This window comes from Leptodactylus fuscus, chromosome 7 (genome assembly GCF_031893055.1).
Source record: "Leptodactylus fuscus isolate aLepFus1 chromosome 7, aLepFus1.hap2, whole genome shotgun sequence".
In the NCBI taxonomy this organism is placed as follows: Eukaryota; Metazoa; Chordata; class Amphibia; order Anura; family Leptodactylidae; genus Leptodactylus; species Leptodactylus fuscus.
Genome location: NC_134271.1, coordinates 116977627 through 117049715, shown reverse-complemented (window position 1 = coordinate 117049715; position 72089 = coordinate 116977627). Strand labels below are relative to the sequence as shown.

At 41.8% G+C, this 72089-nt stretch overlaps 1 protein-coding gene across 1 annotated transcript; it reads right to left on the bottom strand.

Annotated features, from left to right (window-relative positions):
- Positions 1-21061: 21061 nt before the first annotated feature.
- On the bottom strand, positions 21062-44725 carry MBIP (MAP3K12 binding inhibitory protein 1). The gene is made up of 10 exons (XM_075282912.1): positions 44599-44725; positions 43187-43329; positions 41350-41469; positions 33635-33835; positions 32257-32353; positions 31752-31817; positions 30144-30293; positions 29203-29300; positions 23260-23298; positions 21062-22606 (listed from the first exon to the last, which is right to left on the bottom strand). The coding sequence occupies exons 2-10, from the start codon at positions 43298-43300 to the stop codon at positions 22511-22513; spliced, it is 981 nt and encodes a 326-aa protein (XP_075139013.1). The 5' UTR covers positions 43301-43329; positions 44599-44725; the 3' UTR covers positions 21062-22510.
- Positions 44726-72089: the final 27364 nt, after the last annotated feature.

Here is a 72089-nt window from a genome sequence, read left to right as displayed (position 1 = left end):
TGAAGGATTAGATACATGCGTCTGCACACGGTTCCACATGCCGAAGGATTAGATACACGCGCCTGCACACAGTACCACACGGGGGAGGATTAGATATGCACCTCTTCACACAATACCACACAGGCGAGGATTAGCTACGCACATCTGCACACAGTTCAACACACCAGAGGATTAGATACGCATGTCTTCACATAGTACCACCGCCAGAGGATTAGAAACACACGTCTGCACACAGTACCACATGCCGTAGTATTAGATATGCGCGTCTGCACACAGTACCATATGCCGGGGGATTGGATACATGCGTCTGCACACAGTACCACATGCCAAAGGATTGGATATGCGCATCTACACACAGTTCCACACTCCAGAGGATTAAATACGTGCGTCTGCACACAGTTGTACACGCCATAGGATTAGATACATACGTCTGCACACAGTACCACATGACGTAGGATTAGATACACGCATCTACACACAGTTCCACACGTCGTAGGATTGGATACGTGCCTCTTCACACAATACCACACAGGGGAGGATTAGATACGTGCGTCTGCACACAGTACCACACACCAGAGAATTAGATATGCGTCTCAGCACACAGTACCACACGGGGGAGGATTAGATACATGCATCTGCACACAGTACCACACGCCAGAGGATTAGATACGCGTGTCTGTACACAGTTCTACACTCCAGAAGATTAGATACATGCATCTTCACACAATACCAAACACCAGAGAATTAGATACACGCCACTGCACACAATACCACACGGGGGAGGATTAAATATGTGCCTCTGCACACAATACCACATGCCAGAGGATTAGATATGCGCCTCTCCACACAATTCCACATGCCGGAGGATTAGCTATGCGCTACTGCACACAATACCACATAGGTGAGGATTAGATACCTGCGTCTGCACACAGTACAACATGGGGCAGGATTAGATACATGCCTCTGCACACAATACCACACGCCAGAGAATTACACACGCATCTGCACACAGTATCACATGTCATAAGATTAGATACGCACGTCTGCACACAGTTTCACTTGCCGGAGGATTAGATATGCGCCTCTTCACACAATACCACACTGGGGAGGATTAGATACACACATCTGCACACAGTACCACACGCCGGAGGATTAGATATGTGCATCTGCACACAGTACCACACCAAAAAGGATTAGATACTTGCATCTAAACACAGTACTACATGGGAAAGGATTAGATACAGCTTTACTCCAGGATTAGATACAGCTTTATCTATGAGTACTAAGCACAGCATATCCTGTCAGGACTCCTAGGAGAGACAGTGAGAGTCATGCTTACCTCGCCTACACAGTAAGAGTCCTGCTTACCACGCCTACACAATGAGAGACCTGCTTACCCCGCCTACACAGTGAGAGTCCTGCTTACCCCGCCTACACAGTGAGAGTCCTGCTTACCCCGCCTACACAATGAGAGTCCTGCTTACCCCGCCTACACAGTGAGAGTCCTGCTTACCCCGCCTACACAATGAGAGACCTGCTTACCTCGCCTACACAGTGGGAGTCTTGCTTACCCCGTCTACACATTGGGAGTCCTGCTTACCGCCTACATAGTGAGAGTCCTACTTACCCCGCCTACACATTGAGAGTCCTGTTTACCCCGCCTACACAGTGAGAGTCCTGCTTACCCCGCCTACACAGTGAGAGTCCTGCCTACACAGTGAGAGTCCTGCTTATCCCGCCTACACAGTGAGAGTCCTGCTTACCCCGCCTACACAGTGAGAGTCCTGCTTACCCCGCCTACACAATAAGAGTCCTGCTTACCCCGCCCACACAGTAAGAGTCCTGCTTACCCCGCCTACACAGTGAGAGTCCTGCTTACCCCGCCTACACAGTGAGAGTCCTGCTTACCCCGCCTACACAGTGAGAGTCCTGCTTACCCTGCCTACACAGTGAAAGTCCTGCTTACCCCGCCTACACAGTGAGAGTCCTGCTTACCCCGCCTACACAGTGAGAGTGCTGCTTACCCCGCCTACACAGTGAGAGTCCTGCTTACCCCGCCTACACAGTGAGAGTCCTGCTTACCCTGCCTACACAGTGAAAGTCTTGCTTACCCCGCCTACACAGTGAGAGTTCTGCTTACCCCGCCTACATAGTGAGAGTCCTGCTTACCCCACCTACACACAGTGATTGACAGCTCTCCCATATCAGTATGTGTACACAGAAGACTGTCAATCACTGTGTGTCGGTGGGGGTCAGGATTTGCTCTGCTTTTTATTCAAAAACCTTGCTCCAAAACACATAAACCTTTATTATATCACAGACCTCAGTTCCTTCCTTCTATCATATTTTGAACTATAAGAAGTACCCTGTGAGGGTTTCCTTTTCGCTTTAAAGAGGCAGAGTAAGGTATCCTGAATTTAATAGGATATATATATATATATATATATATATATATATATATATATATATGTATATATATATATATATATATATATATATATATATATATAAAATCACAGAACCTTCAATACTTACAAACATAGCTATGAATCCATGAAATATTGATGAGCTTAAAACAAATATAGTGAACAACCTTGATAAATTTTATAGCTATTTGGACATTTTCATCATCTCTAAACAACATGGCCAGTTTATGTCATTTCTATATAAGTTTTTTTTTTTTTTTTTTAAATGAGAAAAATGTTCCCAATCTGACGGTGAAACGTGCTACGAATCCAACAATACAAGTGGAACAGTCGGGATAATTTAACTTTAAATGGTTAGACTTTTTCCAAACAGCTGCTGAGATTCATTGCCATGCTCTTGCCCTTGTCTGTCCAAATGAGGCAAGGCATGACTGAGCTAACATTTCCAAAGAAACTTCCTCGAACTACAGTCTTAAAACCTTTATCACTCCCTGGGTCTTAATCGCCCCATTAGGCTGCTATTCTTTTCATTTTTCCAACCCTAATGTTTGTGGAGAGAGATGCCCAGAAACAGCAGGAAGCGGCATTAATAGAGAAATGTATAGCTTTAAACTTCACTTATGGGGCAGAGAAAGGAGGGGTCCCTATATTATTCTCTTGGCATCTTTGAATGTGCATTTCCCATATAATAAGTGAATAATAATATGGAGTGATTGGTAAGAGTGGCCTTTTTTTCCCCTCTCCGCATTTAATAAAATCACAAAATGGCTATCCCAACAGGTGGTCCCTTTCAAAGTCTTAAAACCACAAGAATCGCAACAAAAGAGGCATCCGTACCTAATGTTCAGTGGGATTTAGAAAGCTGTTCATTCTTTTGTTAATTGTCAGATTTAGCCATGTTCATTGCTGTTGAACCACAAATTCAAGGCATTTTTAATGGGACAGTTTTTTTGTCCATAAATAGACACTGACGGCTGCTGACTAGCCAGCTCACGGTATTTGTTAGCACAGGCCGGAAATGAGAGGTTAACAAGACACATGGACATTCCCATTTCTCGAATGGATGAAGAACAAAAACAGAGGAAGAAAGTGGAGACTTAAGTTTTCATCCAAACAATGTGGAAAAAAACCTGTTCCCTACTGTACCGGGGCTGTCGGCGCTCCTCGCAGTGTAAGTATGGCCTTTCGACTCTTCATAGAATTCGGCAATCAATGCCTTTTATTCTTTTTGGCTGAGTCCTGCTTTTTGGAAGTTACACAGACGCTGTAATACTCTAAGGAAAGTCCAATTGCTGGTATCATTTTTGTGTGTGTGAATTATATGACATATATAGAAATACAAAGGATTAGGCAGGTGTAGAAAAATGACACAAAGTATGCTATAAAAATAGAAGTGTTACGTAATTGTTTAATTGTGTCAACTAACAAAATGTTGCGAATGAACAAAAGAGAAATTGTAAATCCCATCAATCTTTGGTGTGACCTTTGCCCTTTGGAGGAGGAGTCCCGGAGTGATGATATGGCCCCCCTCCCCAAGAACCCTGATCTCAACATCATCCAGTCTGTCTGGGATTACATTAAGAGACAAATGGATTGGAGCAAGTCTATGGCTTAGTTCTCCAACGTGTTTGGAACGTCCTCCCTGCCGAGTTCCTTCATGATGATGACTAATTAGTTTTGACCTATTCCTTTCTTTCTCTATTTCAGTCTCTCGATCTGGGACAGGAGGGCCTTAGTCACCTTAGGAATGTTTTTGTTTTTGTTTTTTTAGTAGGAACAAATGATGACTTCAGGGAAGCCCTACATATTAGAAACATAAAGGCTTATGTAAATGTACAGAATTCTTATTCGGATGTTGATCCATTTAGATCACCACCTGGGGTCAAGAACAACTTTGATTGGTTCATACCTTTTCCCTTTCCATTGTTGACTGGATGGACATGCTGTATACCAATTTTTTAACTAACCATTCTAACTACGATAAAAGCTCTTGAGAGAAGTACTCAAAATTCAATTGTAAAGTGGTCTTCTAGCTGGAGTTGGAGAAAATCTGGCCTAGATAAGGGGTGGTCTTCACAAAGAGGTGGTTATTTTAAAGAGTTTTTATTGTATATGAATAATATCTTCAAGTTTAGAGGCTTGTATAGAGATGAGCGAACAGTGAAATATTCGATTCAAATAGCCCGTCAATATTCGATTATTCGAACGAATATCGAATCCCATTATAGTCTATGGGGAAAAAATGTTCGTTTCAGGGGACTATTCGCCTAAGGAGGGTCACCAAGTCCACTATGACACCTCGGCAAATGATGACAACACCTCTGCAATGCAACTGGGACAGCAGGAGAAGCATGTCTGGGGGCATCTAACATGCCCAAGTCATTGTATTACCCCACCATCACAGTCTATCAACTACACACTTTCCACAATCAAAAAAACCTCTATGGAAGTGGAAAAATACCTGGTCCATTGTATGGACAGAAACCCAAATTTTAAGCTAAAGAAACATTACCAAGCACCCCTTTAAATCACGTTGCCCATGACAACCACAATGGGAAATCCAATAGTACCCACCCTTAACTGTCATTGTGTGTGTGTGTGTGTGTGTGTGTGTGTGTATGTGTGTGTATGTATGTGAGGAGTTCATCACAAGGCTGACAGACCCAACTCCAAATGCTGCAGCACAAGCAACCAGCAGTCAGACTAAGATTGTCTCTTCTTCAAGTAAGACACAAGAGTCTTTGGAACCAGAACAGGAAAACCCAGTGATTGCCATTGCGGCAGTGCCTAGGCCATCTCTCAGAGCAGTTCATTCAGAGATTGAATTGGAGAAAAATAAGAACATTTACTGTGATCGAGTCTTCATGCACATTAGTGGGCATGGACAACCTAACGTACAAGATTCTCATGCTGAGCTGGCCTCATTACTGAACAAGATCAACCAGAATAATCAGGGCTGGAAACAGCCATCACATCTTACCGAAAGGAATCACCCTCGGTTTGGAAAGAAGCCATCTAAACGTTGCACCTTTAATTGAGTTGAGCCTTTAACCAGCAGAAATTTAGTTTTTGGCCCTTGGGGTGAGTTGAGCCATGCACTCAGGGGTGAACCTGCCCTTTTCTCCACCCGAGGACAACAGAAACCCGCCCCCCCGGGAGGAGGGGGCGTGGCGGAGCGAAGGGGCGGGGCGAAGCAGCTTTCGCAGGCAGAGAGAGGGCCTGCTCTCTGCCTGAGCGTGAGGGGAGGCCGCTGGAGCAGTTGAGCCTTGCACCAGCAGTGTTTTTGGCCCCTGGGGTGAGTTGAGCCTTGCAACAGCAGTGTTATTGGCCCTTGGGGTAAGTTGAGCCATGCACCAGCAGTGTTTTTGGCCCTTGGGGTAAGATGAGCCTTGCACCAGCAGTGTTTTTGGCCCTTGGGGTGAGTTGAGCCATGCACCAGCAGTGTTTTTGGCCCTTGGGGTGAGTTGAGCCTTGCAACAGCAGTGTTTTTGGCCCTTGGGGTGAGTTGAGCCTTGCACCAGCAGTATTATTGGCCCTTGGGGTGAGTTGAGCCATGCACCAGCAGTGTTTTTGGCCCTTGGGGTAAGATGAGCCTTGCACCAGCAGTGTTTTGGACCCCTGGGGTGAGTTGAGCCATTCATCAGCAGTGCTTTTGGCCCTTGGGGTGAGTTGAGCCTTGCACCAGCAGTGTTTTTGGCCCTTGGGGTGAGTTGAGCCATGCACCAGCAGTGTTTTTGGCCCTTGGGGTGAGTTGAGCCATGCAATAGCAGTGTTTTTGACCCTTGGGGTAAGTTGAGCCATGCACCAGCAGTGTTTTTGGCCCTTGGGGTAAAATGAGCCTTGCACCAGCAGTGTTTTAGGCCCCTGGGGTGAGTTGAGCCATGTACCAGCAGTGTTTTTGGCCCTTGGGGTGAGTTGAGCCTTGCACCAGCAGTGTTTTTGGCCCTTGGGGTGAGTTGAGCCATGCACCAGCAGTGTTTTTGGCCCTTGGGGTGAGTTGAGCCATGCACCAGCAGTGTTTTTGGCCCTTGGGGTAAGATGAGCCTTGCACCAGCAGTTTTTGGCCCTTGGGGTGAGTTGAGCCATGCACCAGCAGTGTTTTTGGCCCTTGGGGTGAGTTGAGCCTTGCACCAGCAAGGTTTTTGGCCCCTGGAGTAAAATGAGCCTTGCACCAGCAGTGTTTTGGGCCCTTGGGGTGAGTTGAGCCATGCACCAGTAGTGTTTTTGGCCCTTGGGGTGAGTTGAGCCTTGCACCAGCAGTGTTTTTGGCCCTTGGGGTAAGTTGAGCCTTGCACCAGCAGTGTTTTGGGCCCTTGGGGTGAGTTGAGCCTTGCACCAGCAAATGTACATCACCACAAATTTGGAAAACATTGTCTTTATGAAAGTTAATGAAGCATGGATTGTTGAGGATTTTTACACACCACAATAGATGCGGCATTGCTGACAGTGGAGATGATGGCACTGCGCTGTCTGTCTGTCCATCATGTTCCATACTTTATTGTTGCTGCTATCCCTACACAGCCAGACATCTTGTACCTTGTCCATCTTGTTCCATACTGTACTGCTGCCAGTGCTGCCATTACCACTACCCTTACACAGTCAGACATTTCCTGCTTTGTTCATTGTGTTCCATACTATGCTGCTTTTATTCACATAACAAAATGTTTACAATTCTTTAAGCTTTTATTCAACAAACAGGAATAAATTCTGGACTGCTTGTACTGTATAAGCCATTACTTTTGATATCATTGTATGTACAAACATTGGCTGGTATCTGTTAGAGATGAGCGAACACTAAAATGTTCGAGGTTCGAAATTCGATTCGAACAGCCGCTCACTGTTCGAGTGTTCGAATGGGTTTCGAACCCCATTATAGTCTATGGGGAACATAAACTCGTTAAGGGGGAAACCCAGATTCGTGTCTGGAGGGTCACCAAGTCCACTATGACACCCCAGGAAATGATACCAACACCCTGGAATGACACTGGGACAGCAGGGGAAGCATGTCTGGGGGCATAAAAGTCACTTTATTTCATGGAAATCCCTGTCAGTTTGCGATTTTCGCAAGCTAACTTTTCCCCATAGAAATGCATTGGCCAGTGCTGATTGGCCAGAGTACGGAACTCGACCAATCAGCGCTGGCTCTGCTGGAGGAGGCGGAGTCTAAGATCGCTCCACACCAGTCTCCATTCAGGTCCGACCTTAGACTCCGCCTCCTCCGGCAGAGCCAGCGCTGATTGGCCGAAGGCTGGCCAATGCATTCCTATGCGAATGCAGAGACTTAGCAGTGCTGAGTCAGTTTTGCTCAACTACACATCTGATGCACACTCGGCACTGCTACATCAGATGTAGCAATCTGATGTAGCAGAGCCGAGGGTGCACTAGAACCCCTGTGCAAACTCAGTTCACGCTAATAGAATGCATTGGCCAGCGCTGATTGGCCAGAGTACGGAATTCGGCCAATCAGCGCTGGCTCTGCTGGAGGAGGCGGAGTCTAAGGTCGGACCTGAATGGAGACTGGTGTGGAGCGATCTTAGACTCCGCCTCCTCCAGCAGAGCCAGCGCTGATTGGCCGAATTCCGTACTCTGGCCAATCAGCGCTGGCCAATGCATTCTATTAGCCCGATGAAGTAGAGCTGAATGTGTGTGCTAAGCACACACACATTCAGCACTGCTTCATCACGCCAATACAATGCATTAGCCAGTGCTGATTGGCCAGAGTACGGAATTCGGCCAATCAGCGCTGGCTCTGCTGGAGGAGGCAGAGTCTAAGGTCGGACCTGAATGGAGACTGGTGTGGAGCGATCTTAGACTCCGCCTCCTCCAGCAGAGCCAGCGCTGATTGGCCGAATTCCGTACTCTGGCCAATCAGCGCTGGCCAATGCATTCTATTAGCCCGATGAAGTAGAGCTGAATGTGTGTGCTAAGCACACACACATTCAGCACTGCTTCATCACGCCAATACAATGCATTAGCCAGTGCTGATTGGCCAGAGTACGGAATTCGGCCAATCAGCGCTGGCTCTGCTGGAGGAGGCGGAGTCTAAGGTCGGACCTGAATGGAGACTGGTGTGGAGCGATCTTAGACTCCGCCTCCTCCAGCAGAGCCAGCGCTGATTGGCTGAATTCCGTACTCTGGCCAATCAGCGCTGGCCAATGCATTCTATTAGCCCGATGAAGTAGAGCTGAATGTGTGTGCTAAGCACACACACATTCAGCACTGCTTCATCACGCCAATACAATGCATTAGCCAGTGCTGATTGGCCAGAGTACGGAATTCGGCCAATCAGCGCTGGCTCTGCTGGAGGAGGCGGAGTCTAAGGTCGGACCTGAATGGAGACTGGTGTGGAGCGATCTTAGACTCCGCCTCCTCCAGCAGAGCCAGCGCTGATTGGCCGAATTCCGTACTCTGGCCAATCAGCGCTGGCCAATGCATTCTATTAGCCCGATGAAGTAGAGCTGAATGTGTGTGCTTAGCACACACATTCAGCTCTACTTCATCGGGCTAATAGAATGCATTGGCCACTCAGCGCTGGCCAATGCATTCTATTAGCTTGATGAAGCAGAGTGTGCACAAGGGTTCAAGCGCACCCTCGGCTCTGATGTAGCAGAGCCGAGGGTGCACAAGGGTTCAAGTGCACCCTCGGCTCTCCTACATCAGAGCCGAGGGTGCGCTTGAACCCTTGTGCAGCCTCGGCTCTGCTACATCAGAGCCGAGGGTGCGCTTGAACCCTTGTGCACACTCTGCTTCATCAAGCTAATAGAATGCATTGGCCAGCACTGATTGGCCAGAGTACGGAATTCGGCCAATCAGCGCTCGCCAATGCATCCCTATGGGAAAAAGTTTATCTCACAAAAATCACAATTACACACCCGATAGAGCCCCAAAAAGTTATTTTTAATAACATTCCCCCCTAAATAAAGGTTATCCCTAGCTATCCCTGCCTGTACAGCTATCCCTGTCTCATAGTCACAAAGTTCACATTCTCATATGACCCGGATTTGAAATCCACTATTCGTCTAAAATGGAGGTCACCTGATTTCGGCAGCCAATGACTTTTTCCAATTTTTTTCAATGCCCCCAGTGTCGTAGTTCCTGTCCCACCTCCCCTGCGCTGTTATTGGTGCAAAAAAGGCGCCAGGGAAGGTGGGAGGGGAATCAAATTTTGGCGCACTTTACCACGCGGTGTTCGATTCGAACATGGCGAACACCCTGATATCCGATCAAACATGTGTTCGATAGAACACTGTTCGCTCATCTCTAGTATCTGTCACCTAAAAGGATGATATGTGAACTTTTTGTAACTTTTTTTTTTTTAAGAAGTGTAAAAAGCAGACATTGCAGTGAGTATTCAATCACCAGCTACCATCTTGGCATGGTTATATATACCCATGGTTATAGTTGTTGTCTCTACAGCATCACTAAAGCTGAGTTTGGGTTAAATGTATTCAGAATACAAGCAAATCTTGGGTCCAAATTGACTGAATCTGAAGGTAAACAAATTTTAAAGAATTTGCATTAACATGGGTTTACGAGAAGAGAGAAGCAGGTCAGAGGGGTGATGTTTGCTTATTTTTATTATACTCATTTTACTTGCCTGTATTGAACATCTCTCAAGTGTCCATTCACTGGTACCTGTGGAGAGGTCCAAAGCCTCCTCTGATACACAAGAAGTCCTCTGTATTATTAATGGCAAATGGTCGTGTGTGTGGGGGGTCTATTGCAGATTTTGCAGTTGGGCTAGTTGGGAACAAATATTTATCTCATGTAATGTTTCATTTCACCTGCTGGCGCTGCTGGGGAATTGAAGCATTAGGCTAAGGCTATCCAGGAGGTCTCTGCTGTCCGCTGCCCACTGCCAACATCTTGGATCAGACCCACCTAAAATGTAATTCAACCAAAGCTGGTCCAGCTGTCCCAGCTTACAACCAAAAGTTGAAACCTGCAGCTGAAGAAGCAGCAGTAATTGAGGCGCGGCATGTACATAAGACACTTTTCACTGTCCATATTTTCTGTAGTATGTGGATGGATTTGTTTAAATCAAATCCTTTCCACTACATTACTAATGTATATCGCATAGGGTTACCCACCAGCAGTTCTACCATGGATAATTCATGGCAAAGTCGCCCTGTCTGACCCCAATCTTAAGCCCCTTGTAGACGACCGTGGTGTGGGTCAGTGTGCTATCCTTTTATTTCACGGATTGCACAATGACCCATTGTTTTCTATGGGCCCATACACAACCGTGATTTTCAGGTTCCTGTATGTAGGCCGACAATCTGGGCCGCATCAGATAGGACAGGTCCTATTCCTGTCCTATTTTGCGTCCCATGCATCCATGGCTCCTATTCATTTAATAAAAGGAGCCATGGAAGCGCTGCCCGTGCATGCAGCGGCACATGAGAACATCCTCATGTGTAGCCCATGCTTTTAATTCATGGCATGCCAGTTGCAGCACGGTGGTTTGCCACCGGCCTTACTGTCAATTTCCACCTTGGATAACAATTGATTGCAGGGGCTCACAGTAGAGGGAACTCATTGTAATCAGGTAAGGAGTGGTAAAAACAGAGGTCATCAGAGATTTGCAAAAACTGAATGGAATACAAGAAAAAAAAAAAAAAGAAAAAAAAAAAACTCTTCCATCTCCTACTTATCCAGTGCAGGTGCTCGGTTGGTCTCTGGTTACTCCCTATTGTCATAAAGGCATCACAGCAGAGGAAGGTTGGGACTCTCTGTAGGACAGCATGGGAGCAGTGCAGGATTGAAGAAAGTAACGGTTTTCTTTTTTTTGTAATTTTCTCTCATTCCTTGCCATTGGCTAGATTTTTTTTTTAAAAAAAATCCTGGATGGCCCCTTTAAAATAGGTGTGCTAAAAGCTCAGACAAGATGGTTACCCCAAACATTTAAAGAAAAATAATGCTTCCTTATAAATTCGTAAGCAGTAAAAACGTTCCTTAAAGGGAACCTTTCACATTAAAAATGCAGTTGGGTCTGTAGGCAGGATGTCATAGAGCAGGAGGAGCTGAACCGATGGATATGGATTTTGCTCAGACAATTTTCAGTATAACTTGTCATTCATTTAAAAACCTGTTCCTTCTGCGTTTACAGCCGTATTCCGGGTATTTTTTTTTAGATTTATTTTTCTATAAAATGGGATACAATTTTATAATATACATGCATGTAAAATTCTGATCACCTTTATTGTATTACTATAAACCTGTTTCTGGTATAACCCATGGATGATTCCTGTGTAACACATCAATGGACTAACAGAATAGGACTACATTATAAAATATGGAAAAATGTAATATATGTATATTATGTGTATAATATCCTGTTCTCTACACAAATAAATTAAGTCATGAAATCAGAATGCCTCTTTAAGGCTTAGGCCTCATGAAACAGGCCACAGCAATAAAGTACTACTGCGGCTACACATCGCAGTTTTTCCCGCAGCACTTTTCACAGAAAGACCGCACAGGTTTCTTCTGCTTCCATTATACCTATAGGGAAACTGTCAGCATTTCTGTAGATATAATTGACATGCTGGAAATCACAGCGTTTCCGCTGCACCTATTTTTCCGTAATGTGTGGATGGGATTTGCTAGAATCCCATCTACTTTACAGGGACTATACGTGCGGCTTTGGCCTAAGAGTCCAGTAGGCAGGCCTAATCAGTGATTGACAGTCCTAATCAGTGTGTGCGCACATTGAGATAGCTGTCAATCACTAAGTATGACCGCCCACTGGACTCCTAAGCCCAGAATGAGCACATATTTATATATATAAATGGCAAAATATATGGGAAATTTTTGTAACAAATGTACCGTATATACTCGAGTATAAGCCGACCCGAATATAAGCTGAGGCCCCTAATTTTACCACAAAAAACTGGGAAAACTTATTAACTTGAGTATAAGTTGAGGGGGGAAAAGCAGCAGCTACTGGAAAATTTCAAAAATTAAAATGGTCGGAATTTTTGGGTGCAGTAGTTGCTGGGTGCTGGGAAAGGGGAGGGGGTGTTTTGGTTGTCTGTCTGCCCCTTCCCTGAGATTGAGGACTGTTTTTTTTTTCCCCACTTGGAATTCAGTCTGGCTGAATCTAGGGTATCTGCAGTGCTCCTGTTCCATTGGGAAGGGGTTAATAGGAGCACTGCAGATCCCCTATATTCAGTAGACCGGGCACTTTCAGACACAGGGATACCTAATGTGTGTGTGTTTCACAGTCATTTTCTACTTTTATATGTATTCTAGGGAAAGGAGGGATTTACAACTTTTTTTTTTTAATTTGCACTATTTTATGGCAGATTCTATACATTGACATTGTGCCTGCCCCCCCTGCTACGGTCCTGCTCTGTACCATGCTACCTGCAGACTGGACTATTCAATGTGATGGGTTCACTTATAAAATTTCCCATTTTTGTTGCAGATTTTGCTGTATTTTGAGCAAAAATCAGGGATGGATTTACCAGAAGGGAAACGTCTAAGAGCTTCCATTATATTCCCCATTCCTATTTTAGCCTCACCTGACTTTGGCTTTAAAAAACACAACAAAAAACGTGTTTCTGCAACGTGAGGCCTTAGCCTTACACAGGAAACAATTAGACAAGGATGCCAATAAAAGTGTCTATACATTGTTCCAATCATTACATTATGTTAGAATATTCTGTTTAATTACCAATATATTCCTTAAGGTGTCACGATATTCTTTAAGTTTACGCGCTACATTGAATTTCGACGCCACTTTGTTCTGCTTTGTTAATCAGAGATGTCGGTCTCTATGTTAAGGAAAAAGACATTTACTGCAAATTATCTCTATTAACCTCACACAGACAACTGATATGTAAATAACCAACATTTAACAAGATCCAGCGCTAAGGCTCAGCCTAGCTGTTACCGCAAATAATGTGCAATATGGCATTGACGGAGTATATGGCCTTGTCTCCCTTCCAGGAGAAAACTGTCTGGCTTTTGTCTTATTTCTTGTGCAATTAGCAATTTATATAAAAAAAATTCAGCTCTCTTTTACGGTGCAAAATTAGATCCTGAGAAGCTGATTATACATCAATGTGAATTCAGACATGAATGAGATCTATCTGCTTCCATAACCTTCTGTGCTGCTGAGAATATATTGACAATTTGCTTTGTTATTGTGGCCTTGTGCGATAGGCATGAGAATAGTTTTTTGTGTTTTGGCAAGAATATTATAGTTACATTTATTTTTTTTAATAGATTCAACACAGAAACGAAGCATCATGAAGATGATGAAGAGATCAGTTACAGAACATTCCAAGGAGCACTGACAAAGGATCACATACTCTGTAGCGCTCTATATAGGCGTACATAATTATAGGAAAGGTGTCAGAAGTGGGACGAGATTAGAAAGTAGAGCACAGCATTGAATCACGTGAACAAGTTTTACATGGATCACTTTCAATGGCAAAAATGGGAAAAGCAAGAGATTTGAGTGACTACAAACAAGGTATGGGCATCAGTGCTAGACTAGTCAGGACAAGGATTTTAGGATTTCAAAAATTGTCTCCGGTACAAGGGTGTAGAGAGTACAAGGAAAAGGGTGTCTTCAAGAAGATTATCCAGGGACAGGGGCATGAACAAATCATTGATGAAAGGGGTCAGAGGAGATGTCAAGAATCGTTCTGATGGACAGACAAGGAGCACAGGCAAGAAAATTACAATCACATATAATGTTGGCGCTCTAATATGAATGCACAGGTGGGCTATAACAGCAGATGACCAATTCAAGTGTCATTGCTGTCTCAAAGAAACAGAAAGACTCCAGCGGGTAAAATAGCACAAACATTGGATCATTGAACTGTGGAAAAGCATTGCCTGGTCAGATGAATCCAAAATTCAGTATTTGATACTAGCAACATGAATAAGGTGTCAGCACTTTAGATGGAGTAATAATGTTTGGTGGAATGTTTTCTTGCACATCCTCTGATACCTGTGTATGGCAACATATATTACTGTGGTTCTGAAAGCCAAAGGAGGTCCAATGTGCTACTACAGAGGATTTAGTTGGTTCTCATACCAATTTACTGATAATATGCCATCTAAGGTCTTAAAGGGGCTGTCTGGGCTTAAACTTAAATTTGCAGCAGAATATGGCATAGAAAATAGTGAATATGTATTCAACTACCTCCTAGCTAGAAGCATATGACTTCTCATGTAAGCATTGTTTCTATTAAGACTGGAGTAGGAAATGCCAGTCTTAATATATCTCCTGTAGTGAAACGCGTAACTTGAAGATTCTGGGTCCCAATGCAAAATATGTAACAATGTTCCATGGTATCTTCTTATTGCTGTAGAAAAGCCATTGGCCTCCGATATCCCCTATAGATACATTCCTCACACCAGTGTCTCTTTAACTGATTGTCTTCTGTTTATAGCCCATGCATGTCCATCCATTTTATGTCCTCCGGCACATGCGGTTATATATATCGCTAGAAAGCTCACAGTGCGCTGAATTCCATCTGTAGACAGACAGACAGAGCTGTCCGTAGCTCTGTACTGTCAGAGGGGGCATTCCTCACCAAAAGCCATGACGCTAAGCTGTGAGGAATGCTTCCCCCTCCATCTGCATTCTTCCATAGACTAGTACTGGGGGGCGTTCCTCACAACTTAGCGTCATGGCTGGCCGGTAAGGAACGCCCCCTCTGACAGTACAGGGCTATGGACAAGTAATGCCTGGAGGGTCATTCCTCACAACCTGGCTAGACTGTCCTTCTGACAGTGAAGAGTTATTGGTAACTGCTCTTACCTGGTCAGCTTTCTAGCGGTACATAAAACCGCATGTGCCCAAGGACACGAAAAGTCATCTTTAAGGAGGAGCTGAGCATTTAGACACGTTTGTTGGAGGATTGTACTTAGCTGCAGTTGGCTTGACTGTGTCACCTGTTCATGAGAATAATTCTGGACATCTTCATCTGTCCTGTTTTGTCTGCAAATAATGTCTACGAGCCACTGGATTTTGGGAACTGGATAAGCTGCAGGGTCCTAGCGGATCCATATCAGCTCTGCAGTTTATGTTACAAGGCTGTATTTCTCTTGAAAATAGTGCTAATGTATCAGCAAAAAAAAAAAAAAGGAAAAAGTAAAATGTAATGTTAAAATGCTCCCCAAAGGTCTATTATGCATAATATGCAACCCCCCCCCCAAAAAAAAAAATTATAAAAAATAATATTTTTTTTGTTACATACCGTATTTTTCGGACTATAAGACGCACTTTTTCCCCCCAAATTTGGGGGGAAAAGAAGGGTGCGTCTTATAGTCTGAATGTGGCGCCTGGCACCCGCCGTAATAGAGAGGCGGATGTCGGCAAGGGATAGACGCCGGGGCCTGAGACATTGCTGCGCTCCTCTGCCCTGCATGAAGCCAGCAGCGGGAGGAGTGATGCTATTCCGCTCCTCCGTCCCCCCTGCCGCTGGCTTCATGCAGGGCAGAGGAGCGCAGCGATGTTCAGGCCCCGGCACCTGTGCTGGCGTCTATCCCTCGCCGGCATCCGCCTCTCTAGTACAGTGGATGCCGGGTCAGTATCGGTGGCCCCTTCTCCCCCGGGGCCGGTCCCCACCGGCCCCATACCTGTGAAGTTGCAGGCCGGCTCCTGCGCGGCGATACCGCAGGAGCCGACCTGTTCGGGTGAGAGCCGGGAGCCTAATGAGGCTCCCAGGCCTGTCACTGCTATATATTAGTATTGCGGCTATGACCAGCCGTAATACTAATAGACAGAATGTCCCATAGACGGCAATACAGTTGTATTGCCGTCTATGGGACTTGCAATCAAGTGACCGCAGGTTCAAGCCCCCGGGGGGGAATAAAATAGTAAAAAAAAAAAAAAAAACTTTAAAAATATATAATAAAAATATGAAATAAATAAAAGTTCTAAATCACCTCCTGTCCCTAGTATATATATAAAAGTAGAAAATTATATATCATAAACCACTGTTTTTTTTTTCAATACAAGGTGATCTAAGCAATATATAGTCCCCAAAATGGTATAACTAAAAAGTACTTCTGGCCCCGCAAAAAAAACCACTCTATGTGTCCCCGTACAGCTGCAGGGTCACCTGTCAATGTGAATTTTTTGCTTCCAAATTTTTTTTCCCTATTTTCCTCCTCTAAAACCTAGGTGCGTCTTATAGTTCAGTGCGTCTTATAGTCCGAAAAAATACGGTATATATATATATATATATATATATATATATATATATATATATATATATAGTAAGCCGATGGCTGGTCAGGTAATGGAGGGGGTGTACATCTCATTCAGATTACTAAGGTTGGTGAGATGAGAAAACTCCAGAAAGAACGTTTCTTACAAGATAACTATTGTCTGCTGAGGGTTGTTTCAGAGTTCCTGGGCTGGATTTTTGAGAATGGCAGGTAGGATTGGTAGTGGGACCTGTTATTCCACCCCCCTCCAGTCCACACTTTGGGGATGTTCCGGCAGCGACTCAGCTGCAGAGAGTCTCCTCGTCAAGGAGGCTTAAGAAGCCAGCTCCAGCAGCAACACTTTGGGTAGAGCTTGGTGGGAGAGCCAAACAGAGAGGTCATATTTTTGGAGCTGTGTCCTGAATGATTCTACTGGCTTTTGGATTTCTGTTATTCTAGGTGAGGTAACCTATTCTATGTTTAGTTAGAGCCTAGCCGGGCAAGAATTTATTTTTATATTGTTTCCTTTTGTTGCTGCACTATATTTTTGAGTGGAAATAAAATTCTACCTTTGTTTCAGACTAAAGAAACTGGACTTGTGTGTCTATGCATAATGAAATAAAATAAAGCAGAGGGATAAATATTTTAAACATTATTTTTGTAGTTCCCCTCTTTTTTTGTTTACATTTTCCTTGATATGGCAAAAACCATGAAAAATAAAAATGATTTAAAACTAAAGCTATATGCAAAGATTATTACAATAACCCAAACTAAAAATGCTATAGCCCACAAAACAGAGTACCAAAAGTTCCAAGAACGTGTCCAGTCCATGAACCATCTCAATGCAACAGAAAAAAAAAGGACATAGACCTCCGCTATAGTAATCTATGTATTATGGCCAGTGATCCCGCACAGAAAGGGAGCCCTCTCGTCCACGTTCCTGGGCTACAGCCTTGGTACTTTATATTCACAGATAAATACCCGAGCTGTGTACACGGCCGTATGAAGCCATTAAAACTAAGCCCTTACCTGATATTTTCTAGCGGCTATATTGATTACGGCTACTATAATATTACCTAGAACTCATTACAAGCCAGCAGACCTAGGAGTCATTATATTTTCAATGATCTAATTTCTCCATCTGCAAAGCGCAGGGCAAGACAGTATGAAGAAATTGGATTTCTTCAAATGTATATTGATGTTTTAAAAACTATGAATACAGCCCGACTCCTGCACGCTGTTTTATGGAGTTCTTAGAAAACAAAACCATTCGTTTTGCTCCATCTCGCTTGACTGTATGTAAACACTAATTGATTTGTGGGGTCGATACCTGTGTTGTAAAGCTTTCATATGAACAGTTCATAGACATGGGAGCAGCACACTTGGAGTCTTTTATACAGTATTCACGTGCTGTATAGAGCTGGGGAGAAAAAAAATAACAATATAATTTTATTACATTTAAACACAGAACAAAAGATAATCCAGTGAACCTGGACAGGTTCCAATGAATGGTGTAACTTTAATTAAAGTGAAATATTGGATCCTAATTTTAGCCTTATAGTCCAAGATCCTAAAAGACAGATGATAAGAGATGTTCCAAAGAAAGGTCATGGTCAGTGGTTAGTCTTCTGCCGAGAGAAACTAGACTGGAGATGGAAACCCGGCAGTTAGTTTTCAAACCCATTCACTTGAATGGGTTTGCAAAGTGACCGCCCGTGAGTGTCTTCTGCCTCTCTGTGGCAAAACCTTTTTTTTTTTTTACCGGATACAAAGTCCTGCATGTCCAACTTTAAAAAAAAAAAAAAACGGTTTCGCCATGGACAGGCACGAGACGCACACAGGCGGACACTTTTCAAATCCATTCAAGTGAATAGGTTTGAAAACTGACCGCCGGTTTCCGTCTCCTGTCCAGTTTCTCTCGGCAGAAGATGGAAACCCGAAAGCAGAGACCAGGTGCAAGTGTGAATCCGCCGTTACAAATTCTGTTTTTGAGCCCAGGACCTGTGCTCGGACTGAACTGGAAATGATGCAGAACTTGACTTTCTGTGTCCTATGATATCGCTTTCAGATTCGGGCCTATGGGTGTTCCAAGAGGTCCACCAAACAAATATAGGAAGACTGGCTAAGATATACAATCATGAGAAATACATAGTATACAGTGTTGGCCAAAAGTATTGGCACCCCTGCAATTCTGTTAGATATTACTCATTTTCTTCCAGAAAATGATTGTAAGCACAAATTCTTTGGGTATTATCTTCATTTAATTTGTCTTCAATGGAAAACCACAAAAAGAATTGTCAAAATTCTTGTCAATTGTCAAATTGACAAGATAATTAACAACACCTGTTACTTACCTGAGGCACCTAACAGGTGGTGGCAATAACTAAATCACACTTGAAGCCAGTTGAAATGGATTAAAGTTGACTCAACCTCTGTCCTGTGTCCTTGTGTGTACCACATAGACAAATTGGTCACTTATTTTGGGGCAGCTGAGACATAGTTCACAACTATACTGAAACGTACTGCAACAAAACCGCGCAGCTATTATACTCAGGTTGTTAATGGCCGCACAGCTCCGCAGGTGAATCAGATGTTTTTCTGCAAAATTTTGCAACCATTTAAGAACCAAATTTAAAAAAGTTCCAAAATACATTCAGCCGTATCTCAGCCACCCAATATTAGACAAGTGGCCTTATCATAATGGGAAGTACTTTTCATGCATCTTGCATAACCTGACATGGGGAAAACGTAGCGGTGAGAGGGAGTAGTGTGTGTGATACCAGGTTGCCTTTTTAAATGGAGGCAGGTCGACTATCCATTAGTACCAAAATTGTAAAGGCATAAAGGGCTCTTCCAAGTCTGCCTTCCATTGCACTCAATGGGAGGCAGAGATCAAACCAGGGCACAGAAAAAATAAGTGTACTGCTTGAACTTGGCAAGGATTCCACGTCTGATTCAGCCACAGAACATGTGACAGGATCCTCTCCGCTAACTAATCTCAGTCATTTGAACCTCATCAGCAAGTGAAAGCCGCAGTAAAGGCCAGATGAGGAATCGATGGAAGTCAAAATCTTCTTCCATTTCAGCTGTGTGAACAGAGTGCAAGAATCGTCAGTCCCCCTGACCCTCTATTCTACTTTGGTCTATCTATAGCTAACCTACTTATCAAAGTTACTATTAACCCCTTAGCGACCCATGACGTGCTATTACTGCATGGGTCGCCTGGGGATGTATGGAGAGAGATCACGAGCTGAGCTCTCTCCATAACGGCAGATGCTGGCTGTATAATACAGCCAGGACCTGCCACTAACAGCAGCGGTTGGTGCCCGAGCCGATCGCTGCTGTTAACCCTTTACAAACTGCGGTCAAACGCAGAGGCATCGTCTAATAGAACTGCAGTGATTTTGCTATTCACTGCAATACTGTAGTATTGCAGTGAATAGTATGAGCAATCAGACCCCCTAGGTTTCAAGGTACCTAAGGGGTCTGATCATAAATGTAAAAGAAGAAAAAAAAAAAGTTTTATAAGTATTAAATTTTTTTTTAAAAAATATAAAATTTCAAATCACCCCCCTTTCCCTAGATCAGATATAAAAGTAAATAAAGAACATTAAACATAAACATATTAGGTATCTTCACGCTCCAAAATGCCAGAACTATTAAAATATTAAAACATTTATCCAATACGGCTAACGGCAAAAAATAAAAATAGCCAAATAGCGTTTTTTTTCAACACTTTGCTTCCTATAAAAAATTGAATAAAAAGTGATCAAACCAACAGATCTTTCCCCAAATGGTATCAATAGAAACGTCATCTTGTCCCGCATAAAAAGACTCCGCAAGCAGCTCCATACATATAAATATGAAAAAGTTACAGGTGTCAGAACATGGCAACACAAATTTTTTTTCTATTTTGCAAAGGTTTTCATTTTTAAAAAAGTATCAAAACATTTCAAATACTATATAAATTTGGTATCACTGTGTTCGTACTGACACATAGAACACAGGTAACATGTCAGTTGTACCAAACAGTGAACACTGTAAAAATTAAACCCATATGAAAGTGGCGCAAATGCATTTTTTTTCCAATTGCACCTCATTTTGAATTTTTTTCCAGCTTCCCAGTACATTGCACAGCATATTGAATGGTGCCATTACAAAGTACAATTTGACCCGCAAACAATAAGCCATCATGCAACTTTGTGAACTGAAGAATTAAAAATTTATGGCTCTTGAAATGTGAGGAGGGAAAAATGAAAATGCGAAACCAAAAAATGGCCTGGTCCTTAAGGACATTACGCTTTATTACTACCAGTCACTCATAGCCTTGGTGAAATATAGGTATAGTACCTGGGAGAAGGGAAAAACCATTCAGGATTTCATTTTCCATTTTATTTCATTTTAGATGTATTTACAATATTCCAAAAATAAAAGGGTAATGATATTATTATATACAGCTTCATAACCAATTATTATTACTAAAGTGAAGGTTTATTTTCTGAAAATTGGCCCATAGAGAATGAGGTGATGCCACTTGTCCAGGGCACACTAAGCCGCTCACCAATACTATACAATAGACTATATCTATCAACGGACATTCACAAATCACATACAACATTATCATAGTCTTCACATCATCGATATAGTAGTATTGCACGCCAGAAGTCTAAGCCATTGTCATTACTTACGACATGTTCTGGATGGGTAACTGCATTGTACAAGTGTTTTTAGACTGGGAAAATTTGTCATCTAGGCTTAGAAAGAGCGATACATTTCGGGCAAAAAAATTTGGAGCCAATTTTTAGGCAGAATTCACCTGAATATCAGGTCTAAATTGCTCATGAAATTTGGCAGCCATAGTTTTCAATGGGAGCCAATGATGGCCGCATCTTAATGGACACTGTGGCGTACAGTCATTGCATATTGGGCTAAGTTTGAAAACCCGAGCTGATAAAACAAGGCTCGGCTTCAACTTTCTGCCATAGGTTTATCTTAAGGGTTATTCTTCCCTGTGAAGTTACCCTTAAGATCATTGGAGGTCCCAGAATTGGGATGTCTTGAACTGATCACATAAAACTGAGCCCCTTCTCCCATGTTCTCTGCATCCTCTGCCCCCTAATCTCTTTAGTATCCAGTCCTTTATTTTGTGTCCCCTGTTCTTCCATGGACATTTCCAGGAAGAAAACTACATATAAATACCTGATAGGTAAAGGTCCAAATGGCTGAGATACCCCATGCACTTTGATTGATAGCTCTTCCTCCTGGCACCTTGCCCCCAATATTCTGTTTGGCCAAATATGTGTTTTGGACAGGTAGAGGGGAAGAAGTCGCAGCCAGTGACTTATCCCCCCTTAGAAGGTTTGGGCATTTAAAATTCAACATGTCCAATTCTTCCTTGGCCTGACATCATCTGACAGGTAAAAGTCTCCATAGACTTCAGACAATCATCTTACGGAGCTGAATGGACCAGGTTTGGTTGGTAGTGGTCTAATGTGTGTGGGCACCTTTTGAAGGTTTAGTTCCACTGGAAAGTATTGATAGTGATCATAATACCAGTGTAGATACCTCACTGAGCCTATATGGTGAAGAACATAGCAACAATGACAAGTAAACATATCAAAAAAATAAAAATAAAAAACATTGTCCACGTATAAATACTGATTTACACTAGTAACTTTCTCAGGGTCTACTTCTAGAGCTGCGGCTTCCTCCTGAGCAGCAATGCCTCTAGTCAGCCATGTTTATGCATGACATATTCTACCATAACAGCTTCTGGGTACAATCTATTAATGAGACCAATGTCACTGGCAATGTGGAATGACACAAGCAACAGAACGTTACAGTAGACAGACCAAGAAACTAGATATTCTGGGGTTAGGACAACAATATCCAGAGCAAAATCCACACGACTACTGCATCTTCCCCAAAGACTCAACTTTTGCCTTTTTGTAGAGGGTCTGCCGGAGGGCATTAATCTTTTGATCCAGCTCCACCAGTGAGTAATTCTGGAAAACAGAATAAATATGTCAGGCAATAATCTCAATGGTAGCCATACTGAAACAACATCTAACCAGAAATCTACATATATTGTACTTTCTATTTTCACTTAGACTTGTTTTCTAGTTTTTACTGTTATGAAAAAAAAATCCCCCCCCCCCAAAAAAAAAAAATATGTTCCCTTTGGTGTCATTTCTACAAGATGATGGATCCTATTGATTTATAATGGGTCTGTCAAATTTCAGTGGACAGTTTGCACAATTCTGCCTCTTGCAATGGAAACCTATCCCAAATGCTACTGTAAGCTGGGCCTAAAGAGCCGCCCCTGCTACCTCTTGTGTCACCCCCTCTACCTCATAGATTGTAAGCTCTTGCGAGCAGGGCCCTCAGTCCCATTGTGTGAAATGATGTTCTTTGTTATGTATCTGTCTGTATTTGAACCCTACAAATTGTACAGCGCTGCGGAATATGTTGGCGCTATATAAATAAAATGTATTATTATTATTAAAGATGTACAATTTGCAATGTACCTAAAAAAGGCACAGAAATAATTTGCTATCAATTACATCCAATATATATATACTATTCCTGTACAAAAATTATAAACTTTGTAATGCCATAAAGATCAGAGTATTATAGAGTAGTATACTAATGTACGTACCTGCGAAGTCTGGGCTTTTCTACGCTTATTGGACATCTCCTACCAAACACAAGACAAATGGAAAATATGTAAGAATATATGTTCTAAAACATAAACTATCAGCTCTCTGGATATGTCTGTATTGTATTTCCCATAAAATATAAATTCTGAAGCATCTTTCCTTAGAAATCTGTGTTGTACAGTTCTTCTGTTAGTCTTACTGGGTGTTACTACTTTGTGGGGTTATCTTACCATAGATTGACACTGTCCAATCATAGTTGACAGCGCCAGATTGTATAGGGACACACCCCTTTGACCAGGTGATTGGTAACTCCTATACTTCCAGGAGGTATAACCATGGATCGGCACAACATAGTTATAGGGAAAGATGGTCCAGAATTGTCACCGTATATACTCGAGTATAAGCTGAATTTTTCAGCACAGTTTTTTGTGCTGAAAAAGCCCCCCTTGGCTTATACTCGAGTCAAGCAAAAAAAAAAAATAAAATAATTTTTTTTTTTTTTTTGGGGGGGAGTCTATGACCAGCCACAATAGTAATGTATAGACTCTCCCATAAAATAGTGAATAAAAAGAAGCTTTAAAAAAAATTAATACAAAAAAGTAAATAAAAGCTCTAAATCCCTCCTTTCCCTAGAATACATATAAAAGTAGAAAATGACTGTGAAACACATACACATTAGGTATCCTGTGTCTGAAACTGCCCGGTCTACTGAATATAGGTGCAGTGCTGTTGCATCGGGAAGGGGTTAATAGGAGCACTGCAGATAGTCAGTCAGGCTGAATTCCACATGGGAGAAAAAAAAAAAAACCAGTCCTCAAGCTCAGGGAAGGGGCAGACAGACAACCAAAACACCCCCTCCCCTTCCCCAGCACTTTTGAAATTTTCCAGTAGCTGCTGCATTTCCCCCCCTCGGCTTATACTCAAGTCAATAAGTTTTTCACAGTTTTTTGTGCTAAAATTAGGGGCCTTGGCTTATATTCGGGTCGGCTTATACTCGAGTATATACAGTATTTCATGGGGAATCCAATTCTTTACTGCTTCAAAGAAAGACAGGAGCGTTACAAGCTAAAACGTTCCTTTTATAATAGGCTATATGGAAACATAATAGTATGTTCATACACAGTATTTTTCAGGCTGATTTTGACGTGGAATCCACCTCCTAATCCGCCTGCAAAAATGCCTCCCATTCAATTCAATGGGAGTCCCTTGCATTTATTTCCGCTAGCGATTTTTTTCAGCTAACGGAAAAAAAATTAAAAATCCAACATGCCCTTTCATGCAGATTTCGCAGACGAGTCAGCTGCGGCGTCCGCTGCTCGAGGCAACCTCCTGCTTAGGCCCATTCACCCAGGCCTAATCAGGAGCGGGATGCCAATGTATTGTATCGGCATCTCATCTCTGCCAGCCATGCAAAAAAGCCATATAGCGGAAAAGGTTTCCACTGTGTGAACATACCCTAATGGTACGACCCATTTAAAGGGAATGTGTTTGACTTTTTTTTTTTTTAATCAAGTTTTCTGGTGAAGTTTTTAAAATTTTTCCATGTTATTATGTCTATTTTAAAAAATGCTAAAAATCCTGCAGTTCTAACTTTGTCCACTAGGCCATATGATATACTGAGGCTTCTTGTTTTCTGTACAAGATTTTTTTTGCAGTAGTCACTTCACATATCAGGACTCTGATGATGACAGGTTTCATGTATATGTAGATAAAACTCAGAATTAAATTTGTCACAATGGGTGATGGTCACAGCTGATCTACTCCCCTCTACATAATGATGTTTGCACAGGTCACAGAGCATGCCCAGAAAAGTCTCCCATACAAGTGAATAAGGTCTGCTTGAGATATTTGTGTCCATGACCTATGATTCTTTTACAGGAAAAAAGTAAGTCAGAAAATGTTTTAGTTTTCAGCTGGGTTCAGGATTCTGTATTGATGATTCCGCCTCAGAAACCAGCAAAAATCTTCGGAGAGAAAAGTCCTGCACAGAAGACTTTTCTCCCCACCAGTTTTTCAATAGTCTATGGTGTTCATGGGTCACTGTTGTTTTAGTGATCCAGCTCTCTGTCATTTGGGTCCCCCCGGCAGACCTGAACAACAGAGACCCATGTGTATTTGTGAACCTAGCCTTAAATGTAAAAAGTTGAAATTGCAACATTGTTAGGATTGTTTTTAAATATAGAGAATTTTGAAAATTAAAAACATCAACAAAAATTCTTTAAAAAAAAAAAAAAAAAAGTGTACCATAAAAATGTAATTTAATCAATCATTTCCTGGCGACACATTATCACACAATCCTGGGATGGAAAACAAAAGATCTTTTGACTCTTGCTCATTGTTTGGTATCCTAATTCTAGGAATCTCACAAAGGCACTGCTTAAAGACGACCCATCACCTCTCCTACCATGTCTTTTAGTAAATCTTGTATTCCCCACGAAATTGTATAGTCACACATATTAGAAAATAACAAATACGCTACATCGCAGCGGTTGGGGAGAAGAAAATGTTATAGATTTTACTAATGATGGTTCTGACCACCTGTATAATAGTTTGCAGTATAGTGAAACGTAGACAAAAATTATCTATAGTGACCATGTGTTAGAAACAATATATATTGAGGTAAAATATATACTATTTTTTGACTAATAAATTGGTAAAGTTTACACAGCAAAATAAGCGTGTGGTAGTCATCATTTTGTAAGAGGGGGTATGGCCTCACTAGTCTAACTAGTTGGGGGGGCCCACAGGTGACCCTCAGCACACTAGGGCTGGGTAACCTTCTTTGATCTCCTTTCTGATTTCCTTTGATGGCAGGCAATCTGTGCATTGTAAATATATCACCTCTGCCCTCTGGTGCACTGGAGTGCGAAGATTTATGATACACAGCCATCTGCTGTCAGAAACGAGAAAATCCTTTCTTGGCAAAGTTGGTCAGCAGTATATAGTCAGGGTGGGATTTTGTGGGGAGGGCTGTGGCACAGAAGGGGACATGGCCACCATGTGGGGAATGATGAACCTTTGTGCATCGACACATTGTGAAAAGTAACCTAGACCCAGATAAAAAAGGAAAAAGATGTATATGCTGATAAAATGTACAGGTAATAGCGGCTGACATGGAAAGAAATTGTGCAAGATATACTTTTGCACAAGGCCCCGTGAGCCTTTAGTTATCCCCCTGCATGGACTTGAGTGGCCTGGCAAATTTACTACAATTTACGCCACAAATTGGTGTAAATTATATCCTAAAAAAATACAAAAAATAAATAACCTTTCGGGGCAGCCTCCTTTGATTGGATACCTTTTAAGGCCTGGCACTTAGAGCATAGCGAGAAGTATACAGCCAGTCTAATATTGATATGCAGTGAAGCGTATTCAATTTCAGAGTCAGAAAATATGGTACAAATGACCTGGAGGCAGTAGAGACACTCCGAGGATGGCATCAAAAATAAAAAAATAAATAAAATAAAGCCTATTAGAATAAATCTGAATCTCATTGTGCGATTTGTAAGCTTGCGTGCCTACAATGTGATAACCATATGTATGTGATTATAGGACTCCAGCTAATAGCATGCTACAACAACTAACAATTTCTTGCCGCATCTTCGGTGTCTGCCAGCGGCAGCAGCAGGAGCTAGAACATCACGTCCCAGCAGCACACAGTAATGTGCAAGCAATTTAACACTGGGAATGATTGCACTTTTAGGGATAAAAAGCAACTTTAATGCTTTAAAGGGGAACCGTTGGCAATGTACAATGTATAAAACCGCGCCGGAGGCTTTGCCGAGAAAGACGTGAGTGGATAACAAGACATCTTGTTCTTATTTTATTGTGATTTTTGCATTTCTTAAGAAGATTTTCTGCCCTCTTATCTTTACTTTTAGAAGCACTTGTATGAGATAACAAAAAGTCTGGCTTTTTGGCCAGAAACAGCCAAACTTGTCAATGGGATATGTCTGGTATTGCAGCCCACCTCCATACAAGTGAATGAGGAAGAGATGATACACTACCCAGAATCTATGGACAATGGTGGAGGTGTTTTAAGCAAAGAGAAAAAAAAATTATTAACCCATTTAGCATGAAATGAATTGTGATATACAATATCTGTGCATTACAATTTAGGGGAAATATCCAGCTAGTGGTGTCTGGGGGCAGCCAAGATGAATCATTTGAAGTGGTCGTCCCATGATGTGCAACGGGCAGTGGAGTCTTAATGATATTAATAATATTACACAATTATTGGTATTATTTGATGAATTAGATGCACAGTTTCTTCATATTACATAGTGACTTTTTTTTGGGAACCAGAAGCTTTGCAGCTATTGTATGACCATGGCTTTAAGTAATTTCTGAAGGAGTCGGGGCAGAAGATAGGTGAAAAATGTTTGGTTGCTGAGAGCCCACTGATCACACGGGCAAAGGTTTGCTTGACCAATGCTTTATTGAAATCAGTGACAAGGGACCCCCATACTATTGATAAGGAAAGGTCAAAGTGGTAGAACCCCCAGTGAACAGACACTTATTGCCCATCCTGTGGAAAGATGATGTGCCCACCTTCGGGCAACCACTTTAACTCATAAGTGTGTGAAGGGAAGCAGAGGTTTCGGGACACCAAGCAATCTTGTAGTTTTCAGTTATGACCTTTTTAAAAAGGTCTTTTGTACAGGTGGAGGGAAGCACAGACCAGTTCGCTATTACCAGGATCATACAGGTAAACCATCAGTGACCCCCACAAATGAAAAAATTCTGTATTGCTTTGTGCTGCTGCATTGTTTGTTGTAGTATATCGCAACTCTCACTTCTAGCAAGTCCTGTAGTTAAAGGGATTCTATCATTAGACCCTTTCCGACGATGGCATTTTTTGATTTTCGTTTTTGACTCCCCTCCTTCTAAATCCCATAATCGGGGACCGATCGGAGACATTAGCGCTGGTTGTCTACTGCGTAAAGCAGTAGACACCCGGTGGCTATGGCGGCTGCCCGGCTCCCGGGAGGTCGCCATAGTTACACACCTGGCATGCGCCGTACTATTATGGCGGATGTTGGGAAAGGGTTAAAATTGTATTTTTTCTGCCTACCACGTCGGAAAAGCCTTAAGAAAGGCTATTCTTCTCCTACCTTTAGATGTCTTCTTCGTGCCGCCGTTTGGTAGAAATCCCGGTTTTCGTCTGTATGCATATGAGTTCTCTCGCAGCACTGGAGGTGTCCCCAGTGCTGCAAGAGAAATCTCCAGGGCTGCCTTTATCTTTGTCTGGAACAACTTCTTTTCGCGTGTTCTTCTGGAGCTGGATTCAAACTTCTAGGTCTCGGGCAAAGCTGACTGCGCATGCCCGCCGGCCACAAGAAAATGGCTGCTTACACAAGTGTTAGCAGCCATTTTCTTGTGGCTGGTGGGCATGTGCAGCTTGAAGCCAGCGCCAGAAAAAGAAGCACAGAGAGGCTGTTCCAGACAAAGATTGAGGCGTCGCTGGAGAGTTCTCTCGCAGCAACGGGGACGCCCCCAGTGCTGCAAGAGAACTCATTTGCATACCAACGAAATCGGGATTTCCACAAAATGGCTGCCCGGAAAAGACATCTCAAGGTAGGAGAAGAATAGCCTTTCTTAAGGCTATTTAGACGTGGTAGGCATAAAAAATACTATTTTAATGATAGAATCCCTTTAAGTCACTGAATATAAGCAGAGAGGCTTCCATACACTGACAGCAAGCAAAGATCTTAGGAACAACATATAGGACTGTGCAGCATAGTACATTATATTTCTATTGTGTTTTACAGGCTGACTTTACATCTGTGCCAGAGTCTTCGTTGGTGTCTGCTGTTTTAGTGGTCTGTGTGTCCGTTGTTCTGGTCCTCCAACAGACCAAAACGACGAACAGCCCGGGCGTAGAAGTGAACATAGCATAAGCGGATTGAACAATTTATATAAAATTAAATTTCTGTACTTACCATGGACTGGAAATACTCAGGGGAAATGCCTTCTAACTCCAAGATCCGGTCTTCTAACTTTTTAATTCTCTGGTAAATGTCTTTCGGCACAGGTCCTCCTGGATGTGTTACAGATTACACATTAAGTAATGAAAAAAGCAAAAATTCTGGCAAAATGAAGGAAAAAAGTGAAATGCCTTGTACACCAGTTCTAGCGTACAAGAAATAAAAAGCTGGAAATATTTTTTGCTATATTTAATTCACTATTTTTACCATTGCACGTGCTTCATATTTTATAGCTGCTCCCTCCAGCAAAATGAATGGAAACTCTAAAAGGTGAAATTTGCTATTTTGACTCCTAAGGCGTATATATTGGCAATGATGTGGTCTTGGAGACATGGAGAGTAGAGCAACAGAAAAATCGTTGTGTACAATTTATACATGGTGACCAAAAATGGTCCAACTTGGCAGTATGTGATCATACTCAATTCAATTAAAGAGGACCTTTCATCACTTGGGGCACATGTGGGTTTATATACCACTAGAAAGCCGACAGTGCGCTGAATTCAGCGCACTGTCGGCTTTCGCGATCTGTGCCCCAGGTGAAGAGCTATCAGTGCCGGTACCGTAACTCTTCACCGTCAGAAGGGCGTTCCTGACAGTCTGTCAGAAACACCCTTCCTCACAGTAGCACCTATTGACCTGTATTGTGAGAGCGGGGAGGAACGCCCCCTCCCCTGCTGATAGTGCTCGTCCATAGACCAGTACTTGCAGGGGCGTTCCTCACCGCTCTCACAGTACAACGCTATAAGCACTGCTGTGAGGAAGGGTGTTCCTGACTGACTTTTTTCAGAGTAGTGGCTATCAAGGTGGCCCGATAACATTTTATTGACAAGATGAGGCAAATCTGAATATAACTGTTAAAGCAACAGAGTCAATCTGGGTAAGATTTTAATAGTCACCTGGGTTTAGCTGTAGGTGATATTCTATATTCTGAAGCCTCTCTTCCACAGCCTGGTTCCCGCATTCAACTGGGAGAGAATGTGCCCTTGAGGTGGAAGAGGAACCATCACTTCTAGTTTGAGGCCCATAAGCATTCACAACCCTAGAGACTGAAATGGGACAAAGAAATATTAGACACGCACATTACCGTCAACCAACCCTTTATTCTGAGGTTCAAGCCAGGTCAACCCCCACCTCCCCCTCAAAAAAATAAAAAAAATAAGACTATTGTAAAATGTGGGGGTTGGTGGGAAATCGATAATTAATTTCTCATTCATTATACATCATTGATGATGGTCACTAGGGGTTCAAGCAATGGGACCCCCATCAGTCATATACCCGTCACCTTCCACATTTTAATACATTTATTTTAACTATTTAACACATGGGAATTTTTCAGAATACTGCTGCTTAGACATGGCCATATCCCAGGGACAATTTTAACGTAATGCCCGTTAAAGATGATTTTTGGCTAAAAATATTGATGCTCAGTACTAAGAATAGGTCACCAATATCAGATGGGGTGGGTGTCCAGGATAACCATCAGCAAGCCACTCTCAGGAGCTGACACACAGAGAATGGAACAAGAAGCAGACAGCCGTGTTCTCTGTGTAGTGGTCAGACCAAATCACTGCAGGTCAGTGCTCATTCACATGATATGAGCCAACGTACCGTGACGTTGTTCAGCCACTACACAGAGAACAGTGCTGTATTTCTTACTCTATCCTCTGTGTATTAGTTAGGACTGCTGACTGATAGGTTTCCCATATGTCCTTCCCTATCCTTAGGATTGATCATCAATAATTGTAGTCCAGAAAAATCCTTTTCCATTGTGTGGTTTGATGGTCCGATGGTCCAGTATAACAGTGGAAGATTCAGAGAAAATGAACAAACATAACTGATCGTACAAAAATAAGATACCGTATATACTCGAGTATAAGCCGAATTTTTCAGCACAGTTTTTGTGCTGAAAAAAGCCCTCCTCGGCTTATACTTGAGTCAAGCAAAAAAAAAAAAAAAAAAGAATTCACCAGTATCAGCTGCAATATTAATGTATAAAATCTGCCATAAAATAGTGAAGAAAAAAAAAAAAAAGCTTTAAAAAAATAAAATAAATAAAAGTCCTAAATCCCTCCTTTCCCTAGAATACATATAAAAGTAGAAAATGACTGTGATACACATACACATTAGGTATCCCTGTGTCTGACAGTGCCCGGTCTACTGAATATAGGGGATCTGCAGTGCTCCTGTTCTGTCGGGAAGGGGTTAATAGGAGCACTGCAGATACCCTATATGCATCCAGGCTGAATTCCAAGTGGGGGGAAAAAAAAACCCAGTGCTCAAGCTCAGGGAAGGGGCAGACAGACAACCAAAACACCCCCTCCCCTTTCCCAGCAACTACTGCACCCAAAAACTCCGACCATTTTAATTTTTGAAATTTTCCAGTAGCTGCTGCATTTTCCCTCCTAGGCTTATACTCGAGTCAATAAGTTTTCCCAGTTTTTTGTGGTAAAATTAGGGGCCTCGGCTTATATTCAGGTCAGCTTATACTCGAGTATATACGGTACCTTTTATATGGCTCTTGGATCCAGGAAATGGAGTGAATACGGCATCAGTCCTGGCACAACTGTTCTCTGCAATAATAAAATGATATCATCATACATTTATCTAATGCTCCTTAGATGTTTAGAGGTGCAGAAAACATGGCCGACTAATAGTGCTGTGCAGTCTTAGGTAGCATTTTATTCATGTCCTACAATGGTAGATCGTAGTTACTAAACAATAAAACATAAATCAATACACCTTATTAATAACAGGATTTTCTTATATCATATACGTCGCCACACTAGTCCTTTATTTTTTCCCTATCTCTACTCATTGTTGTTCCATATGCGGCAAAATGAAAGGCAGCCGGTGTTTGTGTGGCAATTTCATTACCTAACTATTCTTTGCAAGATGAATCAAAGTGAATCTCTCGCTGTACAAAGCCATGAATAAGACTGAGAGCACACATTTCGAGTCATAGCTCTAGCAGAGATCACTGGGAAATGGAGCGACTGTAGGAACATTTACCTTGATTACAATCAATAACGTTGCAGAACTCCCGGACGTTGTTTTCATTGATCTCTGCTTGCTTTCTCTCTATGAATGCCAATATCCTTCTGTCAATCTACAGGGAGTAAGCACGGCAGAAAGAGATGGAGTGAGAGGGTAGGGGGAAGCGGCTACGCGAAGGAGAAAAAACACAGCATGTGTGCGCCCATCAACTTTAGAAACTTGCCTTTGATTTTGGACACTGAAATCCTGAAAGCAGTGGAGAAGTGGCAAGAAGATTACTGTGGACGCAGTGCTAGAAATCACATCAAAGTTCACCTCACTTAAAGGGAAAGTACAGGTTAAATAGACTACTGTATAGGAGTATATGTCTATGTAAAGCTCCCTGATCTGCAAGAGCTATCTAATCTATCTATATATTTTATATATAAACTATAATAACTTACCAATAAAAATTATTATTATTATTATTATTATTATTATTAATAACTTCCCAATCATAATTTCCTGCAATGAGATTTTTTTTTCTTTTTGCATTTCACACATTTCCCATGACTGCTTAGGGCTAGTGAACTGTCCTTTGTGTTTAAGGCCAATAAGGGTTAGTTCACATGGGGCACGGGACTGAGTATTTTGGTCCTGATTCTGATGCAGGAAGCTTCCCACTCCGGAATAGGTCAAATGAAGGGGCCTAGCAGTTTCTCTCTGTGATATTCTCTCTCCTCTCTTACTCAGCTCCTGCTTACTTGTCCCCTCCCCTCTCCATAGACTTCTATTGTGAACTGTAATCTGACACCCTAGAGCAGTGATGGCGAAACTTTTAAAGTCCGAGTGCCCAAACTGCAAACCAAAACCCACTAATTTATCACAAAGTTCCAACATGGTAATTTAACCTTAATAATGTGCGGAGCCACAATTGCAGACAATTACAGACCTGCAAAATATGGTCATACGAATGGGGCTTTATAGAGCTTTCTGCTCCACTGTGACCCCCACACAGTCCAATCTGCTCCACTGTGACCCCCACACAGTCCAATCTGCTCCACTGTGACCCTCACACAGTACAATCTGCTCCACAGTGGCCCCCACACAGTATAATGTGTTCCACGGATGAGTGCTCAAAGAGAGGGCTCTGAGTGCCACCTCTGACACCTGCGCCATAGGTTCCCCATCACGGCCCTAGAGCAAGACTGATTCAACAGAGATTTAAGAGTGCTTGTCTTTTTGTGAGTGGAGCAGGAAAATGATTTAAAGTACAAAGAGTCTAAGCAGTTGTTCTGCTTTTGGCAAACTGTTATTTTATATTTCCACTAACATCACTCCGAGGTGACTTTAACCTTTTTAGTTATATATAAGTAAAGTGTCAACAATTATAAAATAACAAACTATAACTTACTTCTGATTTTCCAGCCTGTATTTGGACGACAGTGGGATCAGGCAGACACTCAGAATTCTTATTTGGAGCAATATTTCCAACATGAGTGTTCTCCTTAGCTTCCACAACATCTACAGTAATGGCTGCCTCTCTGGTGTGCTCTAGGTCAGTACTCGTCTCTTCTTTGTCATTAGCCAAGGCTTGAAGCTGATCCAAAAGAGGCTGACAAAACAACAAGCAAAAGAAATATACAATAAATTTCAAGTATCAGCACCTGGTCTTGTCACAAATTTACAATGCATGTAGCATCTGTCAACTAAAAATTGAACAAAAGCAGTATATATATATATATATATATATATATATATATATATATATATACACACCGGTATATATATATATATATATATATATATATATACACCGGTATATATATATATATATATATATATATATATATATATATATATATATATATACACACAGACAAAAAGGGGGCACTAAAAATTATTTTTCTACCCAATTTTATTCACAGTGCCTTGCGAAAGTATTCGGCCCCCTTTAACTTTTCAACCTTTTGCTAGATTTCAGGCTTCAAACATCAAGATATCAAATTTTAATTTTTGGGGGAAGAATCAAAAACAAGTGGGACAAAATTTTAAACTTTTTTAACAAATAAAAAAACTGTACATTGGGGGCGTGCAAAATTCAGTGCAACAAACTCACTTGGTTCAGTTCAGTGAGGATCTTTGAATGATCCAATGTTGTCCTAAATGACTGATGATAAATAGAATCCACCTGTGTGTAATAAAGTCTCCGTATAAATGTACCTGCTCTGTGATAGAATCCCTTTAAAAAGAACCCTCGGGGCCACACGGTGGCTCAGTGGTTAACACTGCAGCCTTGCAGCGCTGGGTCCTGGTGTTCAAATCCCGCCGAGGGCAAAAACCATCTGCAAGGAGTTTGTATATTCTCCCCGTGTTTGCATGGATTTCCATTCCAAAAAGACATACTGATAGGGAAAAATGTACATTGTGAGCTCTATGTGGGGCTCACAATCTACATTTAAAAAAAAAAAAAAAAAAAAAGCAGTTTTTTCTCGTTAAGACGTCAGAATAATTCTTCTACGAACTACAGGAGCGTACTGCGCATGCGTGCAAAAGCGGCCTCCAAAAAATGGCTGTCAGCCGGAATGCGCACTCGGCTCTGCTTGTGTCTCAATGGCAGAGCTTACTGCGCAGGCGTCAGGGTGTGTCCCAGCTGGATGAAGACGACAAAAGAGGCGGTTGCTCTTGAAGATGGAGTCGTCGCTGGAGAGAGATCTCTGGCAGCATTGGGGACGGCCCCAGTGCTTTTGAGCAATAGGGCCCGCCCCCAGTGCTGCGAGAGAACTCAGTTGCATACCGGTAAAAACCGTTATATCTACCGAACGGCGGGCCGGAGACGACTTCTAAAGGTAGGAGATGAATAGCCTTTCTTAAGGCTATTCCGATTTCTTAACGAGAAAAAATTGATTTTTAATGGTAGAATTCCTTTAACCCCTTCCCGACATCTGTTGTAGTAGTACTATGTTTTATACAGTAGACAACCACTGGTAATGTCCCCGGTTGATGCCCGCACCGATCGAGGACATTAACCATTCAGGCGCATGGCCGCCGCCATTTTCCTTGTGATCGCCGGCATCCGGAGTAAGCTCTGGGGCCGGCGTCAAGTTGCTATGACAGCCGAGAGCCTTGTGAAGGCTCCCCGGCCTGTCGTTCTTTTACTTCTATTGCAAGCTATGCTACAGGGCCTGCAATAGAAGTGCCAGTATTTTGCAATGCATTAGCATTGTAATGCATTGCATTAGTGATCAGACCCCCTGGGGTTCAAGACCCCCTAGGAGGTCTAACAAATGCAAAAAAAAAAAAAAAAGTTAAAAAAAAAGTTAAAAAAAATATTAAAAGTTCAAATCACCCCCCTTTCCCTAGAACACATATAAAAGTAGTTAAATACTGTGAAACACATACATGTTAGGTATCCCTTTGTTCGAAATCGCCCGCTCTACAAATCTATAAAAATATTTTTCCTGTATGGTAAACACCGTAGCGGGAAAAATAGTCAAAAGTGCCAAACCGCTGTTTTTTCACTGTTTTGCTTCTGATAAAAATTTGAATAAAAACTGAACAAAGCAATAGCATTTCCCCAAAATGATAGAACTGAAAAGTACACCCAGCCCCGCAAAAAAACACGCCCTATGCATCCCCGTACACGGATGTATAAAAAAGTTATGGGTGTCAGAATATTGCGACTTTTAGAAAAAAAATTTATTAACACAGTTTTGGATTTTTTATAAAGGGATTAAAATGTAAATAAAGCCATATCAATTTGGTATCCCTGGAATCGTACCGAAACACAGAATACAGATGACATGTCATTTTGGCTGAACAGTGAACGCCGTAAAACCGAAGCCCGTAATAATGTCTCAGAAATGCATTTTTTCTTCAAATCCACCCCATTCTGATTTCTTTTTCCAGCTTCCCAGTTCATTCTACAGAATAATTAATAGTGGCATCATGAAGAACAATTTGTCCCACAAAGATTAATACCTCATATGGCTCTGGGAGCAGAGAAATAAAAAAAGTTAAGGGGTTTATAAGGAGGGGAGTCATAAACGGAAATCAAAATATGCCGGTGGGAAGGGATTAAAGTGCAGAGAGCATAATGAAGACCAAGGAACACACCAGGCAGGTCCCAGATACTGTTGTGGAGAAGTTTAAAGCCGGATTTGGATAGAAAAGATTTCACAAGCTTTAAACATCCCAAGGAGCCCTGTGCAAGCAATCATATTGAAATGGAAGGAGTATCACAGCACTGCAAATCTACCAAGACCCGGACTTCCCTCTAAACTTTCATCTCAAACAAGGAGAAGACTGATCAGAGATGCAGCCAAGAGGCCCATGATCCCTCTGGATGAACTGCAGAGATGTACAGCTGAGGTGGGAGAGTCTGTCCATAGGACAACAATCAGTCGTACAATGCACAAATCTGGCCTTGATGGAAGAGTGGCAAGAAGAAAGCCATTTCTCAAAGATATCCATAAAAAGTCTTGTTTAAAGTTTGGCACAAACCACATGGGAGACACCAAACATGTGGAAGACGGTGCTCTGGTCAGATGAAACCAAAATCCAACTTTTTGGCCACAATGCAAAACGATATGTTTGGCGTAAAAGCAACACAGCTCATCACCCTGTACACACCATCCCCACTGTCAAACATGGTGGTGGAAGCATCATGGTTTGGGCCTGCTTTGCTTCAGCAGGGACAGGGAAGATGGTTAAAATTGATGGGAAGATGGATGGAGCCAAATACAGGACCATTCTGGCAGAAAACCTGTTGGAGTCTGTAAAAGACCCGAGACTGGGACGGAGATTTATCTTCCAACAATGATCCAAAACATAAAGCAAAATCTACAATGGAATGGTTCACAAATAAACATATCAGGTGTTAGAATGGCCAAGTCACAGTCCAGACCTGAATCCAATCGAGAATCTGTGGAAAGAGCTGAAAACTGCTGTTGACAAACGTCTCCATCCAACCTCACTGAGCTCCAGCTGTGAGGAAGGAAGAATGGGCAAGAATTTCAGTCTCTTGATGAGCAAAACTGATAGAGACATACCTCAAGTGACCTGCAGCTGTAATCGCAGCAAAAGGTGGTGCTACAAAGTATTAAGGCAAGGGGGCTGTATAATTTTGCACACCCCACTTTTCAGTTTTTTATTTGCTAAAAAAAGTTTAAAATATCCAATAAATTTTGTTCCACTTCACAATTGTGTCCCACTTGTTGATGATTCTTCCCCAAAAATTTAAATTTGACATCTTTATGTTTGAAACCTAAAAGGTGGCAAAAGGTTGAAAAGTTCAAGGGGCTGAATACTTTCGCAAGGCACTATAAATTATATATTGCTATTAAATCATATCCGGTTGTCTAATTATAAATACAATATAAGGTAGGAATCAGATTGACACTTCCCCCACTCCAACTGATAAACATTAGTGATGGAGTGAAAAGTGAAAACCAGACAATTTCCCTCCTATTTTGTTTATATTTTCCTGGATATAAAAAAAATTAAAACACATTCAAAAATAAAAACAACATAAAAATAAAGCCCTATGTGTCCCCGAAAAATGTGACGCAAAAATTAGTTGAATGAGACAGACATATGAGAAAAATGTTACAGCGCTCAAAACCGCACATACAAAATAAACCTAAAATGTGTTGGTCCTGGACCACATATTGACCCGGTACTGAAGTGGTTAATAATAATCAGCTATAATAAATAATAATAAAAATAAATACAATTAATAATGATTGTGTCTGTGGTGGTCAGAACTCTAGGTACTATCAAAGAAGGATTAAGCTTCCAGGCCATCATAAGGATTGCATTTATGTGCACCAAACACAAAAGCACCCGCTTAAGCCCCTATGTCCTTAGTTAGGACATGTCTGCATAACAGCCACCAGTAATAGCATACTAACGGATGAAACTACCATTATGTGGGATATGGAAGTACCAGTAGATTTCTGAAAATCGTCCTGACATTGTGCTCCATGATAGAAAAAAAAAACACCACTGCTTTCTTACACGTGTTCCACACAAAAAGAATATTGTGCGGTTAGAAGCATCGAAACTCATAAAGTACAAAGATCCGGGAGCTTATGGAATTTGGAGGACCAAAGCCAGAATTGTACCTGTGGTGGTCAAATCACACTTATGGGCAGTGCACATATTTTCAGAAAAGTACTAGTTTAAAGGGGTATTCCCAACTGGTCTGTTCACCAACTTGTATGCTGTGTGCTCTGTTCACTTCCTGGTTTTCTCTGTGAATTGGTCGGCAGGGTTTTACTTGCTGTCTCCCAGACAAAGCTCTGCTATCTCTCTTCATAGCAGTACATGTTTACAGTCAGTAATGAGGGATGATTGTAAATAAATTAGCACAGTATCACTGGAAGATGCACAATATGAAGCTGATGTATGATAGGTGATGAGAATCCCAAATTTACACACTAAAGGAACAAGATTCAGCTTGCAATAAACTCCGTTTCAGGTCTGTGTTTACATACAAAGGTAATAGACTCCCTATCTCAGCCCTTATCAGCAAAATTCAATTAGCTAACATGATAACTGGAAGAGCAGGAGATTAACAGCTCAGAAATACAAGTTGCTCTGAGGACTCAGCTCCCCCTCCCCTCCTGAGAGCAGGGAGCTACGTCACTTGTCCTGGGCGGAGAGATAAGCAGCTCAGAAATACAAGCTGCTCCCAAGCACTCAACTCCCCCTCCCTACTGAGAGCAGGGAGTACGTCACTTGTCCTGTGCGGAGAGATAAGATCATCCCCACGCCCACGGTTATGGAGACACAAAACAATGAAGTGAATAATATAAGATAGCAGCCAAACAAAGCAGTTTTGCTGAAGCAATGTATTTAGGAAAAGTCTTAAATCCACATAAACTAGCAGTATAGATAGGATCCTTGAGATGGGACAGCCTCTTTAAGGACCTATGTCCATATGGTCAGGCCTTGGAGTGCCTACAAGCCACCCACAGTAAGCTGATATATTATAATAATACTATTAATAATAACAACCAACAACAAGTTGGTCAGGTAACAACATAACATTGATGGAATGATAATAGCACCTGCTGAGCGTGCAAAATCTCAATGACGGGTGAGAGCAGAGAGCAGAGCTGCCGATAGCACGTCATCCTGTACTTCAAGTAGGCAGCGAGAAGCTTATCACAATAATAGAAGATGCTCTGAAGTCTTCATAATAAAGGATTTTCTGCGGGGCGCACTTACAACTCCAACCTCATTTACATATTAATATAATTAGCCAATTGTTACTTGTTCTTAATAGTTTGCATCCAGTTCCTTTTCCTTATGCAGCACTTCTGATTATATCTTTCTCCAGCGAAATAACAGGAAACACATTACAGAACAAGTTCGAGAAGTAAGAGACAATGTACATAGACAAAGAGCAGAAGGGACAAAAGAAAACTCATAGAACAAAAGAAAGTCTCATTTTTAAAAGTCTCCAGGACTTAGGCAAAAAAAAAAGAAAAAGAAAAGCCCCTGTCTGGGTACTTGCCCCAATGGTATTATTGTGAAAAACAAAATGGCCACCAGTGCTGTGTAAACCCATCCTACTATAGGTTCCTTGTTGCTGGAGGGGACAGTGCCTAATTTCCAGGCTTTGTAGCATCCTGTCAAGACCTCTGAAGACCATTGCTGCCACATCAAAGATGACTGCGGAGTGGTCAGGGGCGTAACTAAAGGCTCAAGGGCTCTGGTGCAAAAGCTCAGTTTGGATCCCCCCAAGAAACTTCTCCTTACAACAGCTCCATCCCATCCATACATGTCCGCAGCATTTACATGTTCCTTTTCTGTGTGAGCGCAGACCGCCATGAAAACTTGCTCACCACATGTCAACTTTCATGTCAGAACCCCCTCCAAAGAATCCCTCCTTGACTATACCCTGATGAATAAATGCTATTTTTGCTATTAACCCCTTCCCGCCACTGTCATTTTTCAATTTTCCTTTTTGACTCACCTTTCAAAGGCCATAACTTTTTATAAGTTTGTAGTTCCATCACTGATACAATGCATTGCAAAATACCAGAACTTCTATTACAGGTGGCACAGAGCATCCTGCAATAGAAGTGCATTGTAGACACGCCTGGGAGTCTTCAAAAGGCTCAATAGCCATGGCAATGGATTCTTGTCCATGGATCTCGTTGCTGGGGCTGGTGATCCACCCCAAAATTGTGGCACCCATCGTTAGAAAAATGGCTCACCAAGGCGCTGGGGGAGTTAATACCCGCAATCAGTTTGGGCACTGGCTGCGGTCATTACCGTTGGATCTCCGCCTTACAATACAGCAGAGACCCGACAGCCGCTCAGCTCCATGCAGGACTTTTTATCTTTGCCGATTTTTGGCCGAATCTGTGATGGAGTTTCTTACGGAGACTCTGATGCAGATGTGAACAAAGCCTTATATGTATGCAAAGAATAAAGCAGATACATGTAGCTACTCATAAGTAGATGTGTAGATACTCTGCAAGTGTGTTTCAGATGCCACAAGAATAAAATAAAAAGGGATTCCCAGCTCCTAGATAAATATCCGGCTACAAAGTAAGTAAAAAGATTGTCGCTGCCAAGTAGTGCTTAATGGTATAAAATCCAACAAAAATTGGTTTGATATGAAAGTCAAAGAAATATATTATGGATCATAAATTATACCACGGTTGTTCAAAGCAGAAATGAAAAATGGAACATGATAAGAAGGTGTATGAAGTATGTCAGAATCTTCACAAGAAGACAGAAAACGTAAAGCCTTTATTGAGACCCCATGGGCTAAGACTGCCCAGATGAATCAGAAGATACAAGAGTTGTGACCGATCTGTAGTTATAGCTCTCCTAAAGACTCGGTGGAGGACTTTTTTAGGATAATTACCAATCCGAAAATGACTGTACAATGGATCACACTCCTGAATATTGTGGCCACTTCAATCAGCTAATCTGAGGAGAGTTGGGCCCCTGCCAATCTGATATTGACATCCTACCTAATGACTAGTCATCAATATTAAATTCCCCCCAAAAAACCTTTTCAATCTGCAGTATATTGTTCAATCCTGCTCAATCATTTGTTGGTCTAGTGACATCGCTCAATAAAAACATAAAAATAATAATGTCTACCTGCAGTTCAGATATATGCTGATGAAGGACGGAGCACAGGAACGCAGGTTTGGCATCAGGTGAGCACTGGATCTTTTCCCAGTTTATGGTCATATTCACGGCATCTTCAGTTTGCTGGAGCTAAGAAAGGGGAAAAGCCAGTAACAGGATTTACATTTATGGTAAGGAAGGAAAAAAGGCATCTGTACAGTCTGGTTTACACAAGGCTAATATAGCTGTTAAAAAAAACGTTAAAGGGGTTGTCAGGTTTCAGCAATTAAATGTTCAAATTTGTGTAACAAAAAGTTCTACAATTTCCTAATATACTTTCTGTGTCAACTCATCAGGTTTTCTAGATCTCTGCTTGCTGTCATTCATTATTTACTTCCAATGGATAAAAATCAGTCCATGATCATGTGATATATACGGTTCACGGTCACGTGATATGTACGGTTCAGGGTCACGTGATATGTACGGTTCAGGGTCACGTGATATGTACGGTTCAGGGTCACGTGATATGTACGGTTCACGGTCACGTGATATGTACGGTTCACGGTCACGTGATATGTACGGTTCACGGTCACGTGATATGTACGGTTCACGGTCACGTGATATGTACGGTTCACGGTCACGTGATGTGTACGGTTCACGGTCACGTGATATGTACGGTTCACGGTCACGTGATATGTACGGTTCATGGTCATGTGATGGACACACAGGTGCACAGGTCATTACAGTCACAGCACAGTAATCAGACATCTGCCTGGTAACGAGCTGTGCACCTGTGTGTACATCACATGACCATGGACTGATTTTTATACACTGGATGTAAGCAAAATGAATCATAGGAAGCAGAGATCTAGAAAACTGTGAGGAATTGATACAGAAAGTATACTGGAAAATTATACAAACAATAACATTTATTTGCAGAAACTGAATAACCCCTTCAGTGTCGTATCTGCATGTGGTTAAGCTGTGTTGCAATCAAAAAACAAAATGACCTCTATTCCAGCTGCACTAGATTTTCCACATTACTGAAACGTAATCTAGTAATGGTATTCTATTAATAGGACAGCAGATACCTCAATTATTTATTATTATAATAGATTTTTTTTAATTGGAAATGCTTATTAAAATATATCATTCTACATATTGTGCTGGCAACTTGTGGCCAAAATAAGCCAGAGGTGCTATTAATGCTCTATGCGTTACTGGCCATCTGTTGTTGGAGAGCATGCTGGTCTGCAGAAATCTCATGTGTGATCATGTTTATGGCCATGTTTGTTGTTACTCAAACAGACAAAATATTTTCGTTACTGTCACAATGGCATGCACGAATTGGCTGCTGTGGTGTTACATTGTTACATCTTTATTCACAGGACCAATGGGCCATGGAAAAAAACCTTCTTTAAGTTAAGGCCCCATGGGACAATCCACAGTGGGAACGCATCAGTTCTTCCCGCAGCACTTTGAACAGAAAGTTCTCTGCGTTTTCCTCCGCTGACTTTCTATTACCATTATATCTACAGGGAAGCCATCGGCGTTTCTGTAGATATAATTTACATGCTGCAATTTCCAAAAACGCGCCGGTTTTGGAAATCACAGTGTGTCCGTGGTTGGTATGGGATTCGCATGAATCACACAATGTGCATTGAAAATCACCAGGAAAAAAAGTTCTGCAAGTCTGACTTTTTCATCAACTGGTTTCAATTTTAAGAACCAACACCAGACGGAGCCCATTATAGTTATGAGACCTCCAATGGGTCAGAACAACGGAAAGGTTGATGCTAGTGTGAACCTAGTGTATCATGTGCAATGACCACAGTGATGTGCTCTGTGTGTAGCTGTATGTGCTTACCTTCCCCGCACAGCTCTGCAGCGTTCTCAATATGCCTTGTACTGCCTCCTTCACTTCCATATGTGGCATCTCTCCATCCACCACCTTAGCTGTTCGCTTCACTGCAGCAGCCATATCTCGACTCAGCTGGTCACCCTGCAAGACTTTCAAAAAGAGGGTTATAAGCGGATTTGTCTGTTCCAATAAAGTTAGTACATAGAGGTTTATGGAAATTTGAATTATCTAGTTATCTAACAATACAGGAATGATCAATGTATTGCTTAATAACTAGGCAGGTGTGTCATTCAGGAATCTGGGAAGCTGGGTCACCTAAGTGTATCAGGGCATGTAGATTTACAGAGGTTGGAGAGTAAAGGCCGGTTCACACTACTGTTGGATGTCCATTATGATAGTGTCCTTAAAAAAAAAACAGACACCTATCATATCAGACATTAATATGTCATTTTTTTTAAGTAATCCATTTAATAGACACATTAGCATCAGTTAGTCTCCATTTTTATACTGTCCGTCTTTTGCGGGGTTTTGTTTCTGCTTTCTGAGCATGTGCAGAAAAAATGTACAGTAAAAATGGACAGTATAACAGACAATATAACGGACACCTTTCTGTTACCCATACACTTTAATGTTAAAAAAAAATGACGTCCGTCATTAAACCATATTTTTTTCATTTACATGTCGGATTTTTTGACAGTGAAAAATGGACGTGATGGATTTGGTGTAAAGCGGTCACTAATGGACACAAGGTAAAACCCCATTGAAATGAATGGAAATTTTAATGGATTTGTGACAATTCTAATAGCGTCCGTTGCTAAAATCTTGTAACAGACAACAGCGACGGATATTACTGACGGTCACCAGTGGTAGTGTGACGCACCCTACCTGGCTGACACGTAATAGCATGTGACTGCATAAGGTATAAGATTACATAGAATATACACACAATAATACGTCATTACAACATAATAAAACCATATAGGATGTGGAGCAGGTACTACAGAAAGCATAATACAGTAAATACAGAAGACTGAGTTATTAGGGAACAAAATCACCCATGACTGCGATATTAGGGCACGACACCACACATGAAGGCGATATTAGGGCACGACACCACACATGAAGGCGATATTACAGTATAATACTACACGACTGCAAGATTATGATACAATATTAAGGAAGAATAGTAAACATGACTACAATATTACGGTATGGTACTACATATTACTGTAATATACTACAATGCTCTCACATGACTGTGATATTACGGCACAATACTAAACATGACTACAATATTACAGCACAATACTAAGTTGTCCATTGCTTGTATCTGTGTGTACATAAGCAATGGAGGAGGAGGATGAATGAAACCTGCAAAATCTCGATTACCACAAGACTACAAGTCACAGCTGGCTCACCTGGTAGATGGAGGCTGTTCTTATTCTTCTACTACAACCACATGGAAACTTAAGAAGAGAAGAAGTCACCAAAACAAAGTATACCAGGATTAGTGTGGTAGTTATCCTAGCAGTGTACGGAGCATGCGCTAACCGGAAGGGCGGAAGTGAGGTAGAAAGTCAGCCCGAGAGTGGCTCTATTACACTTACTGAGCAAGCTCAGAGTGTAAGGGCGGAAGTGAGATGAGACTTGAGGGCGGTAGTGTTTACATCAGCGCTCACTGAGCATGCTCAGCCCCTGCAAAGGAAAACATGATCACGTGACAATCTGAACGCGTAATGTACGGGCAGAAGTGAGCAGAGCAGAGTACAGAGCATGTCCTTGTCCTGTATAAAGTGTAGCATAGCATACAGTATTATCCCCTCTAGTGAAGGGTTCTTGTTTCAATGTTAACCCTTTAAGACTAGGGCTTATGGAAATATTGTTGCATGCAATAGATATACTGATTGCAGTAGCTAAGGGAACTGAAAAGTCTGTGCTCTGTCCTAATGTTTGGAACTTTTTTTTTTTTTTTTTTTGCAATCACAACATGTTTGGATAGATAACACTGCATGTACAGATTCAATGTCAAATACCCTCATGGACTCCATGCTGCTGTGAAAATCTGTAGCATATGCACAGTAGAGTCAGCGTGGATTTGGTCATGGATGTGAGTACTGTATTTTAACTTGTTTGCTTCAATGTTCCCAAAAAATTAGGCTATGTTTACATCAAAACCAGATGCAGATCCGTCACCATACCTCCCAACTTGTTAAAGGGGCTCTATCAGCAAAATCATGCTGATAGAGCCCCACAAATGTGTGCATAGCCTTTAAAAAGACTATTCAGGCACCGTAAAAGTTATATTAAACTACCCCCCCCCCCCGTTTTACAATAATAACCTAAAACAGAATGTGATCTACTTACCGAACGTGCACGATGGGCGGGCATTCAGGGTGTGTCTTCATCTTCATCCACACCTCTTCTTCCTCCAATGTCCTCGGGTCCCGCCTTCCTCCGGCGCTCGCGAACGGACGTTGATAAAAAAAAAATAGCCTGGGCGCATGCGCAGTAGCCGTAGTAGAAGCCGCATGCTACTGCGCATGCGCCCAGGCTATTTTTTTATATCAGTGTCCGCTGGCGAGCGCCAGAGGAGGACGGGACCGGAGGAAGAAGAGGCATAGACGAAGATGAAGACACACCCTGAATACCCGCCCAGGGTGCACGATCCGTAAGTAGAGCACATTCTTTTTTAGGTTATTATTTTAAAACGGGGGGGGGGGGGGGGTAGTTTAATATAACATTTACGGTGCCTGATTAGCACGCATATGTGGGGCTCTATCAGCATGATTTTGCTGATAGAGCTCCTTTAAGGACAGAAAAAGGGAACAAATGTGGGTGGATCTTGGCAAATTTCGCTCCAACCACTTCTAAATGGACTCCGCCCATTCCCATCCATTTCTCTTTGGGTATACCCTGCACCCCACATCTCTCCCCTCACAGTACACCCAAACACCGCACATCTCCCCACCACACACAGTACACACTGCACTCCACATCTCTCCCCTCACAATACACCCATGCACCCCACATTTCACCCCCCACAGTACACCCATGCACCCACATCTCCCCCCCCCACAGTCAACCTTGCACCCCACATCCCCACAGTACAACCTGCACCCCACAGGACACCCTGAACCCCACATCTTCCCCTCACACACAGTCCACCCTGCATCTCACATCTCCCCCACACACAGTCAACCTTGCACCCCACAGTACACCCATGCACCCCACATCTCTCCCATACCCACAGTCAACCTTGCACCCCACAGTACACTTTGAACCCCACATCTTCCCCTCACACACAGTCCACCCTGCATCCCACATCTCTCCCCCACACACAGTACACTCTGCAACCCACATCTCTCCCCCACACACAGTACACTCTCCAACCCACATCTCTCCCCCACACACAGTACACTCTGCAACCCACATCTCTCCCCCACACACTACACTCTGCAACCCACATCTCTCCCCCACACACAGTACACTCTGCAACCCACATATCTCCCCCACACACAGTACACTCTGCAACCCACATCTCTCCCCCACACACAGTACACTCTGCAACCCACATCTCTCCCCCACACACAGTACACTCTGCAACCCACATCTCTCCCCCACACACAGTACACTCTCCAACCCACATCTCTCCCCAACACACAGTACACTCTGCAACCCACATCTCTCCCCCACACACAGTACACTCTGCAACCCACATCTCTCCCCCACACACAGTACACTCTGCAACCCACATCTCTACCCCACACACAGTACACTCTGCAACCCACATCTCTCCCCCACACACTACACTCTGCAACCCACATTTCTCCCCCACACACAGTACACTCTGCAACCCACATCTCTCCCCCACACACAGTACACTCTGCAACCCACATCTCTCCCCCACACACTACACTCTGCAACCCACATCTCTCCCCCACACACTACACTCTGCAACCCACATCTCTCCCCCACACACAGTACACTCTGCAACCCACATCTCTCCCCCACACACAGTACACCCTGCAACCCACATCTCCCCCCAGACTGTACACCCTGAACTCCACATTTCACCCCCCCACACACACACACACACACAGTACACCCTGCATCTCACCCCCCTGTACCATAGACCACACATCTCTCCATTAGAGATGAGTGAATACTATTCGAAACGGCAGTTTCGAATACCACGCTCCCATAGGAATGATTAGGAGCGAGCGAACTGCAAGGGGTTAAGCGGCCGGACGCCGACTGCGTCCATTCATTCCTATGGAGCGAGGTATTCGAACCAGCCATTTTGAATACTATTCACTCATCTCTACTCTCCGTCTCTTATTTACTGCACGGGATACAAAGACACACCTACCTAGTCACATGACTGTCTGATGTCACACAGGTCCTTCTGAATATAGGAGTCAAACTTTACCCTGACTATCCCCCACCCATAACCCTGTTACAACCTTTTAACTGCTATAAGAGCGAATGGGGGGAAAGTTTGTTAATAAGTAAAACACTTCAGGGGCTGAGCAGGACATGTGGTCAGCCGTGCGGGACCGCAGGACAGCAGTCTAAAACCGGGACTGTCCTGCGGAATGCGGGATGGTTGGGATCTTTGCATCACTGGACGTCACGTCTTACTTTTTCATCTGGTGATTTCTGTTTAAAAAAACCCAACAAACCCCATTACAGTTAATAGGGGTCCTCAGGTTCTGTCAAGATGCAAATTCACTGTCAGCAGGGTGCAATATCGCATTGGTACCTCCTGCCCACTGTACCTAGTCATCCAACTCACAAAAGAGTGATTGTCATTCCAATACAAGATGAAATATTGTTTCTTATCAGCTTTATTAAAAGAGTTGTCCGGGCTCAATTTTTTATGGCTTTTCCTGAGGATAAATAGCTGATCAATAGATAAATACCTGATCTCATTTTCAAAAAGTGACATGTTATTTGTAGCTGGCGTTCCATACTGCCCAGTGATAACGCTAAGCTGTGAAGAACTGTACTCAACCAAAGACTAGTACTGGGGTTCGTTCTTCACAGCTTAGTGTCATTGCTAGGCAGTAACCCCTCTGACAGTACAGGGCTATGGACGAGTAATGTCAGGAGGGGTCTTCCTCACACCCCAGCTAGATTGTCAGTAACGTCCTTCTGACAGTGGGCAGAGATGGGCGCTGTTATAACAGCACTGGTATCTCCAGCCCTGGGGCACATAATGGGAAAGCCGACAGTGCAGTGAATTCAGTGCACTGTTAGCATTCTAGCAGTATATAAAAACACGTGCCCGAGGACATGAAACATTATATGTACCCCAGAATGGTGACAAATGCAATTACAACTCGTCACACAAAGAATGAGCCCTTACATAGCTATGTCGAGAAAAAAATAAACTATGGATTTTGGAAGATGGGGAAGGAAATTCTTTTAAAAAAGTCTCTTGAGTTTTAACGTACAAACTACCCTGGATCTTTAAGGGGTTAAAGGGAACCTGTCAGGTGTTTTTTCCCTATATACTGTAACTGGCCCCATCATGTGCAGGATAAAGTAATTCCATTGCTGCCCTTCTGTAATCTTTCTGTTGCAGCAAAATTAAGTTATAAATGTCCAAAAGCTTAAAAAGTCCTATGTAAATTACCCTGAGTAGTCACGGTGGGCGGGAGCAGCTTTAACCTAGTCATGGTGTCCCCCTACTAGTTACACCTCCTGGGCATGACTGACATCTCTTTCCTGACATCAGGAAGTGAAACTGAGGGAAATGTCAACCATGCTCGGGGGATGCGGCTAGTATGTGGACGTCCTTACTAGGCTGCAGTTGCTCTCTTCCCACCGTCAATACTTAGGGTCATTTACATATAACTTTTTCTGCTTCAAAACATTTATAATTTCAATTTACTGCAACAAAAATCTTACAAGGGGCCCTAATGCAAAGAGAATTACTTCATCCTGGACATAATGGGGGCAGTGTATGGTGGAAAAAACACTTGACGGGTTTCCCTTTAAGAGTATGTTCACACAGCGACTTTTGCAGGCGGATTTTGACGCGGAATCTGCTTCAAAATCTTTGTGCAAAAATGGCTTCCATTGACTTCAGTGGGAGGTAGTAGCGGAAAAAAAGAAGCGACATGCCCTAGCTTGCTGTGGATGCCGCGGCTGAGTCAGCGGCATCCACGGCTTGAGACACTCTCCAGTTTAGGCCCATTCATTCGGGCCTAATCGGGAGCGGGATGCTGCAACGGCTAGCCGCAACAAAAAAACATGTAGGAAAACTTTACCACTGTGTGAAGGAGCCCTAAAGGGTTATTCTCATCTTAGATATTTATGATATAGCCACAGAATATCCCATAAATACCCGCTTGATGTGGGCCCACTTCCAGCTATTTGAACTCCTGTGCAAGTGAATGGAAACAGTCTTCCATTCCATGTGTCTGTGGACCTAGGATGAGTGGACTCTCACTCTCAAGATACAATAGATGTAGGTCTCAAAGGTGCATCTATCAAGTATTTTTGGAATATCCTATGAATATGCCATAATTACCCAATAAGAGAATACCACTTTATCTTATTATCAGTCAATAGCAACTCTGACAACAAAGCAGTTTCAGGACTCCAAGGTGAAAGCCTGGCCTAATACGCTGAGTGGGCAAAAGTCATGGGAAGGTACCGGATGCACCCTTAATAGCAGGTCACGCCTCCGCAAGCCCTGATAACTGCAGCAACACGATGAGGCATGGACTCCATGAGGTGTTGGAAGAGTTCTGGACAGTTATTGATCCACGCAGTCTGCAGTGCAGCTCACAATTGATCCTCTGTAGTTGGCACTGGGTCCATGGAGTGGACAATGGTATCCACAGTATCCCATAAATGCTCTATAGGGTTGAGGTCGGGCGATCGGGCAGGCCAAACGAGGGTCATGAGGTCACTGGTGTGTTGATTAAGCGAGTCTCGTGCCACCAACGAGTGATGACATGTTGCATTGTCCTGTTGGTACACACCATCAGGGAACTTCGACACCAGAATGGTGGCAATGATTTGACCCACAGTAGACCATCGAAAGCCCCGTACTCTGTGGAGGTGACGTAATGTCCGCTCATAGAACACTCATGGTTGACTGGTACGCTGATTTACGCGGCTGCCAACGTTGTCTATGCAATATTGCAGGTCCACCTGAGACACTGTTGACCTCGGAAACCCAAATTCCCGGGTAATCTCCAAAATGCTGTGCACCAATTATCATCCCACATTCAAAGTCACTTAACTCGCGACGTGCTGCCATGTTCACAAGACACCTGTCTGGATATACAAATGAATAGGCATTTAGTATGCTCTCAGCCTCCATTTGGGGTGTTCTTCTGGTACGTATGACTACATACTTGCAATCCTTTATCTCAATGCAGATATAAATGCTGACCACACAAATCAAGATTTTCCACCTATAATGAAGACATCAATACTGAAAACCAACAAACATATTTGCTCTCCTGTTTAGTTATCATAGCTAAAAACATGGGAATCCTGCCAAAAGATATTGTTAATATATCATGCTGACGCAGATACTGGTTGAAGCATAGGTTCAGGCAGCTTTAGTTATAAGCTGTTGCGAACACACGCGACTAATCCCTACACAGAATTCGCACCATTTCCCTATTGTTTCGCCCATCCCATTCCATTAGATTGTGTGCTCTTGTGGGCAGGGACCGCTTTCTTTTTGTCTCATTATATGTTCATTTGTCATTTTAATTGTTTGTTACCTCCTCGATTGTCAAACGCTCCAGAATATGTTGGTGCTATATAAATAAAGATTATTATGATTATTATTACCTAAACAGCAGTGACGTTCGTTAACGCGTAAGAATTTATTTGGTTATTCCATTGTGGAAAGGAACTTGTAGTTATTGTTCTGTTTGTTCTGTTGTTTCAGCACAGAAATGAAGCTCCTCAGAATAAAGAATTGTGACTTATCATTTTGTTTATACATTTAGCATACAATAAACCGCAGGAAGGAAGAATAATATATCCATAATGCGACATCAAGGTCGTGTTATTCACCTTTCCATGCAGCGACTCTCTCATAGGAATAGAAAAAGTATACTGTGAACTTGATACCATTTCAGGCCCTTGCCATACATTGGGTGGGTCTATAGAGAAGCGGACAACTGGCCTTGTTTGCATTTTATTGGCTAATAAATAGAGCCTATCTAGTATCAGGGGCCATATAGTGAGGATGATGGGCGACTGTCACCCATAGATTAATGTAATTAAAACAGATATCCCCTGAACTACATGAATACTATAATACCTCTCATTTAGTATTAAATACTTTGGCAAGTTGTAATTTGGCCACTTAACTATATATATTATACTAGCATTTATCCGCAACTTCATCCACTGGTCGTTGTTGGTGGACAATGCCCGGCGCCTGCAGACCCTCGCTAACCCCCAAACCCCTCTTTTGCACCGACCCCTCTCGCATGGCACACCATGAACTCCCATCCCGCGAGGCACTGTACCACCCCCAGGCCATCGAAAGTCATCTTGCATGGCTCCCCCTGGCTGGTCCCCCAAACCCCTCCTCCGTGTCTCCCCTGCCCCAAAGCCATGCGCACCGCACTGTCCCCCCTCTAATCCCTGTCCCCAAAGCCGCCACGCGTGTCCCCCCCCCCAAACCTCACCCCCAAGGCCCCGCAGCCCTGTGCACCTCCCTGGACCCCAAACCCCTCTCCCGCGTACCCCCCTGCCCATACAAACGCCGCTCCTGCGCCCCCACAGTGGAGTGCAAGGCTCCATACTCTGCACTTCCCTGGGAAACTCACATCCGCTCCACATGTGGTGTCCCACAGATGGAGGCCACGTGTTCGCCTTGGACCTGAGCCGGGAGTGTCCAACATCTTGTCAGGGGCACAGACTTTCCCCAGCCGCTGGAGTTGCCGAGCATCGTAAGGGCGATGCAGCATGGCCGAGTCACGCCGGAGATCCCACACATGAGGCGCCATCTTCTTTACTCCGCGCTGTACTGGGCTGCATCCTCTCACAACATAGCATGCACCAATCGGCGTGTGCTGCAAGGGCCTGTGATGACGTCATCTCAGGTCCTCAAACTTACTCCGAAGCAAACTGCGGTGCTTGCGGTTGTGACGCCCGGCCACCCATGGGGATGGTAAGTAGCCTATCATCTATTCTGGCTGGCATTCTATGTGTGTGTGAAATTTCAGGACAAGCCATGCAGCGGTGCAGGCGTGATTGAGGAACAAACATCCAAACACACAAACTTTCACATTTATAATATTAGTAGGATTAGGCCAACTGCCTGTAAAGATTAATAGGCACTTATAGTTAACTTTTACGCAAACTTTGCATGAATGGTACAGTGTATATGGAGAATGGCACTATTTCTGGTCATTATATGACTTACGTTCTCCACTTTATAGCAGTTTTCCTCTTTGCAAGGCTCTATCTGTAGTTTGCATTTCTCTTAGAGCTGGAGGGTGAGACTAGCTGTCATACACTACACACAGTAAGTAGAGGAGAATTGGCTCTGTAACATTTTCTCTTTTAGAAAGTACTCTTAGTACTGATGTGAATAAAGTACATTGTGCTATACTTCCTCTGCTCACTCCTCCCACATCACTCTCAATAGACTTCTATAAACATGTTAAATTTTAGTTATGTGATCTGCAGTGTTACAGATACAGCAGAATTTACAGAGTGATGGGGGAGCAACCTGATAATAGCAGAAGGAGGCATTTTTCTTTCATAAGAATATGTTAAAAAGTTTCTTAAAATTGAAAAGCTAATGACATTATTATAACATTTGTTAGTATTATGCATAAAATATGCTCCCCATTTCTGGCATCCCCTTCTCCTCTATAAACGTGCAAGTCTCAATGCATAACACATTTGTTCCTTACAAAAAAATACTTTTTCAAATAACTTTTCAGATCTCTGTGAAACCTCTTTGAGACGACCACGGGAATGATCTGCTCAAAGAAGATGGCTAGTATGGAGAACTGAAAATCGGTCATAGGAAATATGGTTAGTGTACGGCAAAGAGGTGGCCTTTTGGGGAGATTTCACTTGTGTGTGTAGTGGGTTCTGCTAGCTTTCTAGGACTAGGACACATTATACCTGAGCACCTAATATCCTATTAATATTATAAATGTGAAAGTTTGTGAGTTTGTGTGTTTGGATGTTTGGATGTTCGGATGTTTGTTCCTCAATCACGCAAAACCCGCTCCACCGATTTGGCTGAAAGTTTCCACACTCGATTGCGCAATAGGCTACTTTTTGTCACAATAGCGCACATACGTTTGTGCCAGGACCCCCACAAAACCCAAACTCACACCACCATCTCTGCAATCTCACACAGTTTGGACCATAGCAAGCCACAAAATTCATATTGCCCTCTACAGCCTCGCCCCTCACCCCACACAATCACATATACATATACTTTACCACTTTGCCCCTCACCTTAACGATACTCCAGGAGGCTCTCTTTAACGCTCCGGAGCAGCCATGTTTGCCGACCCCCACCGCTCTGACAATCCGCGACACCGTCCACCCATGTCAATACCCCTAGGCAGTCTAATAAATGCAAAAACAAAAACAAAAAAAAAAGGAAAAAAATAAAAAAAAATAAAAAGTATTACAAATTCAAACCCCCTCCCCCTTTCCCTAGAACACATATAAAAGTAGTTAAATACTGTGAGACACATACATGTTAGGTATCCCTGTGTCCGAAATCGCCTGCTCTACAAAGCTGGACAAATATTTTGCCTGGACGCTTAACGCCGTAGCCGTAAACATACTGAAAAGTCCAAAACCCCTGTTTTTTCACAATTTTCATTATCATACAAATGTCAATCAAAAGTGATCAAACCAATAGCATTTCCCGAAAATGCAACAACTACAAACTACACCCGGCCCCGCAAAAAAAGACATCCCCCGACACAGACAAATAAAAAAGTGACTGATGTCGGAATATGGCAACTTTTAAAAACAAAAAAAATGTCAACACACTACTGGCAGAAAATAACAAATCATACAATGTCGTATATCGAGGTATATTAACTTGAAATACCTCTGTCCCAAAGTCACTATGTACAGTTTATACCAACACCATATAGCAGCTCAGATACAAATTACATTCAACACAAAAGTCTCATGTGCTCTCAGAATTACAGCAAAAGCAAGATACAAAGTTACATTTCATATCTCATACCGTATACACAGTACGAAAACCTTACCCGCGCCTGTATTTACCCACTTCTACAATCACCGCAGACGAACTCGCGGGTACCAGCTAATATATATATATATATATATATATATATATATATATTATATATATATATATATATATATATATATATATATATATATATATATATATATATATATTATATATATATATATATATATATATATATAGTCTCCTTCTCTTATGGTGGCCTGGTTGATCACCTACAGTGTATTGCCTAATTCTGTATCTGACTTGTTGGCAGTATACTATTTTGAGCGTTTCTTATTATTATATGAATATACTCTTTCATGTTAGTATTTGACTAAGGAGACTCTCCGACATACGAAATAAATTCAATGTATGTATAAGTATATTACCTGGTGCCCCTAATATTTAATGTTTTCGAAACATTCCCTCCAAGTCTATAATATAGTCACTATCTTCCCAGACTACTCTGCGCACACTGTTTTAGTAGTCTAAGACAATCCCCCCTTTTGGATGGACCAATTGAGATCCAGGGGTGCCGGTCTCAGACTGGTTGTCTGATAGCAAGAGCAGCCCTTCTGTAAAATGACTACTAAGTGCACTCCTCCCTACTGTGGTATTTTGCCTCCATATGGTCCCTTAGGCTAGGTTCTCCACCTGGGGATTCTGTTCCCCTCTCCGCTTAAAAAATGTGGGGAGAAAAGCACTACAGACAGTACCATTCTCTCCACGTTTCCCACCTTTTTTGGTGGAAACCCAGCGGAGCCCATTATAGTCTGGGATCTGCAGATTTCCGACTGTAACCGCTTTTGTAACGCAGATGTGAACCTAGCCTATATGTATGCTGTATTTATGTGTTTTAGAACTTTTGTAAGTTTACCATAATTCTCATCATATTAACTTTTTTCCAACATGATTATGTAAATTAGCTATTAAAAACTTTTCTGCATGTCGTTGATTTTTTTGAGTCTTTTCCTACTTTTTTATTTCATTTTATATGTGCACTACTTTTCATAATAGTCTGCCTCGGATTTCTAGGACAAATGCTGTCAGTCTAACATAAGCTGCTCCTTTCCCAGGTATCGCCTGCTTATTTTTTATTCTCTTTCAATAGGAAATGGCTTAAAGGGCACCTGGTTTCTCCAGGTCCCAGGGGCAGCTGTCTGGCCAGTGAATGCCTGATTATTTCTTAACATGCTTTTGGCAGAATCTGTTTTCTTCATTTGCCTTTTCAGCTACATTTTCATTGACAGACTCTGGATATCCAGTTATAGAAATGTTGTCCATCCAAATTGTGAGCGGGAACAATTGAGTATTTTCTGTGGCACATGACTGTGGGAAAGTCTTCTTTCGCTATTCAGGCAATTTTCGTAGCGTTGCTCTGAAGAGCAGACATTGAGGAGAGCAAAAAGTACAATTAAGCAACAGCTATTTTGCCATTGAGAGTGTTAGTGTAGTCGGCTTTTCTTATGTCATTTTTTTTTCAAAGTTGGAGAATTAAGAAAGAAATCTCGCTGCCTTAGAGTTCTATGGAGGAAAAATAATTAATAAAAAAAATTCAGATTAAATACACATTTTTATTTCATGGGTGGTTTGTTACTCTGGCAGAGAATTAAAAAAAAAAATTGCTAACACTCCGAGCCCTGCATATTTTATGGCATAATTCCTACAAAAGGGATTTGACCTAAAGGTTGTTGAGCACGACTGGTATAATTATATCTGCATTTTGTGTGTCATGTTTGTCTCAGGCTCTCATAATAAGATGCTTAAATACAAGGAGTTCGCTTTTCTTGAGATGCATGTAACGAATAAATTCTAATCTTCTAATCAGTTGTATGGGGAATACAGCTCCGGCAAAAATATACTTCTTTTCCACAAGAAAATGGGCTTTGTTCCAACTTCACGGTCTTTATCATGCTGGATTTGCCTGGTATTGTTTTGACATGGTTATTGTTACTTAGATTGGAAATTGCATTTTCTGATCATGTGAACTTACATAATACGTTTTCTGTAAATTAATATTGTGCTATGTTAAAGACATGAAAGGCGACTAGGCAACAAAGAACGGTGGCTTTTTTCATTAATTGAAGACCTTTTTAATTATCAGAAGTAGTATTAATTTTCATATATACATTGATCATAGATACTTATAAGAGGGGTCTCTTTTAAAACTCTGCAGCTATGACAGAGGTCCATGACATAAAATTTACTGCTGTTATGTAAATCCCTGTGTCGTGCCCTACATTTTTATGCTTTTCACTAGTCATAGTATAGTGTATGAGTTTTTCCAAAATATTCAAAGAGGCCCTGACACTTAGGGTCCCTTCACACGGAGGAAAATGGTGAGGAATTTGGTGTGGAATTTCAGCGCTGAAAAAAAAGCCTCCTATTGACTTCAATGGGTTCCGCTAGCAGAAAAAGGAAGCCATTCAAGTCAATAGGAGGCTTTTTTTTTCAGCGCTGAAATTCCACACCAAATTCCTCACCATTTTCCTCCGTGTGAAGGGACCCTAATATTGCTCCGATCCTCTGTTATTCCTCCTAGAAATATATAAATACAGTATATTAAAAAATTAATATTTAATTAATATTTCCTTTGTCAAAGGGGTGTGCCACTATACAGTGGGATTGGCCAATATCAGGGTTTGTAGGCACCCAATGATAAGTAACACTATATTTTTTCTGCGCTTGCTCCAGATCCGTAAATTCAACACGTTTTTTATTATGGTTCTTAATATACAATATAGTGTATTAAGAACCATAATAAAGAACGTGTTGAATTTACGGATCTGGAGCAAGCGCAGTTCTTTTTTCATCCATTGGTCTGTTTTTATTCGTGTTCACTTCACCTCCTGGAGGTATTGGATGTTGCTACTGCTGCTGAAAAGCTCCTACGTGCAAGATACCTATTCTCTAGTGAGAATTGAATCCTGGTGGTTTGCTCGGTGAATTTCCTCAATACTATATTTTTTCTGGTACAATAACAATACCCTTCTTATCACGTTCACACTGCCGCTGCTGTCCGTCCTGGGGTGTCTGTGGTAAACCCTGGGGAAACCGGACAGGAGGCGACTTGCGAGCGGTCAACTTTAAAATCCATTTGAAAGGGTTTTCAAAGGTGACCACCCGTGAGTGTTTTCAGTCTCTCCGCCTGGTGTCCATTTTTTTTCCACGACTTTGTGTCCGCAAAAGAAAAAAATTAATGAATTCAAATGAATAGGTTTTAAAGCCGACCGCTCAGAAGTCGTCTGCTGTCCGGTTTCCCCGGGGTTTACCACGGACATCCCTGGGCGGCCAGCAGCGGCTGTGTGAACACCCCCTAACCATAAATAATATGTAGACATATATAAGGTTAAGAGATCACTATTAATTCAGGAAAGCCATTACTATAACTGCATAAAAAGCAAATTAATGTAGGCATTTCTAAAAAAGGCTTAGAATTTTTTTATTCACTGTATGGGGTAACTATCTTTAATTCGGATAAACTGGGTATATTCAAATGCAGCAATACCTAAACCAAATGTTATGTACTCTGCTAGTCAGTATGATTGCCAAATTTGACACCAAATTGATATTTTTTTAATGTTTAATACAAGTAAAAAACATTAAAAGAAATATATGTTCGGATTACCATATTGTGGCACAGTGCCATTTTTTATTACCGTCAGTGGAAAGATGTAAGGTGTCTTTTATTTGAGGGTTAGGGGACATAATAAAGGTTTTTATTAATAAATGACATTTATGTATACCATTTTTGAGGGGAGGTGTAATGGCGAAAAAATGTCAATTCTGGCATTTTGATTTTTTTCCCCACTACATTGTTCACGGTATGGGATAAATTCTTTTATATTTTTAGAGTTTGGGAAATTTGTGATGCAGGGTCGACTAATTTGTTGTTTATTTTTGTTTATATGTATTTTTAGGGGAATAGGGTAATTTGATTTTTATATATTTTTTTTAATGTTTTAAAAACTTATTTTATGAACTTTTTATTTTAGTCCCCAGGGGCTTCAACCTATGATCACTAGATCGCTTCTACCAAAGACCATAGTATTGCAGTCTATGATAAAATCCCTGTATTAGGCTAATGGTCCCATGTTGCTTTTTTTGTTGCAGGTTTTGCTGCGGTTTTTTTGAGCCAAAGCCAAGAACGGCTACTAAAGGAATGGGAAATATATAGGAATTTCTTATACTTCTATCTTCTGCTCAATTCATTCCTGGCTTTAGCTCAAAAAAACGCAACAGAATCTGCAAGAAAAAAAGCTGCGTTTCCACAACGTGGGGCTTTAGCCTTACTATTGAGGCCTGTCTGTGGCAGGACTCAATTGGAGTATTGCTATGACAGGTCTTAGTAGGCTCCTAGCTGCCATAGCAACTGAACGGCTTCCGCAGTCTTGATGCGCAGGAGTTGTATCATACCACAAACTGAAAGTATTCAGAACCCTTCAGGTGTCATGGCCGTATCTGACAACAACCAAGGGGTTACATTCCTTGCTGAGCCATCTGGTCTGACTCGTTGACTTGACTGCAAGAGATATCATTGTGTATTCCACAATTTGTAGATTTATTTTCTTGGTAAATAAAGCTGTTTTAACATTGTTGGTGACTTTCTGTTAGCTATAAGTATGTCACAATAACTGTATTGTGCCATTCATTCTCCCCAAGACGGCAGATAAGCCTCATTGACTGCCATAGGCAGTGGGAGATGTTGTGGCTGATTACGGCTTAGTAAATACGGCCCCTAGCGAGTACGACTTAGCTTGCGGTTACATAGAGCCATCATATCTCAGTGCCCTTTACTTCTTACCTTTCAATTAAATCATTGCAGGAAAAAATGTCAGCGTTATAATTTTCATTTTACAGGCAGGATGAGTTTAACTGCTCCCAGCCCACATGTCGAACCTCAGAGCGCTTGGATAGAAGCAGATTTCTTTCACATAAAACAAAATGTAATTTGGAAATATTTGGCTTGAAAGCTAAATTGCATGCTGGTGAGCTCCCAAGGTTACATTTGATTGAATGGGTGATAAGGAATAAAAGGAAAGCGTTTTATGCTCAGCTCTGTAAAAGCCCTGAGTGGAATTTGTAAAACAAATGTTTATGAACACCAGAATAGCGACTCGACAATAGTAATTAAGTAACAGTGACAAAATAAAGTTCATCTAATCACTGCATTCAGGTCCTGTTATAATAAGGCGAATAATTATTTATAAGGCGCTTTGCAATCATTAAGAGGTTATACATTATAATTACCCAATTACAATTAGCACTGAATTTATCTGCCTCAGCAGGGTGAGCGACTGGCTCAGTTGGATAACATTGTAACCAGTGATCACAGGGTGAATTTAGGTGCTTTTTGTGTTGGGGACTAAGTCTATGGTGTTTTTTGGTAGCTAGTAATTAAATCATAGGGGTCAAATACCTGGCACTGCTGGGCGAGACTAGGTGCCATGTCTACCGAAATTGGCAATAGGGTAACCATGAGGTTGAGTGTAATTGAATAAGACATGGCATAATGGCATGCTGTCTGATACTACTATAGCGTAGCAGAGAATAGGTGTCACATCTGTTGGTGGTTTATTAGGTTACTAGTATCCAGTGGTGGTAAGGATTAGGTTCAGTATAACTGAAGAAGCCATTCAATACTAATCCTTCTATAACTTGGGAGGACATAGGTGTCATATCTGTTGATGGTATTGGATAAGGTTAGTAGTAGAGATGGACAAACCTCTTGAGATTCGTTATACATATATTCAGGACCAAAAGTGTGATTATTAGTATTATTATTATACTCTGAGGTACCATCAGACCCCATAGTATTACAATCTGAGGCCCAGAGGAGGTGCGAAAAATTAATAACCCTCCCTCATCTCCCCTGGGTTCCTTACAGTATCAGGTGTTCATTACCATTTGTCTTCCATCCTCCTGAGTGATATCATTGGCCGCAGGGGACCACTGAGGCCCAAAAACAGGTCACTGATATCACTGATGAGACCAGAAGATACCTGAAATCTAACACTGGAGGCCGGTTGGATAACATTGTAATCACAGGGTGAAGTTAGGCACTTTCTATATTGGGGAGTTGTTAAGCAATAGAGGTCAAATGTCTGGTACTGCAAAGAGAGACTTGGTTCCATGTCTACCAAAATTGGCAGTAGGGTAACAATGAGGTTGAGTATAATTGAACAAGCTATGGTACTGCTATGGCTTGGGAGACTATAGGTGTGACATCTGTTATCGGTGGTAGATTAGGTTACTAGTATCACTAGTAGTAGTATTTATAGCCAGTGGTGGGATGGATTAGGTTGAGTGTACGTGAACAAGCCATTACATGCTATTACTCTTATAGCTTGGGAGAAATACAGTGGTTATGAATTAAGTTAGTAATTGAGATGGGCAAACCTTGCAAGAATAATTTTATAATTTTTTGTTACTGAAAGTTCTATTATACCCCACTATATAATAATATGAGGCCCAGGCGAGGTGTGGAACATATAATAGACACTCATATTCCCCTGGTGGGGGGATGCATTGGTGTTTGCTTATTCCACCATATTATAATTTTCCGTATTAACATGCCGCTCACGGAAAAAAGTAGCCTGGCGGTCTCCATAGACCACCATTGTGAGGGGGCGGATTATGACGTGGATTCCACGACATAATCCGCCCCCTCTGTGCCCATGTGAACTAACCCTTATATTCACATTTGACAAATGTATATTGTTTATGAATATACATACATCTGTTTGGAGGACAGATAAAGGGCAAATTAATTTTAAAAAAAACAAAAAAAACTCATCTGTTCCCAGTGCTTTGTGGTATGCCACCAAGGTCCTGCTCAGGCTTGTGGCGGGACCTTATTGCCAGAACTCCTGGGTCCCATGTGACCACTGCGACCAATCAGCTGTCCTTAGTAAGGAATGCGTGGCACATCTGAGTGAAGTCAATGGTCTCTCTCCAGTGACCACTAAGGCCACTGATTGGTCTTTGCAGTCATGTAGAGCACAGGACTTCCAGCAACGAGGTGCCAGCATGACCATGAATGGACAAAAGAGTACCAAAAACAGGTTGAGTGTGCTTTTTTTTTTTTTTTTTTTTTTTAATTTTATACCTCCTCCCATCTCCATGTGGTTTTCTTAAATTCCTGAACAACCCCTTTAATATTGGCCAAGAATGGAATTAGACTTTGGTCATTCCTAGAAAATGTACAGCAAGTTCCCACTTAACCCCGATCTCTCCAAAACATCCTAAAAGCTCTTAGGAACATGTTAAATAACTCTAAATAAGTTCTACCAGCAATACAATAGTCTGACATATGATTTGTGATAATTACAACACATTGATCTTTTAATGGCATATTCATAAGCAGAGTTCCATTGTTGTGAGGTAGAGGAAGCGTTTCATTCTCTTTCCCATATTGTAATATGTCGTTGAAGGTTATTTGGAGTGAGGGTTATATAGATGGTGCTTATTCCTTTTTACAGTTTCGTTTTTTATTCAGATAAGGCTACGAGGGGATGTTTGAGAGGTGATATGTTATGTGCTCTTGAAACAGCATATATTTGTAGGAATTTGTAAAATTCTTCTTTTGGTAAGTTGAAGAGGATAAATCTGACAAACATCGAAGAAAGTTGTTCTGACATAATTGTTTAAACCATATTACTCCAAGGGGTGTTCAGGTATCGGTACTTAAAGGCGACCTTTCACCACCTGGGGCACATGCGGTTATATATATCGCTAGAAAGCCGACAGTGCACTGAATTCAGAGCACTATCGGCTTTCCCGTTCTGTGCCTCCAGTGAAGAACTACCGTAGCTCTTCACCATCAGAAGGGCGTTTCTTCCAGTCAGTCAGGAACGCCCTTCTTCACAGTAGCGTCTATTGCACTGTACTGTGAGAGTGGTGAAGAACGCCCCTCCCTCTCCTCAAAGTACTTGTCCATAGACGAGTACTGGGGGCGTTCCTCTCCGTTCAGCGTCATCGCTGGGCAGTAAGCAACAACCCCTCTCACAGTACAGCTCTATAGACGCTACTGTGATGAAGGGCCACTAAAATCTGCCCAACTACCAGAGGCAAGAATACTTGCTGCCAAAATCACCACAGAAAGATGATCTCAATAATCCCATGTGTCGCCACCCTGAGGATCCAGGGTCCTCCCATTACTTTCAATGGAGTCTTAATGGGGTTTGCCAATTTAAAGAGGACCTTTCATGTCCTCTGGTCACATGCAGTTTGATACACCGCTAGAAAGCTGACACTGCGCTGAATTCAGATTTCCCGTTTTGTGCCTCTGCTGTAGTCAGGAATACCCTTCCTCACAGTAGCGTCTATTGAGCGTCTATTTTCCTGACCAAAATGGCAAATGTCAGGAAAACAAGAATCTGGTACTTTTTTTTTTTATCATGCCAGGGGTGTCTGGCAACTGCTTATTCTTATCTCCCTATTGAGAACACATGCACACTTGACCAAGCCAAGCATACATGTGCAATAGATAGGTTTGCTGGGAATAAATATTGAACAAGCAAGTATGTCAAATTTATGTATGGTCAGCTTTATGATTTAAAGGGTATCTGAAATTCTATTAAAACTAGAAATATGTGCAAAGTCTTCATACAGGGTATATTTCTGCTGCCTCATTATGGCTACAGCACATTGTGCATTTCTGTCTAAGGCAGATGTCCTCTATCCATTACTACTACTACTGGCAGTAACTGGTTTCTGCCAGGAGTAACTGTAAGATAGCTGAGAAAAAAACTAAAGAGAACATAATATAGGAGATCCAAGGATACTGGAATACAAGTAAAGGGCATGATCCAGCTGAAAAAGAGAAATCTGAGCACAATAAGGAAAGTTTCTTACTGTCCCTAATATATCATTAGTAATAACACAGACAGCTATTCAGAAACAAATCTACTCACTTTGATCTCTGAGAAACTTATGTGCAGTATGGAAGCAGGAGACGCTGTACAGAATGCTCCCCTCTCCATTCACTGAGTGAACAGCTACTTAGCTAGAAGAGAGACACCTAGTGGCAGAAAATTCAGATGTTTTCAGGCAGAAAACAGCAACATTTGTAATGAGAATGTACTACATTTTGGTCCAGAATCACATGTTCTATTAAATGGGAATTAAGTTGCTTGAAAAGTTAGCCAACATTTAAGGCTTGTCAAAACAGCAGTGAATGTGAACAGGTCTGTTGTTACTCTGTGTTTGCTTGAGCCAATATAAATTGTAACACGCCAGAAGTTTTACAGATTATGTTCTAGTCGTGCTGAGATACGAGATTGTTTTGAGTAGACTTATATGATCCATAAACCTTTTAGTAATGGAAGAGTTAGCAGCTTCTGTCACTTTAATGAATGGGAGATTTCTGAGCACAGGTTACACGGCATTCAGGGAGCTTAATCGGGCGTAGCTGAGCTAATGGCAAAGTAAACAGTATGCTACTGCGCAGAGAGCTTTCTACCCTCTAATGGGGTGTATTATGTTAAACTGCTCTTAACTGTTTTATCATCAGCTATGTCACAATTTACTTCTTAGGAATTCATTCAGATACAGTGCGCACTTTTCATACTGTCAGCTCGGATAGATTTGGCATTACATGAAATAAGATGGGATATGAACATGCTGCGGCGAACTGGGGATTAAAAAGGATTGTTTCTAATTTATTATTGTCACTTTTTACCTTGTCTTTTACCATTATTTTTCTGCTCAAAAAACAGTGACAGCTACTGTGTCTGAAGATGAAGTCCAGATAAAGAAATTCCTTCTGTTGTCTCCCAAGTCCTGTCTGCAAACCCTGCAAAGTAAACTTAAAGGGAATCTGTAAAGTTGAACATGTTGACTAAGCTGCAGACAGTATGTTATAGAGAAGAGGTGAGCGGATTCATATATAGTTTTTAGGGAAATATTCAGTATAAACTGTAATCCATTTATATTGCTGTGTTCATGCTGAGTCTAGTGGGTGGTCCTATTGGTGATTGACAGCCATCTGTGGATACAGAAATAGCTCTGTCGCCCACTGGATTCCAAATTCCAAAATTTAATTTAACTAATTAAAAATTCTAGTAATATTTTTCCCATAAATTTAAGTATCAATCTGCTCAGCTCCTCCTGCTCTATAATATGCCGCATGCAGATCTGACTGGATTTTCAAAATGACAGATTACCTTTAAAGGGATCCTATCATAAAAAAATCATTTTTTTTTATCCCTAACATGTAGGAATAGCCTTAAGAAAGGCTATTCATCTCCTACTTTTAGATTTCTTCTCTGGGCCCCCGTTTGGTATATAATGCTTGGGGACCCCACGAATGGAAACCTATATGCATTAAAAAGAGTTTAGCTAAGACACCACACGGACCCCATAGATTATAAGGGGGTCCATGTGGTTTCTGCACAAAACATGCAGAGAGAAAAGTGTTGCTTGCAGTACTTTTCTCTCCACGTGATTCTTGTGAACACTGAGCAGAAACCACATGGACCCCCTTATAGTCTATGGGGTCCATGTGGTTTCTGAGTTAAAGCCACCATGATTTTTTGATACATGATTCAAAATCATTTTGTTAATGGCCGGGTCATTTTGGAGGTTTACCTATAAAACTGTCAAGCCGTTAACAGTAAGTAATTAATAAACTATCAATTTTTATCTATTAGAAATGTATCTATTATCTACTGTTACCTATTAGTGGCTTGTGTCCCATGCACATAACCATAATTTTTGTCCATGTAAAGCAGATCCTATTCCTGTCTCTTTTTACGTAGCAGCTCAGGCTAGGTTCATGTCTGTGTCGTACTCTTCGCTTCATGCAGGACTATTTTCTCCACCTCTATCAGTTGAAATTGATGGCCACCTGATGGACCCCATTACAGTCAATGGCGTCCACCAGTTTTCCATGGGTATCTGTAGTTTTAGCAGTCTGCTTCTCCATTGTTGAGGTTCCCCAATGGACCTGAAGAAGGGATAGCAGGCACTAGTGTGAACTTAGCATAAGACCATCTATTCTGATGATAGATTCCATGAAAAACACATACACCACATAGAATAGACAGAAAACACGGAATCTATTTTCCATGGACTCGCAAATGACTACAGTTGTGTGCAGAAAGCCTTCCAAGGTCATATCGTGTCGGGTCAATTTGTCAAGTATGTTGAAGAACCATGTGATACTTTTGTTTGTGTCCTGCTGCTAATGTGTTCTCCAGTACTGCAGCATGGTGGACATACCCTTGTAATATTCTGCTGATAAGTATATTAGAAGCTCTAGATCTGTAGATTTCTTCCTGTTATGTTTATTAAGCTGCAGCTTTCCTCACTCTCCAGGAACAAATTGCTTCTTGATTAGTTCTTAATTACTCCTTGATTGTCAGCTGCTGCCTGGAAGACTGAGGAAGACGCCGCCACTAGCTTTGCCTTTGTATGGTGCCCAACTTTTTTTTTAAGTTTGAGAAATTAATAAACTACATTCCTAACATAATAATGTATGGTTGTAAAACCTAAAAGTTTTAATGATATTATATTAAGCAATCAGTAAAAGGCTGCCTATACACTTTCAGGTTTTCCTGTACAATTTTTGAAGCTAAAACCAGAATTGATTTTGGAAGAGAAGAGAAGTAAGATCTGTTCTTTAAACAGGGATAGGGTAGGAATAAATGAGGCTACTGTTGCACCCTTGCCGTGTCTGAACCCTACCCATTTGACGTGGCTTGTGGCTACATGCTATTCCTTGCAACAGTGTGCAGTCGTTGACCACTGCAGGTCGGTAGGGCCTTGGATGTGGAGTTCACAGGGTTGCATCACTTGTCCTTACCCAGAAACATTTTCTCCATTTTTTTGGTTTCAAAAAGTACATCATAGTATATGTGTGATGCTACATAATCTAGAAACTTAAATTCAGGCTATAGGAATTTGCTAAAGGGGTATTTGCATTTTAAGATGCTATCCAATGTCGATAGGATACGGAGATAATTTGCAGATCAGTGGTCATCCAACCACATAGACTCCCACCAATTGAGAAAATGGATGAGTTCTCCTGATCGGTGAAGGTCACAGCATTCAGGTTATTCCCTATCCTTTGAATAGGAGACAACTTTGTAAGATAGGAAAACCCTTTAAAGGAACATTTTCCTGTTTATACTTCCACTGGAGATGTGCACACCATCACAGCTTATGCTCCCAGCTGTTGCTCTATTTGGTGCTGTAGAATGTGGGAGCCTTATTTTGGTTTTGTAGCATTATAGGACAGGGGTGGACTCACTATTCTCTGAAGTGGAGGGGGTTTCAGTTCTCTGGATTACACTTGCTCTGTTATACTCTGCTAATAGCACAAAGATAACAATGAGTTCACTGCGCATCCATTGTCTCTTCTAGCAGCACATACTTTTTTCCTCTCCAAACCTGTGTAATGTAACATACATTTACTGTGACTATTATTTGTTCTGCATTTATATTAAATTTTCGGCAAATCACGTAAAAAAAAACAGCTATTTTCTGGCACAGGGGGTGCGGAGGAGAACATGTAACATGGCGGAAACCCTTGAAAGCCACGATCATGTTTGATTGCGGCTTCCAAGGGGTTAAAACCTGTGATTGGAACTGTGCTCTGACCGGGTGTTAGGTGTCAGTTACAGCAAACACCCGCTCTCGATGCCATGGGTGGTCACAAAGGGATTAAAGGGTTGTGACATCGAAGGGCTGGCAGTCTGCTGATTTATCTGAATGCATGGCATTGTGGGTGATACTGCGTTCCCAGACTTCCTTTTCCCCACGTCATAACATGCAGCAGCCATTTTTAGAAAAATGGTTATTCGTTACCACAAAGCGTGAGGAAATCCAGATTTGGTGCGAATCGAATATTCCCTGAAATTCGGATCGAATTCCACTTTGCTCATCTCTAGAAATAGATATTAAGTCCTTGGCCATGATTTTTTTCTAATTTATTTTTTTTCATTTGTTGTTTACAGTTGTTAACAGTGTAGTGTGTAAACCTTTGTAAAGATGTTGCTTGATCGCATGAACTGGAGTGGACATTTCCGTTTCCTACTATTTTTCTCTATAAAGCAAGGCCCCACGTTGTGGAAACACAGCTTTTTTTGGTGCAGATTTTGTTGCGGTTTTTTAGCCAAAGCCAGGAGTGGATTAAGCAAAAGGAAAAATTATAAAAACTTTATATATATATCTCCCATTCCTTTTATAGCCATTCTTGGTTTTGGATCAAAAAACTGCAACAAAATCTGCAACAAAAGAAGTTGTGTTTCCGCAACGTGGGGCCTTAGCCTAAGACAAACAACAAACATAACTGAATGGCAGATAAGGCTGGTAACAGGTGGCAAAACTTCAACCAAATGTACTATAATGTTCCAAGATTCGGGACTTCTGATACTATGTAAAATAGCAGGCAAATGATATCTAGTATAAAATATTTGATATCCTGGGGGGGGGGGGGGGGTAGATTTTTTCTTAAACCCTAAAGAGCTTTATGTCTGAAAATAGTCAAACCTTTGTAGTGGAAAAGATTGAAGATTATTTTTTAGTTAGTAGAAATACTAAGCAATAACTCCAGTAAGTGAAAAGTAACAGCTCAATTGGTAACAATAAAATCCATATGTGACAATGTGACTTAGAAAATAATTGTGAAAAAGTCGTAGATGAGAAATCATTTGCCCATCTCTGTATAATGAGACGCGGAGTTAACTTGAGTGTCTGAATGGTGTTTGCCTCTCAGATCTCGCTGCTTGAGTTCAGGAGGGTGTGCTCCGGAAGTGAGCCAGTAAAGCATGCACACTTGGGGTTGACCCACATCCAGACCATCTAAAGTCTCACACTGAGCTTTTCTTCTGGCCTCCTTTACCCAGTCAAAGCTTAATTTGATACAATATTGGAAGAGGTAGCATAGTTGTCATTTAATGACACAGTGTTGGCCACTTTCCAGTCTTACTGGTGAATCCATTGCTAAAAGAACACTCCTTTTGTATCTGAATTTGCATACCATAAAGAAGGAAAGACACCCATTTCTCTCTATGTCCACCGTGTTTTAGAGGATTTGTGTATTTCCGTCTGCTAGATTTTCCTACTCAGAATGGCAGCTATTGAGAGTAAGAAATACAGATGTAGCCGAGTTAACCCGAACTGCTAATGTGTGATATCTTATCAGACATGGCAACAACAACCAATAAAAGGTCATTGAAAAATGTTTCTCCAATGATGTTTCATTGGTTGTTGTTGTATTGCAGAAGCTACGCCATCTTATTTTTACTTACATCTTCTATCTTTAGTAGGATAAAAACTATGTTTTTAAGCATTTTAACCACTACAATGGTCACCTGATACTTCATGAATTCATTTACATGTTGTGCATTTTCTTCCTTCTTGGCAGTGACCCCTCTAGTTAGGTCCGGAAATCTGAACCAAGTTCTAATTTTTATAAACTTGATTATTTTTTAAGTTTTTTGGTTATGTATTGCCAAAATATTCACCAGTGCTTTACAAATGTTGTCATGACACTGTGCCCAGCAGGGCTTACAAGCTACGTTTCGTATCACCATGTTTTTGGAGCATGGGAAGAAACTTTTTCGTACCTGGAGCAAAATTGTACAAACACAAAGTAGATATTATTGCAAAGAGTACATTTCACTCTGGAAGACTGACCCTGCAACATACAAGTCATTGGTTTTATTGGGTATTATGTAATGTTTCATTTATCTTATAGTGATGCTGCAAGGATGCAGAATACCTAGGTGGCATGTATATTGCTGCCGGCCGTGACAGAATGGACCTGGAAGCACACGGATGTCATCTGTCTGCCACCTGTGCATTGCCTATGCTTCCGTGGTTCCATTCATTGGGGGCAATGAGTACAGCAGGAATAGGACCTGTCCTGAGTTTTGCAGCATGGGAAATATACTTGTTGCAATAATATCTACTTTGATCCTGAAAAGGCAATCCTGTCTATTAAGCCAAAATTCTACAATAGGATCAATAGAAATGTTTTTCTTGAACTGGACAACCCAGTTTCCTAAGGAGTGTGTCAAACAAGGTCAGTTATGGCTATTGGAGATGGTAGTAGTGATGTGACTATCAGATGATCACTACCATCATAGCATGTCTCTGAGAGAACAGGGATTTCCTAACTCTGCAAAAAAAGTCATCTGGGGTCCCTATAGGGCATATATAATACTAGCCTCTGCCTGCGACTTCGTCTGCGGGTTGTTGGCGTCGATGATCCGCCTATATTTAGCAAATTGCTGCCGTCGATGATTTGCCTGCTCCGGCATTTCGACAGCTGTTAAGCTGCTGAACTTGTTCCTCACACTGTGCCTATGATTTTTCCGGCATCTCAGCAGCTCGCTGGGAAACCATATTCATGAGCATGTTCTTGGCGTTGATGATCCGCATGCTCCGGCGTTTCAGCAGCTCTCAAGCTGGCCTTCCACTGAACTTGGTTCTTGCACTGTGCCTGGGATTGTTCCGTCATCTCAGCAGCTCGCTGGGAAGCCATATAATGAGCATGTTGTTGACGTCGATGATCCCCCTCAGCTGCGCTTGAGAAGAACTCTGTGACTTCTGGCTCCTTCATAGCTGTCATTGTTTGCGACACATTAGATTCTCTTTTTCCATGTTAAAAATTGGCAAACTGCCAATTTGGATTAAAGGTGTTTGCCCATGTTTGTCAGCACTGGAGCAGATCAGATAATATGCAAAGTTGTCTACACACTGAGGGTTAGCTTGTGTTTACAGAGATAACAGCCCTGGCTGAGATAAGGTGCTGCTAAGAGCTCTTTAATATAGTATGTGAATATAAATTCATAACAGTCATGAAACCATGTCATTTACCGATATAAAAAGTAGCCTATATTTTAATCGAGGTTACAATCTATCTGTGTGCCAAATTTAATTCAAATCCACTCAGCCATTTTTACGTGATTGAGGAACAAACACAGAAGCATCCAAACATACAAACTTTCACATTTATAATATTAGTAGGAAGGATAGGATATAATGTAACACTAAATGTGGGAAACGGTCCCAGCATTTCTTCCATCAACCAGGAGCATAACTTGAGGGGGTGCAGAGGGTGCGGTCCCAGGAGCATTAGGGGGCCCATAAGCACTGACATCAGTATTGAGATTGCATCTTCCATGTGGCCCATAAGTCAAGGAGACCCACAGATTCCCCTAACCACACTAAGGAGGATTAAACTTCTTAGCACCTGTAACCATCACTATCAAAAATTTGCTGTAGGGATGACCTAGGGGACCCTGGACATAAGATTGCATCGGGGCCCACAAGACTTTAGTTATGTCAATGCCCTCAATACTTTAATGATAGACCTATTTTACCCCTTAATGACTAAACCATTTTTTGCGCCTTTCCATCGTCACTGTCCAAGACTTACTATAACTTTTAATTTAATTACATAACTCTTTTTATTTTCAGTAATGTTATTATTAACAGGAAAAGTTGTAGTTTTAACAACACCATATACAGTACTCATTATAAATATCTCATTGACTAATTTTTATTAACTATTCATGGGAAGAAATAGAAAAAAAACTGCAATTTTGCCATAGTCTTTTATACTATAAATTTGGTAAATTTTATTCACGGGTCGATATGATTATATTGATACCAAATTTGCATAGATTTTTTTTCAATTTTAACACTTACAAAGTAAAAAATATTTTTGTTTTATTTGCCAAAGGAATTGTGTGAGGGCTTGTTTTTTGCAAGAAGAGCTGACATTTTTATTAATACTATTTTGGGGAACATAACATTTTGTGATTGCTTTTTATTATGTTTTTTTCAGTGACTAGCAGGCAAAAAAAAACCCCCATGAATTCTGGCATTGTTTTCTAAGAGTTTTTTTATGCTGTTTTCTTTGTTGGTAAACTAACAGAGTTGTATTGCTTGGGTCAATATGAATGTAGCAATATTCAATATGTGTGTCATGTTTGCTATTTTTTTTTTAAATTTTTTATATAAATTTTTGTTAAATATTTTGGGACGTAGATTTTAATATATCAATATGATTTTACTTGTGGTGTTTTACTTTTAGGCTTATATTTTTATACAATTTTTTTAGTCCCCCTGAGGGACTTTAACTTTTGATCTTCTGATTGCTTACAGAATACATTGTACTATCTATGTACTGCAATGTATTAAACTGCCATTGGAACAGCCTTATGGCGGGTTCACACCTGCGCTCAGTCTCTGCTTTTGGGTTTCCATCTTCTGCCGAGAGAAACTGGACAGGGGACGGAAACCTGTCGGTCAGTTTTCAAACCCATTCACTTGAATGGGTTTGCAAAGTGACTGCCCGTGAGCGTCTTCTGCCTCTTCGCAGCGAGACAGTTTTTTTTTTTTTTTTTTTAACCAGACACAAAATCCTGTATGTACGACTTTGTGTCCAGTTAAAAAAACGGTCTCGCCACAGGAGGGGAAAACTTTTCAAGATGCTGCACTTCTTGAAGATACGAGATGTGCAGCACCAGAAAAAACGAATACTGGAAGCCTGAGCTAGCATTTCTTCTGGAGTGTTGCTAAGGGCTCGTTCACATCTGCGGCCCGGCACTCCGTACTTAGGTTTCCGTTTCCTGCCTAAAACACAGGCAGGATACGGAAACCTGCAGGAGACTTTCTCACCCATTCATTTGAATGGGTGAGAAAGCTGTCCGGCCGTGCGCGGCG

Excerpts from the sequence above, each read along its gene's own strand:
- MBIP (XM_075282912.1), bottom strand. The coding sequence starts at position 43,300 with ATGGCTGCTGCAGTGAAGCGAACAGCTAAGGTGGTGGATGGAGAGATG. Across the intron at positions 32,354-33,634 it reads TACAGGCTGGAAAATCAGAA|ATTGACAGAAGGATATTGGC; the intron begins GTAAGTTATAGT and ends TACTCCCTGTAG. Across the intron at positions 29,301-30,143 it reads TCACCTACAGCTAAACCCAG|GAGGACCTGTGCCGAAAGAC; the intron begins GTGACTATTAAA and ends TAACACATCCAG.